Raw genomic sequence first — 71,478 nt, 5'->3', positions numbered from 1 at the left:
AAATTCCTTATATAGGGAGCAATCATTCAAATGACTATAGATTTCTCATGGAGGCCAGAGAGAAGTGGAACAGTATTTTTTAAATGCAGCCCCAACTGTCAACCCAGAATTCTATATCCAACAACAACAACAAAATGCTTTAGGGAAGTTGAAATAAATACATTCTTACATGAAGAAAGCAAAGAAAATTCATAGCTAGCAAACCTGCTCTAAATACACTTTGAGGGGGGGATCCCTGGGTGCCTTGGCGGTTTGGTTCCTGCCTTTGGCCCAGGGTGTGATCCCGGAGTCCCGGGATGGAGTCCCACATCAGGCTCCCTGCATAGAGCCTGCTTCTCTCTCTGCCTGTGTCTCTGCCTCTCTCTTTCTCTCTCTGTGTCTCTCATGAATAAATTCATCTTTAAAAGAAAAAAATAAATACACTTTGAGGAATATGTTCATATAAAGAAAAATGGTATTAGAGGGATGCTTCAAAATTCAGGAACTGAAGGAAGAGCAATAGAAATCGTAAATATATAGGTAAGTGTAACAGGCTATTTTTCTCCTCTAAGTTCTTTAAACTATGTTTGATAGTTAAAAGCAAAAATTACATTGTCTGATGAGGTTTTCAATGTACACAGATGACACATGACAACTACAGTGTTAAGGAGAGATTAAAGAGATTTATATGGTGGGAGGTTTCATATGTTCTACTTCAAGTAATAAAATAACCAATTGTAAAAAGTGGACTGTGATTAGTTAAAAGATGTATTTTAACCCCCACAATGACAATTAAGAAAAAAACCCACATAAAAATAGTGTAAAAAACTCAATAGGTAAGTTAAAATGAAAACTAAAAATTATCCAAATAATCCAAAAGACAGTAAAAGGAAACAGAGCAGTGAATCAGAGGAGCAAGCAGAGAACATGGTAGATCTAAATCCAAACACATCAGTAATTACATTAAATTGAAATACTAAGAACACATAATTAAACAGATTTTCAAAATGGATTAAAGAAAAAAAACCCTCACAATATGCTATCATAAGAAATCCACTTTCAAAATAATGATGAGGGTGAAAAGTAAAAGGTAAAAAGTAAAAGGTTGGAAAACATATGCCACACAAACACTGATCAAAAGAAAACTTGAAAGGTTGCACTAATATCAGACACAACAGACTTCAGAGTAAAGAAAATGACCAGGGATACAGGAGGACTTTACAAACATAACAAGAGGGTAGATTCATCAAGAAGACAGGACACCATCTAACCACTGACCTTCAAAATATATGAAGCAAAACCTGATACAATGTATACTTGATCTTAGCCAAAAGGCTGAGAAGCGCTAAAACCTGATACAATTTAAAGGAGAAATAGAAATGCCACAATTATGGTTGGATACTTTAACACTTCTACCACACTAATCAATAGAAAAAAGAAACATAGATAGCAAGGGGACAGGTGAAGGAACAGCATCATCCACCAAATGGAACTGACAATTACAGAATAGTCCACCCAACAATCACAAAATATGCACATGGAATATGCATATTACCTGAGAGACTATATCCTTGATAAGCATGATAATAGTAACAGTAACAACAACAATTTAAGTTTAAAAGGACTAAAATCATACAGAATATGCTTCTTTAACCATAATGGAATTACTCTAGAAATCAGTGATAGAAAGGTAACTGGAGAGTCTTCACCTACTTAGAAATTAAGCAACACATTTCAAAATAATCCACGGTAGTAAAGTGACTACACTTTGAGAACTGTGATCCAGCATTCCAATTTCTTCAATATAGTTTCTCTCTTTTTTTTTTAATTCCCAGTGTTCTGATTTTTTTTAAGTACACTGTATTATTCTTCATCATACTCTTTTGATAATCATACCTATAATGTATCTTTTTGTGTTTACTTGTAGAAACTATCAGAGCATTATATGACTCAACTAGTATATAATTCCCACTTCCTACTAAATTCTCAGAATTCTTTTTTAGGCCCCCAAACCTGTTAAAATCATAGAATCTCAGACTTAGAGTTCTCTAGAAATCTACTTTAATCCTGGTTGAGGGGAAATGGACCCTGTAAATGTTTTCATGGAGGCCAGATTATGTCTGATTTTTAAAAACAGTCATGTCAGTTGGTGACTATATCATTTTCATAAAACTTTTTATCAAGCCATCTTTCACATGGATTACTAAAACATCCTCCTAAATCCTCTCTCCTTGCTCCACACCAGATTCATCATGCCACTCCGCTACTAAAGCCCTAAAAGACTGCCATTTCTTATAGGATCAAGTCAAGATTGACTGACATGGGGCCAAGTTTTTCACATTCTGTCTTCTAGCCATTACAACAACCCCTGTTTCCTGCCTCTGTAAGGCACCAAGGACCTACCACGTACTATCCCCGATACTCCATGAATTCCATACTAGCACACCCTTAAAAAATTATAGAGGTATTATTGGCATATGACATAATCTTAATGATTGAGGTATAAAATAATATTTGATATCTATATACATTACAAAGTGATTACCACAGAAGTTTAGTTACCATCAGTCCTCATACAAAGATAATTTTAGGATTTACTCTTTTGGCAAACTTCAAGTATTTTCTATAACATTATTGGCTGTAGTCACCATGCTATATATTAGATTCCTATGACTTATTTATTTTATAACTGGAAGTTTGTACCTGTTGGCTGCCTTCACCTATTTTACCCACTTTCCACTCCTTCCCCTCTGCATCCACCAATTCTGTTCTCTGTATCTATGAGTTTTGTTTTCTAGATTCCACATATAAGTGAAATCATACAGTATTTATCTTTCTCTGTCTGACTTATTTCAATTAGCATAATCCCCTTAAGTTCTATCCATGTTGTCACAAATGGCAAGATGTCACTTTCTTTTATGGCTGAGTAATATTCTACTGTGTATTGATATCTAGTTTTGTTCTTTCTCAGGATAGGTTTGGCTATTCTTTTGTAGTTCCATACAGATTATTTATTTATTTATTTATTTATTTATTTATTTATTTAAAGATTTTAATTATTTATTCATGAGAGACACAGAAGGAGAGAGAAAGGCAGAGACACAGGCAGAGGGAGAAGCAGGCTCCATGCAGGGAGCCCGACATGAGACCATCCTGGGACTCCAGGATTGTGCCCTGGGCCGAAGGCAGCTGCCAAACCACTGAGCCACCCAGGCTGCCCCCATATAGATTTTAGGAATTTTTGGTCCTAGTTTTGTGAAGAATACCCTATGTTTATTGCAGTGTTACTTATAATAGCCAAGAAATGGAAAAACCCACGTGTCCATTGATAGATAAATGGATAAAGAAGAAATTGTATACAATGGAATTGAATACAATGGAATATTATTCAGCCACAAAAAGAATGAAATCCTGCCATTCATGACAATATGGATGAATTATGGTATCATGTTATGTGAAATAAATCAAACAGAGAAAAACAGATATATGATTTCACTTACATATGGAACCTAAAAAATAAAACAAAAAAGAGAAACAGACTCATAGGAAAAAAACTATTGGTTGCCAGAGGGGAAGAGGGTGGGGAAATAGATGAAATAAAAGAAGGGGATTAAGAGGCATGGCTTCTAGTTATAAAATAAATAAGTCACAGGGATGAAAAGTACAACAAAGGGAATACAGTCAATAAAACTGTAATAACCTTATGTGGTGCCAGATGGTAAATAACTTATTGTGGTATGCATTTTATAATATATCTAATTGTCAAATCATTCTGTTGTCCACCTGAAATGAATATTATATTTTATGTCAACTGTACCTCAGTTAAAAAAAAAAAACAGTATAGCACTGGCATAAAAACAGACACATATCAATGGAATAGAATAGAGAGCCCAGAAATAATCCCATGCATATACAGTCAATTTATGACACAGCAAGCAAGAATATACAATAGGAAAAGGAAAAGGATGGTTTCTTCACTAAATGGTGCTGGGAAAACAGCCATGGACCGCCACATGGAAAAAGAAACTATGCTACTATCTTATACCATACCCCAAAATTAACTAAAAAAGGATTAAAGACCTATATGTAAGACATGAAACCAAATAAACTGCTAAAAGAAAACACGGGCAGTAATCTCTTGGATGTCAACCTTAGCAATATTTTTCTGATATGTCTCCCAGGCAAGAGAAACAAAAGCAAAAATAAACAATTGGGACTACATCAAACTATCAACCTTTTGCACAGTGAAGGAAACCATTAATAAAATGAAAAGGCAACCAAAGGAAGAAAATATTTGCAAACAGTATATCCAATCAGAAGTTAATATACAAAATATAAAGAACTCATACAACTCAACACCAAATAAATAATTAATCTAATTAAAAACGGGCAGAGGAATGGATATTTTTCTAGAGTACGAACAGACAACAGACACATGAAAAGATGTTCAACATCACTGATCATCAGAGAAATGCAAATCAAAACCACAATGAGATATTACCTCACACCAGTCAGAATGGTTGGTATCAAAAGACAAAAAATAAAAGGTTTTGGCAAGTTTGTGGAGAAAAGGGAAGCCTGGTAGGTGGTTGATGGGAATTTAAATTGTTGCAGCCACTATGGAAAGGATTATGGAGGTTCCTCAAAAAACTAAACATACCATACTAGTTTGATTACTATAGCTTTGTAATATAGTTTGAAATCAGGGAGCATGATACCTCCAGCTTTGTTCTTCCTTCTCAAGATTGCTTTTGCTATTTGGGATATTTTGTGGTTCCATACAAATTTCAGGATTGTTTGTTCTGTTTTTGTGAAAAAATGCCATTGGAATTTTGAGAGTACCTGCATTGAACGTGTAGATTGCCTTTGATAATATGGACATTTTAACAATATTAATTCTTCCAATCCATGAGCATAGTATAACTTTCCATTTATTTGTGTCTTTTCAATTTCCTTCATTGATGTTGTATAATTTAGTGTACAGGTCTTTCTCTTTGACTAAATTATTCCCTGGGATTTTGTTATTTTTGATGCAATTGTAAATGGGATTGTTTTCTTAATTTCTCTTTCTGATAGTTTGTTTTAAGTATATAGAATGCAACCATTTTTTTTGTATATTGATTTTGTGCTCTGCAACTTTAGTGAATTTGTTTATTCTAACAGTTTTTTGGTTGAGTCTTTAGGGCTTTCTATATATGTAATATCATGTTGCCTGCAAATAGTGACAGTTTTATTTTTTCCTTTCTGATTTATATATATTCTATTTCTTTCTCTTGCCTAATTCTTCTGGCTAGGACTTCCAGTACTATGGTGAAGAAAAGTAGTGACAGTGGGTATACTAGTCTTGTTGCTGATCTTGGAAGGAAAGCTTTCAGCCTTTCACCATTGAGTATGTTAGGACATTCAAACAAACAAACAACCCAATCCACTCTCCCCTGCTCCATGACATCAGGTGTAGCATGTGACTCCTTCAATTTTTACTAAAATCTACTGTAGGATTCACTGGCCAAGTACCTTATGATTGTGAACCTTAAAGATAAAGCTGCCCATAGATAAATATCACATGGTTTTACTCATACATAGAACATAAGAAACAGTGCAGAGGCTCATAGAGGAAGAGAGGAAAAACTGAAAGGGAGAAATCAGAGAGGGGACAAACCATGAGAGACACTTAACTACAGGAAACAAACAGGGGTGTTGGAGAAGAGGTGGGTGGGGGGCTCGGGTAACTGCATGATGGGCATTAAAAAGGGCACCTGATGTGATGAGCACTGGGTGTTATATGCAAGTGAGGAATCACTGACCTCTACATCTGAAACTAATGGTGTAATATATGTTGGCTAATTGAATTTAAATAAAAAATAATAAAACTAAACTAAAATAAAATAAAAATTAAAAAATTAAAAAATAAATTAAAAAAAGAGTATGATGTTAGCACTGAGCTTGTCCTATATGGCCTCTATTATAGTTATGGCGAGGCAAGTTCCTTCTATGCCCACTTTGTTGAGAGTTCTATCATGAATGGATATTGAATTCTGTCAAATTATTTTTCTACATTTATTAGGATGATCATATGATTTTATCCATTTTGTTGACATGGTGTACTGCAATGGTGCAGCTTTTGAACCATCCTCACAGTGTTGGAATAAATCTCACTTGATCATAGTGTATGATCCTTATAATGTATTGTGATATTTGGATTGCTTCAGTACTTTATTGAAAAAAATTTACATTTTTGTTCATTAGGGATATTGTAATGTAATTTTTTGTGGTGTTTTTCGTTTTGGGATCAAGGTAATGTTGGCTTTGTAAAGTGAGTTCAGAAATGTTCCTTTCTCTTTAATTTTTTGGAAGATTTTGAGAAGGATAAATATTAAATCTTTGAATGTTTGATATATAGCTCCAGTGAAGCTGTCTGGTCTTGAATTCTTGTTTGTTGGAAGGGTTTTGGTTACTGTTCAATTTCCTTAATAATAATCAGTCTATTCAAATTTTATATTTCTTCATTATTTAGTCTTGGAGTACTGCATGTTTCCAGGAATTTATCCATCTTTCCTAGGTTGTCCTATTTGTTGGTGGATAAAAGTTCATAGTAGTCTCCTATGAGCATTTGTATTTCTGTGGTATCAGTTGCAATGTCATTTATTACATGTATTTGTTTGAGCCCTCTTTTTTTCCTTGGTGTCTGGCTAAAGGTTTGTCAGTTTTGTTTATTTAGAGAATCAACCCTTAGTTTCATTGATCTTTTGTACTGTCTTTTAGTCCCTATTTTTGCTCTGATCTTTATTATTTCTTCTCTCCTAATAATTTTGTACTTCATTTGTTCTTTTCCTAATTCCTTCAGGTATATGTTTTGATTATTCACTTGAGACTATTCTTGGTTTTTGAAGTAGACCTGTATTGCTATGAAGTTCCATCTTAGAACTACTTTTCCTGTATCTCATAGATTTTTGGAATGTTGTGTTTCCATTTTTATTTGTCTTGAATTTCCCTTTTGATTTCTTTATAGTCTCATTGGTTTTCCAGTAGTGTTTTGTTTAGTCACTGATTATTTGTAATTTTTCCAGTTTCTTCTATGAATTGATCTCTAGTTTCCTACTATTGTGGTTAGAAAAGAAGCTTGAAATTATTTCATTCTTCTTAAACTTATTGATACTTGTTTTGTGGCATAACCTATGGCCTCCTGAATGGTCTATGTACACTGTAGCCTAACCTATGGCCTAACCTGTGATGTCTCCTGGAGGATGTTCTATGTACACTTGTGAAAAATGTGTATTCTGCTGCTTTTGGATGGAATGTTCTGTATATATTGTTAAGTCCATCATGTCCAATCTGCTGTTAGAGACCAATGGTTCCAACAGTGTAAGAGAGTTCCCTTTTCTCCACATTCTCTCCAACATTTGTAGTTTCCTGCCTTGTTAATTTTCCCCATTCTCACTGGTGTGAGGTGGTATCTCATTGCGGTTTTGATTTGTATTTCCCTCACATCTTCTTTATCCATTCATCTTTCGATGGACACCGAGGCTCCTTCTACAGTTTGGCTATTGTGGACATTGCTGCTAGAAACATCAGGGTACAGGTGTCCCGGCGTTTCACTGCATCTGTATCTTTGGGGTAAATCCCCAGCAGTGCAATTGCTGGGTCCTATGGCAGATATATTTTTAACTCTTTGAGCAACCTCCACACAGTTTTCCAGAGTGGCTGCACCAGTTCCCATTCCCACCAACAGTGCAAGAGGGTTCCCTTTCTTCCACATCCTTCCAACATTTGTGGTTTCCTGCCTGTTAATTTTCCCCATTCTCACTGGTGAGGTGGGATCTCATTGTGGTTTTGATTTGTATTTCCCTGATGGCAAGTGATGCAGAGCATTTTCTCATGTGCGTGTTGGCCATGTCTATGTCTTCCTCTGTGAGATTTCTCTTCATGTCTTTTGCCCATTTCATAATTGGATTGTTTGTTTCCTTGGTGTTGAGTTTAAGAAGTTCTTTATAGATCTCGGAAACTAGCCCTTTATCTGATACGTCATTTGCAAATATCTTCTCCCATTCTGTAGGTTGTCTTTTAGTTTTGTTGACTGTATCCTTTGCTGTGCAAAAGCTTCTTATCTTGATGAAGTCCCAATAGTTCATTTTTCCTTTTGTTTCTTTTGGCTTCTCGGACGTATCTTGCAAGAAGTTACTGTGGCCAAGTTCAAAAAGGGTGTTGCCTGTATTCTCCTCTAGGGTTTTGATGGAATCTTGTCTCACATTTAAATCTTTCATCCATTTTGAGTTTATCTTTGTGTATGGTGAAAGAGAGTGGTCTGGCTTCATTATTCTGCATGTGGATGTCCAATTTTCCCAGCACCATTTATTGAAGAGACTCTCTTTCTTCCAATGGATAGTCTTTCCTCCTTTATTGAATATTAGTTGACCATAAAGTTGAGGGTCCACTTCTGGGTTCTCTATTCTGTTCCATTGATCTATGTGTCTGTTTTTGTGCCAGTACCACACTGTCTTGATGACCACAGCTTTGTAGTACAACCTGAAATCTGGCATTGTAATGCCCCCAGCTATGGTTTTCTTTTTTCTTTTTTCTTTCTATTTTATTTTTTTGTCTTTAAAATATTTTATTTCTCAGTCTTCACTGGAATTGCTTACAATGAGAAGGTCTTATTAAAGTTTTTTAATCTGCATAAGACACTTTTTTTGACTTATACAAATTAAAAAATCACAACTTAAAATGTAAAAGACATTAAATCAATATGACACCTTTAAGGACCCAGTATGTCTAACTTCCTGGGTTAATGTCACATTTGAAAATGTTACTTCCTCAATTTTTCTGTGTGAATGACTTTTCCTTCAGAACCAAAGAAATCAATTCTCCCTAGAGAACATTTGCAAATTTTTTCATAATGAAAAAAAAATCAACTTCAAATTCTTGATTTGCAAACGAATTATCCATCATGAAGTAAGGAAGAAATAGTCTTAAAAAATCAAGTTCTAAAATGGACCCACTGTAGTGAACAGTCAGAGCTAAGGGCTACTCTTATGTTTACCAAAGAAACAAACAATCCAATCATGAAATGGGCAAAAGACATGAAGAGAAATCTCACAGAGGAAGACATAGACATGGCCAACACGCACATGAGAAAATGCTCTGCATCACTTGCCATCAGGGAAATACAAATCAAAACCACAATGAGGTACCACCTCACACCAGTGAGAATGGGGAAAATTAACAAGGCAGGAAACCACAAATGTTGGAAGGATGTGGAAGAAAGGGAACCCTCTTGCACTGTTGGTGGGAATGGGAACTGGTGCAGCCACTCTGGAAAACTGTGTGGAGGTTCCTCAAAGAGTTAAAAATATATCTGCCGTAGGACCCAGCAATTGCACTGCTGGGGATTTACCCCAAAGATTCAGATGCAATGAAACGCCGGGACACCTGCACCCCGATGTTTCTAGCAGCAATGTCCACAATAGCCAAACTGTGGAAGGAGCCTCGGTGTCTATCGAAAGATGAATGGATAAAGAAGATGTGGTTTATGTATACAATGGAATATTACTCAGCCATTGGAAACGACAAATACCCACCATTTGCTTCAAAGTGGATGGAACCGGAGGGTATTATGCTGAGTGAAGTAAGTCAATCGGAGAAGGACAAACAGTGTATGTTCTCATTCATTTGGGAAATATAAATAATAGTGAAAGGGAATATAAGGGAAGGGAGAAGAAATGTGTGGGAAATATCAGAAAGGGAGACAGAACATAGAGACTCCTAACTCTGGGAAATGAACTAGGGGTGGTGGAAGGGGAGGAGGGCAGGGGGTGGGGGTGAGTGGGTGACGGGCGCTGAGGGGGACACTTGACGGGATGAGCAGTGGGTGTTATTCTGTATGTTGGTAAACTGAACACCAATAAAAATTATTTTATTACAAAAAAACAAAACAAAAAAACCCAAAATACCAAAAGTGGCTGTCTTAGGGTATTAGAATAAAAGAACCCTTGCTCCTTAAATGAGCTGTGGAAGGAAGAAATGGGAATGCCCACTGAATTCCTTGCTAATTACTCTTACATCACTGCCTGCTTTCCCACCAACAGCCACAGGAGGGAGCCTTCATATCTCCAGGTTGAGTTTCATGTTCTGTGATTGCTCTGGGCTTCCGCTAGAGAGCAAATTTCCAAGTTTTTCTCCCATTCCCAATCCTGTGTTCACTTATCTACTTATGCTACTTTCTTGTCTTCCTACATGTTCTGATGTGCAAGCACACTAGGTCTTCCCCCTCCTCCAGGTGTAGTATAAGGAAGGAGCAGCTGTGGTAGGCCTCAGGCAAACATCTGGAAGGTGCCTAAGAAAGGGCCAGGCATGAAGTAGGTGACCACTGTTAGCAGGAAAACAAAAGAGCAGCAGATACATGAACGCAAGGGAAGTGCGTGAGAGACCCACAGGAGTACCTGGATGGCTGACATGCAGAGGAGGGAGAGCACAGACCCAGAGCAGCACGACTGGCCTCTGGAAGATGGCTCCCTCAGGGAAGGGGCTCAGCAGGAACCAGGGGCAGTCAGGCCAGCACTGACTGGCTCTGCCTGGAGACTAACACTGAACTTGAGGTCCTTGCACATCAACACAGTGCTCAACACAGGTGAGACACCATACCATTTATCTAAAGAAGCGAAGGGGTAAAGGGTACACAGATGCAGAGTTGGGCAGGACATAGAGAGGTTTTCTTTCACAGTCCCAAGGGTATTCTTTCTGGAATTTCAAGAAAGCTACCTCCTTCTCAGGGCAGTGACTCATGAGAAAACTCAAGCTTGTATACCCTTTCCTGTTCCTGACCCAGCACCACAGTTACCCTGTTCTGGGTAGATGCCGTTGCTTTGGGAGAGAGACCATTTTATTTACTAATTCAGAAGCACCAACAACTATCTCTTTACTGAAATAAGTTCAACTGTATCAGAACTAAATTTAAAAAATAAACAGATTAAAAAGAGTAGAAGACAAAATAGGGAGATTTCTTTTTTAAAAGTTTCACAGTGGGGAAGGGCGCAGGTGACACGAAAAAGCCTGCATCAACCACCTGATAGAAGATGGGCAAAGACTATGAATAGGCAGTTGACAGAAAAGGGGATTCAAATAGCAAGGAAAAAAAAAAAAGTCAAAAAATTATAGTGAAAGGCCGATTCCTACTTGTTTAGCAAATTCCCAGAAGTTGGTCATACATTGTATCGATCAGAGTTGGGACACTCTAGGAGTGTTAGATGGTACAGTCTCTCTCCACGGAAGGCAAATTGGCCTTCCTGCTTCACCTCTCCCCTCACTTAGGAAAATTTCCCATATGGTTCCCTCCTCTTGTATTTAGAAGTAAATAAACAGGTTGGTGTGAGCCACAGGTAACTCACCTCACTCCCAGGAAGGTCCCTGAGTGAGGGTGCGATGCTCAGGCCATGGTGATTCCAGCATCTCTTCCTGCTCTCCTCTTTCTGGTCATCCTGGTCTAGTGTCTGCAGAGAAAGTAGGAGGCTTGCTCGGGTCTTGAGGGTCTTGGGCCTTTTAGAAGCCTCTGAGTTGTTAACCACATCAATGTAGCTTCCAAGAGAAACCATGGAGACAGCACTGCTCCTGCCTGAGTACTGGAGATCAGCCCGATGAACACCAGGTCTGGGGCTCCGGGGCTTGGGACTCATGGGTTTGCAGGGCATGCCTTGGCTTCCATATGCCAAGCAACAGGCAGACCTAGAGGGAAGGGTGCAGCTGATCCCAGCCTGCTGGGTATGAGGGCTGGTGGGTGACATCAGCCAGGACTTTTCAGGAAAGATACCTAAAGTTAGGTACCTACCACTTTCCTGGGGGCTTGTGCATTTGATGTTTGGCTCACTTTTTCTCCTGTTATGTGGAGAGACCAAATTGCTGGATGTCAAAGGTGTGGGGAGATGTGGAAGTGACCAGTGATCTTCAAAAACACAGCCTTCCTGGTCTTGTACCTGTTCCTCACAGTGACTGTTGGGCCCTGGTGGAGAAGGTCTGAATGGATTCAAGATTTCCTGTCCTGGAACCAGACTAACTAAGGGCCTTTTTGTGCCTTCTGCATCTTTGCTTTTCAGAAATGCACACCAGGAACTCTGCCATGGCCTACTCTTCTCCTTCCGGCCCTTGAGTAAACCTAGAGAACATTCATCAGTATTCTCTTTTTCTAAAACCTTTGACTCAAAAAAATTTGCAAAGGTCTTATGAGCTAAGGCCAACTGTGCTCTGAACCTTTTCTCTGGAGTTTTGAGTCTCTTGGCATCACAGCTTTCTGAGGACAGTGTTCTGCAACCAAGGTCCCCTGGTGTCTCCACATTGTCCCCTTCTCTCAACCCTGCTCCCTGGCGGATGACCTTCTGAGAGGCGCTTGTACCCACTTGGTGTGTAGGAGGTATGTCCCAGCCAGCTGCATTCTGCCAGCAGGCCATAGGGTCATGACTGTCCACAGCCAGCTCCTGGAGGCCCGAAGAACCTATGGTTGGGGCAGGGGTGCTGGGTCCCTGTGCACCGGCGTCCCTTCCTGGGCTCTTGGTAACCATAGGCTTGCTTTTTCTGAGGGAAGTCACCTTAGGAAATGTCAGGCACTTCCCAGGCTCCTGCGAAGTCTTGCAGGGGCAGAAGGATGGGCCTGGTGGTGGGAGAGCTTGGGCGGGGGCAGAGGCCGGGGTGCCAGATTCCTTCTCTGTGTCCTCTGCTCCCCCAACCCCTCTCCCGGCCTTGGGGCTCTGTGCTCTTTGGCTCCCAGTGTGATGAAGGCCCTGGTCTCTGTGTGTATCTTCAGGATAGGGGCCAGGCACACTAGCAGCTTGTTCCCTGTCTGCCTTAGTGCCAGGAGTCTGGCTTGCCCCAGGCAGTTTCTCTTCTGCAGTATCCCCTGTGCTCAGACTGCCCTGGGTCAGTTCCTGGGGAAAAGTCTCTTTGCCCAAGGGCCTCTCCTGGGGGGCAGCCGAGGGCAGCAGAACTGGCGTAAGTTCTGTGGCCTGGGCCCTCTGCCAAAGACTCCCATCGTCACCTCCTAGGCCGCTGCACGCAGACAGCTTGCACTCATTGCCACAGGTTTGTGGTTTCCCAGCCCTGGAAGATTCAGAGGGTGTCACTTCAGCACTACAAGGAGATTGTGGTCTTTTCTCCAGAAACTCAGACTGTGTTTCTGAAAGAGGACCCGCTCTCGTCCTGGTGGCCTGCAGACCTTTCTGCTCAACAGTTATAATGAAGAGTGTACACCTGCCCCTAGGTGTGTCTGCTGTGGGCTCTAGCTTCAGGCCCTCAGAAGAGGGCTGCACACCAGCCTCCAGCCCCTGCTCACACTCATCCCCACCGCTGCAATGAAGCACAGTGGCTGCTGTCATTTCTGAAAACTCTGGTAAGGCACTTTTGGTGCAGTTGGAGTCTAGTACCATCACGTCTTCCACTTCCTGCGAAGTGTCTATGGCACTTGATATCAGGGTGGTCTCTGGAGCAACTGAACAATTACCCACTTTACAGCAACCCATCCAGTCTCTGTTCCACACCTGCAACCTGCTATTGCTAGAATGAAGTGGGAACTTGGCCCTGACAGGTGGCTTTCTTTTCTCACTGAGAATGGACTTTGATCTGTAATTACTGGTTTGGTTTCCTGCCTCAACAGAAATGTCCTGAAGATGTTTTTGTCTGTCACTCACATCAGCAATGTTTGGTGCAGGGCCAGTGCCTCGGGGCTCCTCTTGCAGGCTTTCTGGTCTGTGTTCCGACTTGCACTCTGTGGGCGCTGGTGCTTCCTCTGTGTTAAGGCTCACAGACTTTGCAGTAAGGCATGAAGAGACTGGGCAGGATCTAAAATCCTGTCCCAACTGGTTTTCCAAGCAGAGATATTCACAAGGTGTGTCCTGAAAGGCCTTCTTCCAGCTAAGAGCCCTGAGTTTATACTGATCCTGTAAGAAAGGGGCCTTCCTTTGGGAAGCAGAAGGCAAAGGAGACAGTTGGGTGGGAACAGGGTGAAGAGGGTTTTGTGCTCTTGGATCTTGTTCTGATTTGGTTCCTTCCTTCAAATGAGTCCCAAATTTCACAAAGTTCTGCTTAGGAGGATTCTCAGGGTAACCTATAGGAAACACTGCTAGGGAATGGGCCCTGGTCAGTGTCCCCATGTGCTGACAGCAGTACTCTGGGGATGTCCTGTCCTTGTCATTAATATTTTCTGGGGCACTATGGTGAAGCTTGGCATGTGGAAGGCAAGATGTCCCTAAAGGAAGCTGGCAAGGGGCGTCGGAGTAGGGCTGGGGGCAGAGCAAGTCTGTGTTCTCAGGACCTAGAGTACTTCCCTTCTTTGTCCTGGCTCCCAGAGGGGCTGTGCTATGTAGTGGACCTCTGTAAGGCAGCCCTGGTCCCCTGGCCCAGGTGTGGATATATGGCCAGCTCTGGCCCAGTTCACAACACCAGTGAAGGAAGGGCCAGGCCACTGGGATGCCCAGACAACTTTCAGACCTGGATTTCTGAAGAGAAAAAATAGAGAATCCCCTAAGGTCTTGTGCAGTCACCACCTTTGCTGGCTGGAGACTGTAGCTGCCTGTGGTACCCTGTGAGCAGTTCGCTGTGTGGTGAGGAGACCCTGCCAGCCAAGACTCTTGCTCTAGGCTGGGAACACCATTGTCCTGGAGGTGTTCTGTCTTCTCTTCTCCAGGTTCTACAGCAAAGTCTTGGAACCCACTTTTGTAGGACTCTTCCTTGAAGTCAAGGGACAAGTCTAGTTTCTCCTTTGGGTCAAGCCCAGGGACACCAGTTGAATGCTGCTCCTGAGGAGGTCTGGGTGCTGGGATGTCAGGGCATCGCCAGTGTCCTTCTCTGTCCACAGAGGTACCACTTAGAGGAAGGCAGATTCCCCCAGCGAGGTCACCAGGCAGGGACTCTGTGTCGGAAGCACTTTCAAAGGGGTCAGTTTTTGTGTCTGAATGACTTTCACTCTGGTGGGACAGTGTCTCAAAGTCATTGTGGTCTGTTTCCTGGTTCCATGCCTGTTTCTCTGGTTCTGCAGGAGAAGTGGGGAGCTGCTTATCTTCAATTTTGTCTTCACCTGGCAGGTGTATACCTGGCTCTGGAGTCTGCAAGGGCAAGAAGAAAGGAGTCAGACAAGGCCTCAGGACATTTGCACTCATGTTACATTGCACCAGCCTTTGTCAGAAGGAGGAAGGCTCAGAAACATCTTATTAGTTCCCCATGTGTGCCTAGGAAAAGAGAGGTAAATATGAAGAGCTACCTTTTATTAACACAGAAAACAAGCGATGAAGCCAAACCCAAACAGTACGGAGAAAATGTAGCACATAGTTAAAGCAATTCTATTAAAAAATCAGAATAGGAAAAATGAGCATGTGCAGTTTAAGTAAGTATAAATATGTTGTGTGAGTCATGGTGAAAAGCATATCTCTGCCTAATGTTTGCAGCAGTAAATATCAAATTAATATATGTTTGTTTTGTGTTGTTTATTCTTACATAACCAACTGGATTAAAGTCAAGACTCTTACACTTAGAAATGTTTTCTGAGTTAGGTTTGCTGGAGTAATTAAAAAAAAGAATTATTGAATTTTAAACACATTTCATGATATTATAAGTGCCTAAGACAGCTTTGAGAATAGGAAGAAAAAATGGAGAATTGTTCAAGTATTTGCAAATTTTCCTTTTGACATTACACATTTCTTTTTTTTTTTAAAAAATTATTTATTTGAGAGAGAGAGAGAGTGAACAGAGGGAGGGGCAGAAGGAGAGGGAGAGAATCCCAAGCAGACTGCCTGCTAAGCACAGACCTGACCCGGGGCTCAATACCACAACCCTGAGATCATGACCTGAGCTGAAATCAAGAGTCAGATGCCAAACCAACTGAGCCACTCAGGTACCCCTGTCTTACACATCTCTTAATCAACTTGTTGAGATATAAATTTATATGCATCTGTTTAAAATAGATGGACCTATGTATTTTGACAAATGTGGACACCCATGTAACTACTATCAATAAAAACCTAGAGTATTTCTATTTCTCAAAGAAAAGCCCCTGCCTCTTCCTAGTCATTCTCTACCTCTGTCCTTCTTACTTCGCAATGACGTGTTTTCTACCATACAGTCTAGATCTCTGTTTTCTGGAGTTTCAAATGATCAGAATATGCAGTTTGTATTCTTCAGGGTCTGGCTTCTTGCTTTCAGCATAGTATTTGAGTTTCATTCACGTATCATGGTTGTAGCATGTGTTGGACAGACAATGCCTTGAATGAGGTGATAATGCTACACCCTTCTTTCAATCACCAAACTCCCCAAAGACTCCTTAGACCAGAGTGGAACAAGCAATTGGCTCCATTTTTAGCTAAGGCTCCTCCACATTAAGTTTTGTACAAAAGCCGTTCATTCAGCCAGCCATTCCTAAGCACGTTTCTTAGGACTTGTCATAAGAGATTTCATTACTCCTTAACTGAGAGGAGAAAAATGGACAAACACCAAAGCATGCAATATGAAGCTTTTTAAGACACAAGATAGATTCAGAACATCAGGAATAATATGATAGTATAGTTTCAAATTTGTTGCAAGGCAGGTAGGAGTCAGTCCGGAATATGAAAGGAAACATTAAAAATCAAAACATTTGGAAAGGAGTGCTGTGTGCTTGCTGTGTGGTATTTGGGGGAGATATCCAGCTAGGAAGCCAGGGTTTCCCAAGTTCTCCAGCAGGAACACAGGGGCAAACTCTGGTCACTCCCAGGTCACCCACAGCCCTGTGAGGATGAGCAAGATGTGGATGTGAACATGCCTTGGCAAGCACAGAGGCCTGTTGCCGGGAAGGAGAGAAAATGAAGGCCACCTACAGCTATTGTTCAGTGAGTGCTGCTTTTGGAGCATGTCCACTCCCTCATCTTGCCAACTGAGTTATGAAATCAGGAACTGACACCCCAATGATAGAACATGTGAGCAGTCCTTTTAGCCAGACATAGCTCGACATAAACTTATAGACCCATAGTGGCATCAATACTCACATGCTTCAAGCCCAGAGAGTTCCAAAACCCAAGTTCCAAAAGGCCAATGCTCTGGACAATGATTATCCCAAAATTCCTGTGCTTACCTCTGTTCAGTATCACCTCCCAGAACACTGCCCATAAGGGGATGGACTAACGCCAAGGTACTGGACTCCCTGGCTGGGTCTTCTTAATGATCAAGCCTTTCTTTAAATTCCAGGTTATTCGGGCAAGAGGTCTCACTCTGTTTCAATGAAAATAAAAGAAAATTGCAGAAAAATACAAAAAATAATTTTTCCAGATTGCAAAATTGGTGTTGTCTCTGCAAGTGCACTGGTATAGCAGGTTTAAAATTCCTTAAAAGTGTACAAATGCTGAAATATGAAGAGCACATATCTTTTTAAAAAAGCATTTGATTTGGTTGAATATTAGGTTCTAAATCTTCTAAAGAAAGAATCTTTTCCTCCTGACTTGGCATAGGAGTAATCCTCAAGTAATTTCTCAGCATGAATCCATGTAATTCCATGGTTACCCTGGAGGGATGGCCTAGGGATTAAATCTAGAAGCAAAAGTATTCTTTTTGTTTAAATTTTTAAAAATATTTTATTTATTTACTCATGAGAGCCAGAGAGAGAGAGAGAGAAAGGCAGAGACACAGGCAGAGGGAGAAGCAGGCTCCATGCCGAGAGCCCGATGTGGAACTTGATCCGGGGACTCCAGGATCACACCATAGGCCAAAGGCACACGCCAAACCTCTGAGCCACCCAGGGATCCCTGTTTAAATTTTTTGTGAGAGTGAGCGGTGGGTCAAATTTGAATGTTCTTAAGCAGAGAAACTATTTTTGTCACAGTCCTGGCACTTCCTAATTGTCATGTTTTTGTAACTATATGAAGCTTCAAACGCTAGGGCAAGGTGTTTGGACTTTCTCCTGTATTTTTTTTTTTTTTTCTAAAAGCCATTATGATTTGCTCTTTGACCCATGATTGACTGATTGATTGATTAAGATTCTATTTATTTATTCATGAGAGACACAGAGAGAGAGAGAGAGAGAGAGAGAGAGAGGCAGAGACACAGGCAGAGGGAGAAGCAGGCTCCATGCAGGGAGCCCGATGTGGGACTCGATCCCTGGTCTCTAGGATCATGCCCTGGGCTGAAGGCGGCGCTAAACTGCTGAGTCACCTGGGCTGCCCCCATGATTTGTGTGTTTGAAAAGAATATGTATTCTCTAATAAGATCATGCAGGGTTTGATAAGTGTTCATTAGCTCAAGCTTGTTAACTGCTAAATCCTAATTAATACTGTTAATCCTCAGTAATTTGACCAGTTTTTCATCTGCTATTAAGAGAAGGGTGATTTTAACATTTAATGTAACCACAAAGGTGGTGCACTTGTCAATTTATTCTTAACTCTGTCACCTTTTGATTGACATATCTCAGCATTATGTTAGTAGGTGCATAAACAAGTTTATGATGGTATACCTTCCTGGTGAGTGGCTCTCTTGCTACATAGTAACCTTTTTTATCCCTAATAAAGGTCTTTGCTTTCAAAGCCATCTTCTCTAATATTAATAGACCTATACCAGAATTCTTTGGGTTATTATTTTCCTAGTTTTTCCATTCCTTTATTTTCAATCTATGCTCCTTAAGTATATTGTTCATAAACCACATGTAGCTGGGCTTTCAAAATCCCATCTATTTCAGTCACTTTTATTTAGTTTTTAAAAAGATTTTATTTATTTATGAGAGAGAGAGAGAAAGAGTGGGAGCATGAGTGGGGGAGGGGCAGAAGGAGAAGCAGACTCCTCCACTGAGCAGGGAGCTCAATGGTATGCAGGGCTCGATTCCAGGACCCTGGGATCATGACCTGAGCAGAAGGCAGATGCTTAACTGACTGAGCCACCCAGATGCCCCTTTCATTAACTTTTAACTACAAAGTTTAATCAGTGAGCATTTATTGTGATCACTGGTATATTATGGTTTCAGTCTACCACCATATTTCATTCTTTTGGGGTTTCTCCTTTTTTTCCTGGGAATTTCTCTTTTTTGTGTGTAGATTCAGCAATGGTTTGCTTAAGAGCATAAATATACGCATCATTTCTGTGTATTTTTGTTGCAGTGAGCATTTTGGGCAATACACAATCTGCAAAAATTCTAGAAACAGAAATTCACTCTGCTCACTGTAGTCTGACTGGCTATCTGTTCATTCACCCAAATCACTCTGGCAGAAGCCCCTAGTGACCTCTGCACTACCAAACCCAGGACTCTGGTTTTCTGTCTTGATTGCTCCTTGTTGTTGTTGTTGACTATTTAATTTTTTACAACTTTGTTGAGGTATAATTGACATAAAATAAAATGTACATATTGCAAGTGTACAATTAAAGTTTTTACATACATCTGGGAAGCCATGACCACAGTCAAGATAATGAACACTTCTCTTGCTTCCAAAAGTTACCTTATGCTTTTTTGCTTCCTCTCATCTCCTTCTCACCTCTCCCTGGCCACCCTCCTCCATACCCAGGCGATCTTTACTTGCTTTCTGGTTCTACAGATTAATTTGCATTTTCTAGAATTCCATAAAATGGAATCATACTGTATATATTTTTGGTTTGGCTTTTTTTTTTCACTCAGAACAATTATTCTGAGAGTCATCCATGTCTCATGTGTCAATAATTTGTTTTATTGCTGAGTAACATTCCCTTGTATAGAGATTGCACAGTTTATTTATCCATTCACCTACTGATGGACATTTGAGTTGCCCCCAGTTTTTGGCTTTTCAAATAAAGCTGCAATGAACATTCGTGTACAAGTCTTTGTATAGATGTGTGCTTTCATTTATCTTGAGTAAATATTTAGAAATGGAATGACTAGATCATATGGAAGGGCTATATGTTTAATTTCTTAGGGAATGGCAAATGGCTTTCCTTTCCATTCCATTCCATTCCATTCCATTCTATTCTATTTTATTTCATTTTATTATTTTATTTATTTTATTTTATTTTATTTTATTTTATTTTATTTTATTTTATTTTATTTTATTTTATTTTAATTTTATTTTTTTCTTTAAAACAAGCTCTGACCAGTTTTATTAAAGAAAAATTTTGTGTGATTTACTTTTCACCAGTCTGTTCTGGCAGGCTTCTAATGATATCAGAATCACCTGGATCAATGATAGCCAGTGTGCATACTCTGTAGTATTTCCCACATGCTGTGCCCAATTCAATATTATTGCCACTGTAGTGATGGACACCAGTTTTGGCCAACATGGCCTAGTATTCTATTTCAGATTTCCTCAAAGCCGGGCAATTGTTGGCCAGGATGACCAGTTTCGCTTTGCCGTGTCTGATCATTTTCAGGGTCTGCTTGTACCCCAGCACATACTTTCCACTTTTCATAACCGGTTGGAGCCTAGAGTCGATCGACTCCAGCGACTTTTTCGTCTTCTTTGCGGCCACCATCTTCCTGCCTTAGACGCGGGACGGCCCCAACCAACAGCAACCGCCAAAAAATCCCCATTCCCTTTTATACTGCTCCAGCAATATATGACAGTGAGCTGCTCCATATCCCCCCCCACCCCTACCCTCCCCGCCCTGCCCAATCTGGTATGGTATCCTTTGTTCATTACAGCCATCCCAGTAGGTGTGAAGTGGTCTTAATTTGCATTTTCCTAATGACATATGATGTAAATATCTTTTCATATGCTTTTTCAATCTGTACATCTTTGTGAAATAGCATTTCAATTTTCAGTTTTTTGCCTATTAAAAAAATTTGTTGTATTATTATTATTGAGTTGTAAGACTACTTTACAGATCCTAGATATAAGTCTTTTGTTTGATATATCTTTTGCAACATTTCTTCCAGTCTATGACTTGCCTTTTCATTTTATTGATAATTATTTTTAATTTGCAGAGTGAAAAGTTTTTATTTTGATGAAGCCTAATTTATTCGTTTTTGTAGGTCATGTAGGTCATGTGTTGAATTTTAAAGACTCATTCCAACTTAAGATCACAAAGATTTTTCCTATCATTTCTTCTAGAGTATGGTGGACAGGATAATGTCCATCTCTCCCAAAAGATATCCATATCTTAATCCCTGAAAGCTGTCAAAGTTACCTTTTATGGCAAAGGGGATTTTACAGATGTGGTTATGTTAAATATCTTGAGAAGATTATGCTGAATTATTGGGGTGGGCCTGATGTAATCATGAGGATCCTTTTAGGGGAAAAATAAGAGGCAGGAGAGTCAGAGAAGGAGGTGTGATAATGGCAGCAGAAACAGAGTGATTCAGGGAGGGCCATAAGCCAAGGAATGTGGGCAGCCTTCAGAAGCTGGAGAAAGCAAGTAAATGATTCTTCCTAGAGCCTCTGGAAGGGAACACAGTCCTGCTGACCCCTTGGTTTTAGCCCACATGAGAGTTTTCCGTGTTGTCTACCAGTAGGCATGTGTAGCACAACACTGGCAAGGAACACAAGCACTGTGTCACATATAACGATGTTGCTTTCCAGAGAAAGCTCATGGTCTTTTTAGTGTAGTAGAGTCTGGGTTATAGGCCTATTTTTCTCAGTTGTCTGAGTTCACCTTTCTGTCAGTGGCTGCCATAAAGCTGAGTGCACTTATCTTACTGGATTTGAAGAAAGACGAAGGAAGGAAATTAGAGCCCTCCAAAAATTCTAAATATTCTTCTGCCACTCTAAGTTATATTGATTTCTCTATGATACATGTGGAATATAAATTCTATCAGTTCTTTTCACAACTAACTGGTCACAAAAACTTTGGGGACATAAATTGTGTCATACACACATCATCTCCTGCTGCATCTGTTCCGGGGGTACAGAGTAAACACAAAGTAAGTATTTGAGAGATACAGAATCACACAGGATCACCATGCAATGGATGGCTGTTTCAATTCTGTGGCTAAAGATCTGAAAATCTTATGATTTTATTTTCACAGATCATTTCCCCCAAGCATAATATTCAAAGGTACATCCAGATTTACACACACATTTCCTGCTTATTGTATATATTAGACTTGTGCCAGCAGAGGCAGAGCATCTTATTTTTTCAGTTTTCCAATTTGGAATGTATTTTACTATAGAAATGAAATATTTTACTACTCTACTTGAGTAAAGAAACATTGTGTGTGTGTGTGTGTTTTAACAAAAGGAAACTCTTATTCAAATAATTGGAGTTAGACTGCAGTTCACAGAGGCCTCAGACAAGAGGGAGGGTGAGTCCCACTGCAGTCTATCCTCTGGTTGCTCAAGGAGCACCTGATGACTCCTCAGTCACAGCTCAGGGTGTGGCACACAGTTGGGCAGGGTTTTCCAGTAAATGTTTGTCAGGTGAATTAATGAACAGAATGCAGTGACAGTTATTTAGTGGGGGTGTAGAGAGACAGACAGAAAAAGAAGAAAGTTGGGGAGGTCTGAGGAGCCCTAGAAGCTCCCTCAGTTTTAAAGCAAGTTGCCCTATTACCTATGGACAGAGCCGCTCACTTACTCAACCTCATTCCCTACCCCTCCGTGATGTTTGGACCTGATCTGATCATATTTACCTTTTTTACTCTCTAAAAGCATGGGATTTTAGGTCAGTTGTTCCCACTGATGAAGTTATAAGGCAAATGTATTCTCTATACTGCCCAAGGATTCAAGCAATTTCTACCTCACTGTACCTACATGCACTACATGCACTTAGTTTTTACTCATTTGTTAGGTGACAAGATTTCTTCTATCTGGAAAGTCCTTTTAGGCAATCAATGGGAGTTAAATATGATCTTGGAAGTATTACTATTATGTTTACTTAAAAATATTCTAGAATCTTGGGGTGCGTGGCTCAGTCAGGTGGAGTGTGTGACTTTTGATCTCAGGGTTATGGGTTGAAGCCCCGTTGTTGGGTGTAGAGATTACTTAAAAATGAGATCTTTTAAAAAAAAGAATATTCTAGAATCCTAAATGGCCTTTTCCTTTAATTAGCCCTCATTCTATATGCTCAGCCTGAATTTCCACATAAATCAGACACTTTTTATTTTCAAAGGCCCTATAGCAATCTACTGCTTTGTCTGATTTTTCTGGGAAAGTACAGATGCATTTGCCAAAATTCTGGATTCAGAGCCACTTAAGAAGTTGCCATTTAATAAAAAAGATGTGATTATATATATATATATATATATATATATATATATATATATATATATATATGTAGCTGTGACTGTGATACACACACACACACACATATACCTAGAGTGGAATATTACTCAGCCATCAAAAATGAAATCTTGCCTTTTACGGTCACGTGGTTGGAGGTAGAGTGTATTATGCTAAGTGAAATAAGTCAGACAGAGAAAGACAAATACCATATGATTTCACTCATACATGGAATTTAAGAAAGAAAATAGATGAACACATGGGAAGGGGGAAAAGAGCAAAAGGAGAGAGGGAAACAAACCATAAGACACTCTAGAAGAAGTTGCCATTTACTAGAACTGTTATGTACCAGAGATGGTTTGAAATAAAAGACACACAAAACAAAGCCCCTTCTACCAGAGGAGTTCTTTTTTTTAAAAAAATATTTTATTTATTCAAGAGAGAGAGGCAAGCCAGCTCCATGCAGGGAGCCCGATGTGGGACTTGATCCCGGGACTCCAGGATCACACCCCAAGTTGAAGGCAGGTGCTAAACTGCTGAGCCACTCAGGGATCCTCTATCAGAGGAGTTCTAAACTAACAAAGGAACAAGCAGCTAGGCAACTAGCAAGTGTGAAATGTGCTGCATGCTCTACCAACAGTATAAACAAAAACTATACACACACATGAAAATGAATGATTTTAGAGGGAAGAAGTTCTCACGGGGGCTTCCCTTTGAACTGTGTTATGAGAGATGAAGTTTCATAAGTGCCAGGGGGAGAAGTGTAAAAGTAGGCCATTACTGATGGCAAGTAAGGTCCCTGAGGGGCTTGGTAGCAAGATGGGTCCTTAGCACTCTTCATTTCTTCTTCTATGTCAGATGAGGGCATATTTACCTACTCTGTACCCACCAGAAGGTGTACATCTCCACCTTCTCACATAACACATAATGCTGCAATCATCAGTATTATTCAACAATACCAAAATCTGGAGGTATACAGGTGAATCAAGTAGACCTTGCCATTGCCCCCAAAGACACACAAACAGCAAACAAGGACATGTGTGTGCATAATTAAAAATTCAGATGAAGGTTGTAAAGGGATAAAAGCCAAGGGGCAATGAATGATTAGGGAAAGTGTTTACTCTGAGACCTGAAAGCTGAACAGGAACCATCTGTGGAAAGGGTTAGGGAGGAGAGCATTCTAGGTCAAGGAAAAAGCATAACTCACAGGTCTAGACACCTTGGCTCAAGTGATCCAATAGGACAGGCCACTGTGACCTCATGGCGGAAGGCAAAAGGAGGTAAAGGCCAGATACTGTGGGGACTTGTAGGTGTGTTGGAGATTTGGATCTCATTCTTAGTTGAGAGGAAGCCAATAAAGAGTTTAAGACGTGATGTGGTTTATCTTTAGAGTCACTTGGGCCAGTCAGAAAACTACTGTAGTTTTTTACTTGTCTTCTCTATTAGACTCTAATGTCTCACTGCTGGGCACCTACTAAAGGCACCCTATTATCTGGCTGCATGCCCTCACATTGGCCTCTGAAACCTTTTCTCCTTCCCCATGGACTACTCTAAATGGTGAACTGAATCACCTGAGAAACTAGTCTAGAATCCCTTTCCAATGGGAAATAGGCATTTAACCACAGCTTAGAGAGGTAAAAAGTAAGTGACTCTCATTGTGATGAGAATTTGACTTATGCAACTCACTTCCCTTTTCTGTACCTCAGCATCCTCATTTGTAAATGAAGGCATATGACTGGATTAGCATATTCCAAGACAGCATTCTAACTGCAGCTTCTGCCTTGTGATACAAATGAGCTCAAAGGAGCATCACTCTTACTCTTAAAATGAAAAAGCAATAGTTTCAAATTCACAACTTTTTTTGGAGCCATCTGAGAGCTGAGGTTGCAGAGCAAAGTACTGGCCCAAAATATGAGAGACGGGCATCTGCAGGGATATAGGAAACTCAAACTTCCAAGACTAATACCAAATGATCTAACACATGTCATGATTAGAATCCTAGAAGGAGAGGAGAGAGAGAACAAGGCAGAAAAAAATATTTGAAACAAGAAGTCCAAGAATTTCCTCAAATAAGTGACCATATTAAGCTACAAATTCATAAAGTTCAAGTAAGATAAATATAAAAGAAAAAAGTTCATATGTATGAATATCATACTTAATCTGCAGAAAACCAAAGACAGAGAAAATCTTCAAAGCAGATAAAGAGACACAATAATAGAGACAAACGAGGATAAGAATTAGAGCAAAAATCTTATCAGAAATCATGGAAACTAGTATGCAGTGGAGTGACCTCTTTAAAGAGCTGAAAGAAAAAAAATATCCAGCAAAAGAATCTTTCAAACATGAAGGAAAAACAAAGATTTTCCTAGCAAAAATTGAAGAATTAATTTCCAGCAGGCCTACTGTATAAGAAATGTTAAAACTTCTTCAGGCAGAAGGAACATGATAGCAGGCTGAATCTTGGGTCTACACACAGAAATGAAGAGTGCAAACAGCAGAAGAAATGTTCTGGACCTGATAAATGTAATCTATAAAAAATCCTAAGGCTAAATCCATACTTAATAGGAAAAATTGAATGCTTTCTCCCTAAGTCTTTAACAAGGCCAGGGTGTTTTCTCTTATCACTCTTACTCAATACTGAACTCTGTAGTCCTAGCCAGTGTAATAAGACAATAGAAAGAAATAAAAGGAATACAGATTAAAATGGAAGAAATGGAAGAAACTAAATAGTCTATGTGCGATTTTCTACATAGAAAATTCCAAAGGGGGGAATCCCTGGGTGGCTCAGCAGTTTAAGCGCCTGCCTTCGGCCCAGGGCATGATCCCGGAGTCCCAGGATCGAGTCCCGCATCCGGCTCCCTGCATGGAGTCTCCCTGTGTCTCTGCCCCTCTCTCTCTCTCTCTGTCTCTCTTTCTGTGTGTGTGTATGTGTGTGTCTCATGAATAAGTAAAATCTTAAAAAAAAAAAGAACATACCAAAGGAAATTAAAAAAAAAAACCCTCCTAGAATTAACAGGAGGTTTTAATAGGTTTCAAGACGATAAGGTCAAGAAACAAAATAAGTTGTATTTCTATATACTAGGGATGAACAATTAGAATTTGAAATAAAAAATAGCATTTTTTGAATTATAAAAATCGTAGCCAAAAATTATATCCCTACGTATAAATCTAAGGAAAAAATTTAGGACCTATATGCTATATTTCATCAGCATGGCTTTTTAATCAGTACTAATCAAAGAAATCAAAGTAGACATAAATATATAAAGCAAGTGTGCTTTTCATGTATTTAAGGACTTAATACTGCTTTATACTACTATTACTTAATATTACTAAGCCAATTCTCCCCATTTTGGAATCATTTAAGTAACAAGATAACCATATTATTGAATTATAACCCAAAGAGAGAATAATTATCCATAAGCCTATACTGATAGGAATAAATGACTGAATAAATATTAAAAAGGGGATAAATAAGGGCACATGGGTGGCTTAGTGGCTGAGTGTCTGCCTTCAGCTCAGGACATGATCCCAGGGTCCTGCAGGGACCTGCTTCTCTCTCTGCCTATGTCTCTGCCTCTCTGTGTCTCACATGAATAAGGGGGAAATATAATTAATAAATAAGAGAAATAGTTGCCATTGTCATAGTAAGAGTTCTCTAGCTGAGTAAATATATAAAAATTTATATGTATATATATATGTAAATATATATATAAAATGTCATCCATTTTCATTTGTTTCCATTTACTTTATTATTTCTTCTTTGATATTCTGGTTGACCCTTTCATTATTTAGTAGCATGTTATATAGCCTCCATGTATTTGTGGTCTTCCCAGATTTTTTCTTATGGTTGACTTCTAGTTTCATACCATGTAGTTGAAATAGATGCATGGTATGACTTTGATATTTTTAATTTGTTGAGACTTGTTTTGTGGCCTAACGTGATCTATTCTGGAGAATATTCCATGTACACTTGAAATGAATGTGTATTTTGCTGTTTTAGGGTAGAATGTTCTGAATATATCTGTTAAATCCATTTGTATAAGTGTATCACTCAAAGTCACTGTCTCCTTACTAATTTTCTGTTCAGAAGATCTGCCCATTAATGTAAGTGGGATGTTAAAGTCCCCTACTATTATTGTATTATTATCAATTGGTTCCTTTATGTTTGCTATTAAGTGTTTGTGCATTTGGGTGCTTATATCTTGGGTGCATAAATAATTACAATTGTTATATCTTCTTGTTGGATTGTTTCCTTTATTATGATATAATGTCCTTTGTCTCTTGTTACAGTGTTTGTTCTAAAGTCTATTTTATCTGACATAAGTATTGCTACTCCAGCTTTCTTTTGACATCCATTTGCATGATAGGTTTTTTTTTTTTATCTCCTCACTTTCAATCTGCAGGTGTCTTTAGGTCTAAAATGAGTCTCTTGTAGGCAGCATATAGATAGGACTTATTTTTTTTTAATCCATTCTGTCACCCTATGTCTTTTGTTTGGAACATTTAGTCTATTTACATCCAAAGTAATTATTGATAGATATGTATGTATTGCCACTTTATTACTTATTTTGTGGCTTTCTGAAGATTTTCTCTGATCCTTTCTTGTAAAAAAGACATATTTTTATAAACACAACATCAAATACCTTAGTACATAAGAATATATATAAATATATGTCCATAATCTTCATGGAAAAAAATTTTTACTTTAAATGCAAAATTTCAGTTTCAATTTAAAAGTTTCTTGGAAGACATTAAAGGACTTCTGGTTCTGCCAAAGATGGAGCAGCCTCATTGCTCCCACATCCTCCCCCTTACAACTAAATAACTGTAGGCACAAGACAACAAGACAGTAAGTCTCTGAAGAGTGGGAAGAAGAAGGTGGCTGTTTAGGACCTTCTAGACTTAAGGAATGACATGAGTCCACTGGCTTTCTTATTGCTTACATGTATATTGAAGAACCTGTAAACCTAAGCTCACAATAGGCTCAAACAAAAACTGCCCTAATGAAAGGTCCGGGACAAGGGTAGCCTCACAAAAGAATACCTTTTTGGCAACACCTTCCCTGTTCCAGCCAAACACCAGTGAAAACCACATTGTCTCATCTCACTCTGGTTTCAGCAGGGTGAGTGCTCAGAGATACTCCACCTGTTCCCAGGAAGGAGGTGATGCTCCAGTTTTCTCATCTGTGGGTATTGCCCCTAGTGGGCAATGTCAGTGACCCCAGCAGAAGGCAGATATCCTGTTCAGTGGAAGCAGGTGGTATTCTGACTCCTTTGCCATCAGAGTGCCAGCAGGGTGCTGAACCTCAATCCCAAACCAATAACAATCAGACTTAACAAGGCAGAATGAGAAGGAGGTAATTACCACCATGTTTCACTACTACCTCCTATCCCCCAGCGAAGACTCTACCCCAACCCAGCATCACATAGGTGGAAAGGCTGGTGAAAGGCTGGCTTGCTTATCCCTCCTCATGCCTCCCTTCCCATTTCTTCTCTGGTGCCATCACCCCTAAGCTTCCACCCCTCCCTGAAGCAACAGTGTGGTATGAGTCAGCCCTCTGCTTCCCCTTCCTGTACAGAAAGAGGCAATGTCAGTCAGTGCTCCATTTTTTATTGGGCTGTTATTGTCAAGGCCCAGTATGAAGTTTAACATTACACATCCACCATGCCCTAGCAGTACATCTCAACTGGGTATTGCCTACTACTAAAGGAAGATTAAATAGGATCCAGAGTGTTATAATATCCAAATGTCTTAGATACAACTGAAAATCACTGGTCTTACCAAGAACCAGGAAAATCCCTACATGAATGAGAAAAGACAATCTACAGATACCAACACCAAAATGAATCAAATGTCAGTCATTTTTTTTAATATATTTTTTTAAGATTTTATTTTTTTAAAATTTTTTTAAAAATTTATTTATGATAGTCACAGAGAGAGAGAGAGAGAGAGAGAGAGAGGCAGAGACACAGGCAGAGGGAGAAGCAGGCTCCATGCACCGGGAGCCCGACGTGGGATTCGATCCCGGGTCTCCAGGATCGCACCCTGGGCCAAAGGCAGGCGCCAAACCGCTGCGCCACCCAGGGATCCCAAATGTCAGTTATTTGACAAAATTTTAAAGCAGCCATCATAAAAATGCTTCAATAAGCAATTATGAATTTTCTGGAAACTAATAAAAACAAGAAAACAGGAAAAAAAATAGGGAATAGTTTTCTTTTTAATGAAAAAGAATCAAATGGAAATTATAGAACTGAAGAATATAATAAGAGAAAGAAAAATCTGGGTTGTCTGAGTGGCTCAGTCGGTTGGGTGTCTCTCTTTGGCTCAGGTCATGATCCCAGGGTCCTGGAATTAAGCCCCAAGTTAGGTTCCTTGCTCAGCAGGGAGCCTACTTCTCCCTCCCCTCTGTCTCTGTCTCTCTGTCTCTCTGTCTCTGTCTCTTTCTCTGTCAAATAAATAAAGTCTTAAAAAAAGAAAAAAATATGCTGGCTAGGCACAGAAGCAGAGGGGAGATGATACAGGATAGAATCAATAAACTTGAAGAAAGATCAATAGAACTTTCCCAATCTGAACAACAGAGAGAAAAGAGACTGTAGCAATATTAATAGTCTCAGGGATATGTGACATCATAATAAATAAGCTCATATTTGTATCATCAGAGTGTCATAAGGAGAGGAGAGAGAGTATAGCACTGCAAAACTATTTGAAGAAATGATGGCTAAAAATTTCTCAGATATGGCAAAAGATACAAATTTACAAAGACTCAGAAAGCTGAGCAAACTCCAAGTAGAATAAATAGAAAGAATTCCATGCCAAGAACAGCATAATTGAACTTATGAAGACTAAAGACAAAGAAAAAATCCTGAAAGCAGCCAGAGAGAAATGACATACTCTTGTAGCAAACACATTTTGAATGACAGTTGATTTTGCATCTAAAACTATGGCAGTGGAAGAAAGTGGGTATTTTTTAAGAGCTTACAGGAAATAACTTGCCAACTAAAAATTCTGTAGACAGGGAAAATATCTTTCAATAATGAAGAAAAAATAAGGACACTAGAGAAGACACGTAAGTGGAGAGATATGCTATACTTCCGAATCTTAACAATTGGCCATGCCTGGAGAGCCTTGCTTCATGATCTTCAATGTGATAAATTAGTAATGCTGTGAGCCATCTACCCAACCCTGTGAATTACAGGATTCCAGATGATCACTAAAGATAAGGAATAAATAATGTGTCTTGCATTTATACTTTAAAATTTCTTAAAAATCTGTTTTTATCGCCCTAACGAAAATCTTTTCATTTGCCCCAGGCCAAGGCCCACCTTGTTAAGTGTGCACTCAGGAAGATGTAGTGGGAACAACAAGCCCCTTGTGGCTCCTCAGACATGGGTGCTTACTGTTGCTCTGCAATTCTTCCAGTAATTACTCTCTCATTCTCCACAAGGCTACTTCAGACCTTCCTGCCACCCAATTCTCCTGCTCCACATCTTTTACTTGTCTCTTCCAGGTGATCTGATCACCTCCTTAATGGAGACAACATTGTCACTCAAGAGTACCCTCAAATTTTGTCTCCTCCTTTACATTCCCTTAAGTGTCATTCATCTCTTCCTCCTTTCAAGTACACTTTCAGTCCCATTCCCTTTCTCCTGTATGTGTTCCCAGTCACACCTTCTCCTGCTGATGTGAGCCCTCCAAACTCCAATGACAATCTTGTCTTTTCTGTAAGTTCAACTTTCCACTGGCTTTCTCCCAATAGCACTTAAGCATAATTTTCATTCTCTCATTTAAAGTAAAGTCCTCCTCCCAACTTTTTTTATTATATATATTATATATATATATTATAATTATATATATTATATTTATATTATGATTATATATATATGAAATTAAAGTTCAATTTGCCAACATATAGCATAACACCCAGTGCTTATCCCATCAAGTGCCCTGCCCAGTGCCTGTCACTCAGTCACCCCATCCCCCCACCCACCTCCCCTTCCACTACCCCATGTTCATTTCCCAGAGTTAGGAGTCTCTCATGTTTTGTCACCCTCTCTAATTTTTCCCACTCATTTTCTCTCCTTTCTCCTATAATCCCTTTCACTATTTTTTATATTCCCCGTATGAGTGAAACCATATAATGATTTTTCTTCTCTGATTGACTTACTTCACTCAGCATAATACCCTCCAGTTCCATCCACATCGAAACAAATGGTGGGTATTTGTTGTTTCTAATGGCTGAGTAATATTCCATTATGTATATATATATATATATATATATATATATATATATATATATATATCACATCTTGGGCAGCCTGAGTGGCTCAGCGGTTTAGCACTGCCTTCAGCCCAGGGCATGATCCTGGAGACCCGGGATGGAATCCCATTTTGGGCTCCCTGCATGAAGCCTGCTTCTCCCTCTGCCTGTGTCTCTGCCTCTCTCTCTGGGTCTCTCATGAATAAATAAATCTAAAAAAAAAACAAAGAAAAATTATATACCACATCTTCTTTATTCATCTTTCAATGGACACTGAGGCTCCTTCTACAGTTTGGCTATTGTGGACATTGCTGCTATAAACATTAGGGTGCAGGCATCCTGGCTTTTCACTGCATCTGTATCTTTGGGGTAAATCCCCAGTAGTGCAATTGCTGAGTCGTAGGGTAGCTCTATTTTTAACTCTTTGAGGAACTTCCACACAGTTTTCCAGAGTGGCTGCACCAGTTCACATTCCCACCAACAGTGCAAGAGGGTTCCCCTTTCTCCACATCCTCTCCAACATTTGTTGTTTCCTGTCTTGTTAATTTTTGCCGTTCTCACTGGTGTGAGGTGGTATCTCATTGTGGTTTTGCGGACCATTTTCTCCTGTGCTTATTGGCCGTGTCTACGTCTTCTTTGGTGAAATTTCTGTTCCTGTCTTTTATCCATTTCATGATTAGATTGTTTGTTTCTTTGGTGTTGAGTTTAATAAGTTCTTTATAGATCTTGGAAACTAGCCCTTTATCTGATACGTCATTTGCAAATATCTTCTCCCATTCTATAGGTTGTCTTTCAGTTTTGTTGACTGTTTGTTTTGCTGTGCAGAGGCTTTTTATCTTGATTAAGTCTCTTTCTTTCTTTTTTTTTTTTAGTATTTTTTTTTAATTTTTTTTATTTATTTATGATAGTCACAGAGAGAGAGAGAGAGAGAGAGAGGGGCAGAGACACAGGCAGAGGGAGAAGCAGGCTCCATGCACCGGGAGCCCGACGTGGGATTCGATCCCGGGTCTCCAGGATCGCGCCCTGGGCCAAAGACAGGCACTAAACCGCTGTGCCACCCAGGGATCCCTTGATTAAGTCTCAATAGTTCATTTTTGCTTATGTTTCCCTTGCCTTCATACATGTATCTTGCAAGAAGTTGCTGTGGCCAAGTTTAAAAAAGATGTTGCCTAGGTCCTCTAGGAATTTGATGGATTCTTGTCTCACATTTAGACCTTTCATCCATTTTGAGTTTATCTTTGTCTGTGGTGAAAGAGAGTGGTCTAGTTTCATTCTTCTGCATGTGGCTGTCCAATTTTCATAGAATCGTTTATTGAAGAGACTGCCTTTTTTCCAGTGGATATTCTTTCTTCCTTTGCTGAATATTAGTTGACCATAGAGTTAAGGACCCATTTCTGGGTTCTCTGTTCTGTTCCATTGATCTATGTGTCTGTTTTTGTGCCAGAACCACACTATCTTGATGACCACAGCTTTGTAGTACAACCTGAAATCTGGCTTTGTGATGCCCCTGGCTCTGGTTTTCTTTTTCAATATTCCTCTGTCCTCCCAACTTTCTTGACATTAGTTCCCTCCAGCTACTCGCTACTCTCCTTATCTTACCTTCTATGTCACTTTTTAAAAAAGATTTTATTTATTTATGAGAGAGAGAGAGAGAGCCCAACAAGGGGAGCAAGAGAGGGAGAGGGAGAAGCAGACTCTCCTCTGAGCAGGACCCTGGAATCATAACCTGATCTGAAGACAGCCACTTAACTGACTGAGTCATCCCTTATGTGTCGCTCTTTAATGCAATACCACCTGATCCTGCCCACCATCTATGGGAATTACTCTAATAGATCACCAGTGTGACCTTGCTGGTGCTAAATCCAGTGCACATTTTGGTCTTCATTTAACCTGACCTCTCAAGAGCACCTGACCTCAACTTCTTTCTTGAAACTCTATTCTTTGGCTTTGAGCCACCATACCCACCTGGGTTTCCTTCTTCTATACCTGCTGCTTCTTCCTCCTTCTCTGGCTCCTCTTCCTCCCTTCCACATCAAGAAACATCAAGAATGTTTCCAGTCATTCACTGATGACCTCCAAACCTTATCACTATCTTAGAGCTATCCATGGAACATCACCTCTCATTGTCATAGCCACTTCAAATGATTAAATATCTCTAAAACTGAACTCATGCTTTCCACTGTTCTGTCTCTCTTCTAGTCTCTGTGAAATGGTGCCATTTTGCATCTAGTCAGCCAAGCTAGGAACTCAGGGATCACTCATAACTTGGTACTTTCTCATGCTCAATCCCACATTGTATCACATTCACCTCTCTCCCTCACACTGGTATTTCTACTTTTCAAGCCATCATCATCTTGCTTGGATTACCGCAACAGTCTCATTAGTTTGCCAGCCTCCTCTTTAAATACAGTTCTGTCCATTCCCATAGTACTATCAGACAACCTTTCTAAAATGAAAATCTGATCATCTCAGCTCCTTGCTTAGAGCCTTTGGCAGCTCTCTTACCTGTCCTTTCACTGCCCTGTATCTCAGGCTCCCTGAAGTGAATTCCATAGGCCAACAACAATGAGCCACTGTGCAGCAGAATAGCATTATTCTTTCTGCTTGGGACTTTCCCACCCTTGCTAAATTCTATCCATCACATCAGATATTCTTCCTCCAGGAAGCTGCCCCTGCTTCAAATAGACTTCCTAAGTACACCACAGCACTGTGTTTATTCTTCTTGTAGCAATAATTAGACTGTATCTTAACTCCCTGTTATCAATTCTGATCCCCCCTTTTGAGTTGGAGGCAAGAGCGTGCAGAAGGCAAAATTTTTGCCCCCAGTATCACGTTCATACATAAATTACATGACACAAATGATTTTGCAGATATTGAGATTAATAATCAGTTAAAATTAAGATAAAGAGATTACCCTGGATTACTTTGGCAAGCCCAAAGTAGTCATATGCTTCAAAGCAGAAGAGGAAGGCAGTGAGCTGGGGCAGAAGTCAGAAAGATTCCAAATGTGGCAAAGCTCGGACACTCCTTCACTGGCTCTGAGCTATAGGGGGTTATGTGCAAGATGTAGCTATGGTAAAGAATTCTATGAATCGGGGAAAAATTGTGAATATGAGATATATGTATATTTTTGAGATTGAGAGGAAATTTTCTGGCACACCCTCACATCAAACTGAACCCATGCTCTGTTGTAGCCTGGCAGTCCAATATAGTGCTCTTAGTAGCTAACATCTGTCCTATCACTTAAACCTGGCTCCACCAGGAGTGTGTTTGTGTGAGCTGCAGAACCCTTCTGCCTTAGTACATAAAAAGGAGCAGCTTCAGTCTGCAGCTTTTTATTGCCTATCATTTCCCTGTTTTTCACACACTCCTTCTTGTCACGGGTGTGTTCTGGCTCCCTATGAGGCCTTGAAGCATCTGCCCAATCAGAGTCCTATCATTTCCACCTGAGAATCCAGGTCTCTCTCTTCTCTCTGACCAACTCATCAATCTACTCAGTGCTGCCATCTCATGAACTCTCCCAGACCCAAATCCACAATCTTGTATTCCTTCCTTCATTTTTAATTCTTTCATTGGCCATCTTGTGTTAAGTCTCTGTTCCATGCCAGGCTCTGGGCTTGGCACAAGGGACATACAGACAAATATAGGGTTGACTCACTCCTCCACTATTAGTTTCCTGATCTGGGAAAGTGATAATTTTCTTTCATCCTGGGCTGATACCCGTGGAAGGCCTCCTTCCCAGGCCTGCAGAAGGACTTGAAAAAGTGCATGTTTACTTGCAGCACACTGCCCTGTGCTCGAATGGGCTTTAGCTCCAGTGGCCCTGCTGCACAGGACTTGGCTACATGTATGTCTTATATTCATATCCAGGACTGTATTCAAAAGATCTGTCCATGCTCCTGGCCCACCCAGGGCTCTTATCTGGAGGCATAATAGCATTTTTATGTCCATGGTACAGGAGAAAAATGTGGATAATATGAAACAACCATACTACAAACAAAATGCAGTTTTTCCTACTTACATATTTAAATATTAATCTTAGCATGCACATGTATAGCCCTCTATTCTGCCTGGACTTCTATATTTCTTCTGGCATGTTTACTGTACAGTTAATATAAAGGTTCATTTAGTTACTTAAACATAAAAAAATACAGCTAAAATAGGTCCATTGTACTTGACAGCATGCAAACTTTGCATTCATTAACTCATTTGTTCTTCACAATTTGTGTACTATTATGACAATTTTGAATTAGTAGCAGCATGGTGTCTCAGAAAAATTAAAAGATCCTGTTGTTAGAAAGAACTACCACTTAGCCTTATGTCTGTGGGTAAAGGTATCAGACTTGCCTGAACTTCAGTTTCCTTATCGGTAAGATTTAAGGAAAAAATGCTATATCATGTATGTATGTTTGTGCTCAAATGAAAAAAATAGGTGTAAAATGCCCAGCAAATAGTAGATATTCAACAAATACTGGGTCTTTTCCTCTTTAATTTTAAAATTAACACAACTGAAGCTAGGGAAAAATTAAACAATGTGGCAATGTTTATGCCTCCTGCTTCTGGGTGGAGTGACCTTCACACCTGCTCACCCTGACCTGCGGCCTTTCAGGTCCCATACATCCATAATGGAAAGCAAGATCTTCTGTGGCAGGAGGCTAACATTCCTAGACTCACAGTTAGCAGCTTCAGCTCACTTAGTAACCAGCTATCACTTATGCAAACACTGCATGTCTTTTGTTTCATAGAAGCAAATGGTATATACATTTTCCTGCGTGTGCTGTGGTTTAAAAAACAGAGCCATGTTCAATGATGGGCTGGAAGTGCACTGTCACAGAAATATTTTCATCCGGTAGCATTAGAGGATGGGAGCTAGCATTTCTAGAGCTCACTGTGTCTTATATTCTTCCTTTCATTGAAATTCTATAGGAACTACATTCCTCTGTCCTCCCCTAGCCTGGTGATCAGGGCCAACAGGCTAATGCTAATTCATTCCTACCAAATGATAGAAATTTTACCTGTGCTATCTTATTCAATTTTCATCACCCTAGAGGATGATTGCCACTATTTCCATGCAGACTTAAATTCCACTGAACCAGTGGCCAGTCCCTGGCATGAGTGGCCGGCCACCAGTATGGATCCATATGGAGCTGGGGACCATTCATTCTGGCTGCTGTTGATGCAGACATCTACCTCATTGTCTCTGGTCTGTAACTTGGACTTCAGAGGCTCCTACCCTTTTACCCTGAGGCCTGAGTTCTCTTTGTTTGCCAAATATACCTTCATTTGGTAAGTGATAGTTCGTTCTAAAATATCATAAATGTGGGGACTCCTGGGTGGCTCAGTTGGCTAAGTGCCTGCTTTTGGCTCAGGTCATGATTCCAGGGTTGTGGGATTGAGCCTGATGTCAGGTTCCCTGCTCCCTCAAGGAGCCTGCTTTTCTCTCTCCCTCTGCTGGTCCCCCTGCTTGTGCTCTCTCTCTCTCTCTCTCTCTCTCTCAAATAAATGGATAAATGAATAAATAAGTATTTTTAAAATATCATTAATATGGTGGTTAATTTTATGTGTCAACTTGACTGGGCTAAGGAATTCCCAGATAACTAGTGAAACATTATTTATAGACGTATCTATGAAGGTGTCTCTGGAAGAGATTATTAGCATTTAAATGGGAAGACTAAGGAAAGAAGACTGGCCTCACCAATGCAAGTGGGTATCATTCAATCTATTGGGGACCCAAATAGAACAAAAAAGTGGAGGAAGGGAGGATTCACTCTCTTTGGTAGAGCTGAGACATCCACCTTCTCCTGCCCTTGGGGATCAGTGCTCCCTGCTCTCAGTTATTTGGAACCAGGCCAAGACTTACACCATCAGCCCTCTAATTCTTTGAACTTTAGACTCAAACTGAATTATACTACTGGCTCCCTCGGTTCTCCATCTTGCAGATGGCAGATCATGGGACTTCTCAGCCTTCATAACCACAGAAGCCAATTCCTATAATAAATCTCCTCTTATATACATCTCTATATACTCTATTGATTCTCCTTCTATGGAGAACACACACACAGTTAATATAGTAAAATATGAAAATTGCCAGTACTGGTGAAGGCAGTATAACAGAAAGAAAAAAAAGTTCCAAGCTCTGAAATGTTTACTGTGGGTCAGTTAACCATCCTTTCTGAGCCTCATATTTACCATCTGCAAAATGAGATAGCTATTCTCACCTCATACTGTTGTAAGGGTTAAATTAGGTACCTGAAATATAGTATGTGCTCAATGAACATCAGTTGCCTTCCCATATACACACGCCATCCCTGCATAATTAAGTATTGTAATGTTCCTGAGTCACTGCTGCTAGAATAATGGTTTCTGCTTGGACTACAACAAATAAGAAGCTCTCCCTGTCTACTTTACATAAAATCTCTCCTATTTGCCAGCACAAATGGCTCTGTACACACAAGGGATTATAAGACTGCTATTTCAAGTATTCCAGAAAAAGAGAAAGAACAAAAGGTCATTTGTTAACATATATATGAGGTACTATATTTTTATAATGTTTTAGATTAATAACAAATCAAAAAAGACTATATAAAAACCAAACCCTAGGGGCACCTGGGTGGCTCAATTGGCTAAGCAACTGCCTTTGGCTCAAGTCATGGTCACAGGGTCCTGGGATGGAGCCGACATCGGGCTCCCTGCTCATCGAGGAGTCTGGCTCTCCCTGTGCCCCTCCCCATTGCCTGTACTCTCTCTCTCTCTCTCTCTCTCTCTCTCAAATAGATAAATAAAATCTTTAAAAAAAAACAAACCCTAGAATACTAGTCTTTTTAACAAATGGTACTAGAACTATAATCATATGCAAAAATGCAAAATAAAAAAACCCTCTACCTTATACCATACATACAATTAATTCAATATAGATCATATACCTAAGTGTTAGAACTAACCCATAACACTCTTGAAAATCTTTATGATCTTGGATTAAAAAGCTTGTACAACATGCAAAAGAAGTGAAAATCAAACTTTGCTCAAATTTAAAAATTTTACTGCTTAAAAGTCACTGTTAAAAAAATGGAAAGGTAAGCCACAGACTGGAAGGAAATATTTGAAAAATATACATCTGATCAGCACTATATCCAGACTATATAAAGCACCCTTATAGCTCAGTAGTAAGACAAACAACCCAATAAAAAAAAATGGGCAAAAAATATGAACATACACTTCACCAAGAAGATTAGGCAGATGGCAAATGAACTCATGAAACAGTGCCCAACATTCTTAGTCCTTAAGGAAATGTAAATTAAAACCACAGCTCTCACATACTGCTGATGGGAGTATAAAACAGTATAGCCACTGGGAAAGAGCTTGGTAGTGTCTTATAAAGTTACACACTTGCCATGAGATTGGTGGTTCTACTCTTATATTTTATTTTTTAAGATTTTATTTATTTACGAGAGAGAGAGAGAGAGAGAGAAAGAGAGAGAGAGAAGGGGTATAAGCATGCAGAGGGCAAGAGATAAGCAGGTTCCTCACTGAGCAGGGAGCAGGACCACAGGGCTCAATCCCAGGACCCTGAGATTGTGACCTGAGCTGAAGGCAGACACTTAACAAAGTGAACCACCCAGGCACTCCTCTACTCTTATGTTTTTACTGAAAAAAAGTGAAGCACATGTTCACACAAAGATTTTTAAGCAAATGCTCCAATAGATGTATTCATAATTCATAATATTCAAGCTGTCAACCATCCAAATGTCCACTAACTGGTGCATAATCACACAGTGACATCATGGAACACTACATAGCCACAATAAGGGAATGGACTTCTCACACTCAGAACAACATGGTTGAATCTCAAAAGCATTCTACTAAGTGAAAGAAGCCCAACACCAAAGGCCACCTAAGCTGCCATTTCATTTATGTGAGACTCTAGAAGAAAAGGACACCTGAAGTAGCAGAAAACACACCCATGTTTACTGGGGTCACGGGAAGGGGATTTACTAGGTAGGGGCAGAGGGGAACATTTTCAGGGAATAGAAATGTTCTATATGATGATTGCATAATGATTGTAGGGATAATTATGCAATTGAACACATTTGTCAAAACTCATCAAATTACACTTAAAAGTGGTGAATTCTATTATATACAAATTATACCTCAATAAAGCTAGTTTTAGAAATCCATATTGTAATCTCTAGGTTGGCCAGAAAAAGAATCACAAAGGGAGCTAATGGAAGATACCTTAAACAACCGCATACACAGAGATTGAGGTTAATCTGCCCAAAAGGCTGTGAATTGGCTAACCTGACACCATGCAACAGGGGGGCCATGCAGGGAACCACAGAATAGGACCTTTGAAGAAGCAAAACCTGGACTGGATGAAATTGTTAAGGATTCTCACCAGTTTTTCCTCTCCAGAAGAGAGTGTTTTTTTTCCTAAAAATTAGAAAAGCAATAGATGGTTCATTGTGCAAACAAAGCAATGAACCAGAAGGATATGAATGACTCCCAGCCCTGGCCTCAGAAGTGCCCTCTGGGTGCAGGACCACGCCCCTCATATTGTCCTCCTGTTCCCCCTACAGGTAGTTCCTCAGTGGTTCTTTAATGAAAAAGGACTGAAAGCCACACTTAGATTTAGTTTGCAATTTAGGGGTTCAGATTTCATTAAACAGATTTCCTCATAAAATCTCAAATCTCACTTCTGCAGGGATCATATCTGGAGTGCATAAGCCCTGCCTGATCACTATACATGTAGAAATCAAGCAACTGTTCTGGGTGGGCAGTGGGTAAAATAAAGAGCAGGAATAAGCATGTAGATAACACCATTACAGTAATTTCTGTGTAACTAAGTTAAAGTTAAGTTTAGTTTAATAAATAGCTTTTACAGAAAACAATCACATCCATAGCAAATTGACATGTATACCCAGTTTGTAACACACAGTTTAAAATTCTGAAAATATATCCAATGATCAAGTATACTTACACAGGATCTGTTTGCGCCCTGCCATGACCTCAATGGGTTGTGGGTTGGCACATCCTTCATATCCAGGCACAGCAGGGCATGGCAGGGCAGGCTGAACAGTAACAGGACCATCTAAACTCTGAATTTACTCTCCCATCCAAATCTCATCAAAAAGTCTCTTCCTAGACACAAGAGTAGTCTCCCTTCTTAGAAGCACATGTGGCCTTTCTTACCTCTTAGGTCCAGCTGTCCTGGAACACAAGTAAACCAAGGTGTGGCCTTCTCCAACAGAGTGCCTTCTGCAGAGAACTGGGGAACATGCCTGGACTGGGCAGGGAGGGAGGCTTTGTGAAGTTTGGAGAGTGCCTCTGGGTATTTGCAACACCAACACGTGCTTTACTAAGCCCATTCTGGTTGGGCTGATTCACCAGGTGGGGCCACAACACCTGACAGATGAAAAAATGGAAGCACCGGCTTTCCTTCCTGAACTCCACCCTCTGGCTCCACAGGACTGAGTCCTGGAGGAAAAGCAGGGAGGAGATTATGTCTCCCCACCCTGCTGAGGCTACACTGACTGGCATGGAAGACAGTACAGCTCAGCCCAATTCAGCACTTTAGCTCCTGAGGCCATGCTCTGTTTCTAGCACTGTGCCAGACTGGAAGACCAGCCCCCACAGAACAGAAGAGAGACAAAGGTAGTACAAGATGAATTAAAAAAACAGTGCAGGACAGTTTGTAACCAGATAGAATATATCCATTCTCCATAATTCAAAAATTTATTCAAACATTTATTTGTTGGATCTTTATGCCAGATTCTATGCTAGGTAATAAATAAAAGACTCTGTGCTGACCCTTCGGGAGGTCAGACAGAAGTTGAAGCAAATAAGAAGGCAGAAAATTATAAGGCCAAGTGATGAGTACTAGATTACTGAATGTGAAAGTTTGGTGGGACCTCCCAGGTAAATATGCCAAGGCAGACAGGAGAAACTTTCTAGAGAAAGAATGCATGAGCTAAGCTGGAAACAGGAGTAGAAGTTCAGCATGTAGAAAGAGGGGATGAAACTGAGTCACTTAGCACAGTTGGAACACTTACTGGAATGGCTAGAAAGAGTGATAAGGTTCAACTTTATTAGGCAGGAGCCAGGGTGCAAAGGGTTATATACACTATGCTCAGGGCTCTGGCCTTAATCTACAAGACACAGCCTTTAAATAAGAAAGTAAATCAACATATTTCTGGGTGAAAAACATCCACTTTGGGAGCCATGTAGAACATAGACATTAAGACACTGAGAATGAAGGCAAGGGGTATAGCACTGAGAATGAAGGCAAGGGGTATAGCACCTATGTATAGATGGGTCTCAGAGGCAGACCTGGCAGCTGCAGAACACCTCCTGAGGAGATGGGTCCTGGGTGGGCTGTGAATGCAGGCAATCTGCACAGGCTGCACAAGGAGAGTAGAAGTCTAGGGGAGGAATCTGTGGAGAGATGTGCATTGCAGGGTAGGGGTGACCTGACTGCTGGAATGGGATTTGTCCTGGCTCTAGTCCTCAATCTGCCACCAAGAGCTGTTGCTACTGGGCAAAGTTTAGAGGTACTTAGCTTCAGTTTTCTTCTGAGATGAATGGTATAGAAGAGGCCATAGTTAATAGCCTGGAGCACAGGATTGGTAAAGCCTAAAAGAGTGATTTGCTTAATAACATGCAGCTAATAGTGCAAAAGTTGTACGTAAACACAACTGTTCATTGACCCACTATATCCCATTGACTTTATTCCTGTGTCCCATCCACTCACTCCTCCCACACCCATATAGGGGTCAGATGCCAAGGCAGTGCCCAGTGAATGCCTGCTGGGTGACAGCCTCCTGTCATAGTGTACTGGAGTCGCCTATAGGGAGCCACTCACCAGATCATTCATACCACCATCCTCTCAGAAATGCTTTCCCAGTAACAGGGTTGGCCAGGCCTCCTGTGTAAGAATCGTCATCGCATCCTAGTGAGGCAGTTCTTAGGCTCCCCCATCCACTAGCATGGGCCCAGGTTGTCACTCAAACCAGCATTAGTTTCATGTGTCTTGTAGATTAAGGCCAGCATTAGCATTAGCAAGAAACCCACCAGAATGCCAAAATCAAGAAAGGAAGACCTAACTCTCAGAGTGAGAAGTCCTGAGGCCGATCTTGCTACTTCTCCTTCTTTGTCCATCCAAAAAGCTTTTCACCCCAAAGACTCATTTCTCCTTATAAATCCCAAGTCCTCCTAGGTCTTACTGACTTGTTAGATTTAGCAGGTCCACACCTATTGCATAGAACAGAGAAACAACCAAGAAAGATCCATTCACTCATGTGAGATGCCTGATTATTGGCAGCTCCCAAAGAGCAATTTTGAATAGAAATGAGTAAAAGAGTCTTGTGAAAGAGGCACTGCCAAGGATTTAGGGGCTTTCTTCAATGATGCTATAATTTTAGCCTGAGTCATATCTTAGCATGCATCAGGAAGGGTCGGGGTTTTCTCTGTCTTAATCACATCTGTATCTCTAGCACATAGAACTCTGTCTTACACACAGAAGATGTTAAAAATACATATTTGAATGAATGAATGCATGAATAGAATGATTCAGGCTGTTTCACTTTCATACATCACACCAACTGCAATTTAAACTCAAGTTTTATATCTTATTCTATAAAAAATTAAAGATAGGGCAATGAAATAAAACTCATTCAGGACCTATTTACTATCTTTCATCACTTAGGTGCTTCTGATAAATTAGGCTCCTCTCAAGGGAAAGCTAAGGTCAGGATACCTATTTGGTCAGTGGGGCAAAGCATCTGACCCTGGCTTTGCCCCAGATGCTATACTTTTCCTGCTGAGGCTCAAGAGCCACTAGAGCCAAGAATGAGCACCCTAAAGAAATATGATTTCAAATAAGTTTTGTCACATTTACAGGTAATCATCTTTATATATCTAGAAAAGGAATTGGCAAACTGCAGTCCATAAGTCAAATCAGTTTGCTACTTGTTTCTGTAAATAAGGTTTTAATTAGGGACACCTGGGTGGCTAACTTGGTTAAGCATCCAACTCTCAGTTTTGACTCAGGTCACAATCTCACGAACCTGAGATTGAGCCCTGTGTTTTGGCTCTGTGCTCTGCATGGAGTTTGCCTGAGATTCTCTCCCTCTCCCTCCGCCCTCCCCCACTCTCTTTCCCTCTAAAATAAATAAATAAGGTCTTTAAAAATAAGATTTTATTAGAACACAGCCTTACCCATTTATGTGTTGCTTAGGGCAGCTTTAGGCTCTGTTATGAACAATATTGTGTCCTCCTACCAAATTCATATGTTGAAGCCCTCAAACCCCCAAAGTATTATGAGGTAGAACCTTTAAGGAGTTAGTTAAGGTTAAAGAAGGTCATAAGGTGGCCTCTGTCTGATAGCACTGATGTCCTTATAAGAAGAAATCTCTCTCTCCCTCTCTGCACACATATGAGGACCACATGAGGACACAGCAAGTAGGTAGCCATTTGAAAGCTAGGAAGAGTTCTCATCAGAAACCAACCCTGATGGCATGCTGATCTTGGACTTCTAGGTTCCAAAATTGTGTGAAAATATTGGAACCTAGAAGTGTCTCTCAGGCATTTTCTTGTTTTTGACAGCCCTATCAGACTACTACAGGCTATAGAGACTAATACAGGCTACAATGCTAGAGCTGAGTAGATGTGAAATAGACCATACAGTCAACAAAGTCTAAGATGCTTATTATTTTCCTCTTTATAGAAAAAGTTTGCCAAGCTCCAATCTAGATGCTCATAACCAGTTATTAATAAATGTTTAAGAAATAGTTCTCAAGTTAGTTTGTTTTAATTGTATTATTTTAGTTATTAATTAATTCACTTCTATAGTTGTATTTGCTTCCCGGCTATGTGCCCAGAACACTGAATAATGCAATCACAAAATATTTACTAAGTCTTGTCCTAAGAACTATAGTCATAGGGATGCATCAAACACAGTCCCTGCCCTCAGGGAGCTCACAGTGAATCACGGAAATATAAGTCTTAGCTCCATAAAACGTATTCCATGCTCAATGACATCATCTCTATTGTATAATTTTGGGGGAGGCTCCAGTGGGCAGACACTCCTCTCTGTCTTGGAGCAATTTCTCAGAGTTTCAACTTCTAGCTAAAGGTAGATGATAGAAAAGGAATTAATGGACCTTGAGACAAGTGTCTTGGTGCTTTTTTCTCTATGATAGGCATAATGATTCTTCACAGCTGGGTCCTGAGGACCAAAGGAGACAACAAATGCAAAGTGCCTGAAGCTAAAACAAGTATGTTTCCTATGTTCAAAGAAACAGAGACAAGTACACACAGGAAACAGGAAACTAGATATTAACTTATAGAAATCAAAACCTTTTAAAACTAAACTAAAATAAAAGGATTAAAAACTTAACAGCTTTAACAGCGAATTAGATACAGCTAAAAAGAGAATTAGTGAATCACAGGATGGGACAAAAGAAATTTATAAAATGGCACAGAGGACAGAAAGGATGAAAATTATGGAAGAGAGGTTTAGGAGACATGAGGAATAAAGTGTGGAAATGTACCAAGTTTAAAATGGAGTTCCAAAGAGAGGGGGAAAGAAGATGGCAAAGATGCAATATTTGAAGAATTAATGGCTGAGCATATTGTAGAACTGATAAGATACCTATCCATGCATTTAGGAACTCTGACAAATCTCAAGTTCAATAAATAAAAAGAGAAATCTACTCATAGACAAATTAAAGTAAAACTGAAAACTCCGTTTAGGAAAGGAACATCTTAAAAGTAGCAAGAGGGGGAAGGAGGGACAAGATGGCGGAAGAGTAGGGTCCCCAAGTCACCTGTCCCCACCAAAATACCTAGATAACCTTTAAATCATCCTGAAAATCTACGAATTCGGCCTGAGATTTAAAGAGAGAACAGCTGTAATGCTACAGTGAGAAGAGTTCACGCCTCTATCAAGGTAGGAAGACGGGGAAAAAGAAATAAAGAAGCAAAAGGCCTCCAAGGGGGAGGGGCCCCGCGAGGAGCTGGGCTGAGGCCGGGGCGAGTGTCCCCAGGACAGGAGAGCCCCGTCCCGGAGAAGCAGGAGCTGCACCAACCTTCCCGGGGGAAAGGGGCTCGCAGGGAGTTGGAGCAGGACCCCAGGAGGGCGGGGATGCCCTCGGGCTCCCGGGGACACTAATAGACACCTGCGCCCCGGGAGAGTGCGCCGAGCTCCCTAAGGGCTGCAGCGCGCCGGGGGGACCCGGAGCAGCTCGGGGGGGCTCGGGGGCGGCTCCGCGGAGGGGGCTGCGGGGCGGGAGCAGCTCGGGGGGCTCGGGGGCGACTCCGCGGAGGGGGCTGCGGGGCGGGAGCAGCTCGGGGGGGCTCGGGGCGGCTCCGCAGAGGGGGCTGCGGGGCGGGAGCAGCTCGGGGGGCTCGGGGGCGACTCCGCGGAGGGGGCTGCGGGGCGGGAGCAGCTCGGGGGGCTCGGGGGCGACTCCGCGGAGGGGGCTGCGGGGCGGGAGCAGCTCGGGGGGGCTCGGGGCGGCTCCGCAGAGGGGGCTGCGGGGCGGGAGCAGCTCGGGGGGCTCGGGGGCGACTCCGCGGAGGGGGCTGCGGGGCGGGAGCAGCTCGGGGGGCTCGGGGGCGACTCCGCGGAGGGGGCTGCGGGGCGGGAGCAGCTCGGGGGGGCTCGGGGCGGCTCCGCAGAGGGGGTTGCGGGGCAGGAGGGCGAATCCAACAGCGCAGGCCCCGGAGCACTGGGCGCCGGGACACAGCCCAGGATCCGGCCTCCCCCCGGGGCAGGCAGAGGATGGGAGGGCCCAGGACTGCAAGGACACTCCTGCCCAGAGCTGAGCAGATCAGCGGCCCCGCCCCGGAGCCTCCAGGCCCTGCAGACCGAGAGCTCTGGAGCTACTGCAGGAGCTGACTCCAGGACTCCAGAGCTGGCCGCCGCCACTGTGCTTGTTCCTCCTGGGCCTCACGGGGTAAACAATCCCCACTGAGCCCTGCACCAGGCAGGGGGCAAAGCAGCTCCCCCAAGTGCTAACACCTGAAAATAAGCACAACAGTCCCCTCCCCCAGAAGACCACCTGGACGGACAAGTTCCAGGGGAAGTCAAGGGACTTAAAGTATAAAGAATCAAAAGATACTCCCCCTTGTTTTTTTTTTTCCTTTTTTATTTCTGTTTGCTTCCCCCACCTTTTTTACCTTGCTTTCTTTTTCTTCTCTTTTTTCTTTTTTTCTTCCTTTTTTCTTTTTCTCTCTTCTTTCCTTCTTTCTCTCCTCTCTTTATCTCCTTTTCCCAATACAACTTGTTTTTGGCCACTCTGCACTGAGCAAAGTGACTAGAATGAAAACCTCACCTCAGAAGAAAGAGTCAGAAACAGTCCTCTCTCCCACAGAGATACAAAATCTGGATTACAATTCAATATCAGAAAGCCAATTCAGAAGCACTATTATAAAGCTACTGGTGGCTCTAGAGAAAAGCATAAAGGACTCAAGAGACTTCTTGACTGCAGAACTTAGATCCAATCAGGCAGAAATTAAAAATCAATTGAATGAGATGCAATCCAAACTAGAAGTCCTAATGATGAGGGTTAATGAGGTGGAAGAACGAGTGAGTGACATAGAAGACAAGTTGATGGCAAAGAGGGAAACTGAGGAAAAAAGAGACAAACAATTAAAAGACCATGAGGATAGATTAAGGGAAATAAACGACAGCCTGAGGAAGAAAAACCTACATTTAATTGGGGTTCCCGAGGGCGCCTAAAGGGCCAGAGGGCCAGATATGTGTTTGAACAAATCCTAGCTGAAAACTTTCCTAATCTGGGAGGGGAAACAGGCATTCAGATCCAGGAAATAGAGAGATCCCCCCCTAAAATCAATAAAAACCATTCAACACCTCGACATCTAATAGTTAAGCTTGCAAATTCCAAAGATAAAGAGAAGATCCTAAAAGCAGCAAGAGACAATAAATCCCTGACCTTTATAGGGAGGAGTATGAGGGTAACAGCAGACCTCTCCACAGAGACCTGGCAGGCCAGAAAGGGCTGGCAAGATATATTCAGGGTCCTAAATAAGAAGAACATGCAACCAAGAATACTTTATCCAGCAAGGCTTCCAAGAAAGGCAGGAACTTAAAGAATATGTGACCTCCAAACCAGCTCTGCAAGAAATTTTAAGGGGGACTCTTAAAATTCCCCTTTAAGAAGAAGTCCAGTGGAACAATCCACAAAAACAAAGACTGAATAGATATCATGATGACACTAAACTCATATCTTTCAATAGTAACTCTGAACGTGAACGGGCTTAATGACCCCATCAAAAGGCGCAGAGTTTCAGACTGGATAAAAAAGCAGGACCCATCTATTTGCTGTCTACAAGAGACTCATTTTAGACAGAAAGACACAAACAGCCTGAAAATAAAAGGTTGGAGAACATTTTACCATCAAATGGTCCTCAAAGAAAGCAGGGGTAGCCATCCTTATATCAGATAAACTAAAATTTACCCCGAAGACTGTAGTGAGAGATGAAGAGGGACACTATATCATACTTAAAGGATCTATCCAACAAGAGGACTTAACAATCCTCAATATATATGCTCCGAATGTGGGAGCTCCCAAATATATCAATTAATAACCAAAGTTAAGATATACTTAGATAATAATACACTTATACTTCGTGACTTCAATCTAGTGCTTTCTACACTCGATAGGTCTTCTAAACACAACATCTCCAAAGAAACGAGAGCTTTAAACTATACACTGGACCAGATGGATTTCACAGATATCTACAGAACTTTACATCCAAACTCAACTGGATACACATTCTTCTCAAGTGCACATGGAACTTTCTCTAGAATAGACCACATACTGGGTCACAAATTGGGTCTGAACCGATACCAAAAGATTGGGATCATCCCCTGCATATTCTCAGACCATAATGCCTTGAAAGTAGAACTAAATCACAACAAGAAGTTTGGAAGGACCTCAAACACGTGGAGGTGAAGGACCATCCTGCTAAAAGATGAAAGGGTCAACCAGGAAATGAAGGAAGAATTAAAAAGATTCATGGAAACTAATGAGAATGACGATACAACCGTTCAAAATCTTTGGGGTGCAGCAAAGGCAGTCCTGAGGGGGAAATCCATCGCAATACAAGCATCCATTCAAAAACTGGAAAGAACTCAAATACAAAAGCTAACCTTACACCTAAAGGAGCTAGAGAAAAAGCAGCAAATAGATCCTACACCCAGCAGAAGAAGAGAGTTAATAAAGATTCAAGCAGAACTCAACGAAATTGAGACCAGAAGAACTGTGGAACAAATCAACAAAACCAAGAGTTGGTTCTCTGAAATTAATAAGATAGATAAACCATTAGCCAGCCTTATTAAAAAGAAGAGAGAGAAGACTCAAAATAGTAAAATCATGAATGAGAAATGAGAGATCACTACCAACACCAAGGAAATACAAACGATTTTAAAAACATATTATGAACAGCTATACTCCAATAAATTAGGCAATCTAGAAGAAATGGACGCATTCCTGGAAAGCCACAAACTACCAAAACTGGAACAGGAAAAAATAGAAAACCTGAACAGGCCAATAAACAGGGAGGAAATTGAAGCAGTCATCAAAAACCTCCCAAGACACAAAAGTCCAGGGCCAGATGGCTTCCCAGGGGAATTCTATCAAACGTTTAAAGAAGAAACCATACCTATTCTACGAAAGCTGTTTGGAAAGATAGAAAGAAATGGAGTACTTCCAAATTCATTCTATGAGGCCAGCATCACCTTAATTCCAAAACCAAAGACCCCAGCAAAAAGGAGAATTATAGACCAATATCCCTGATGAACATGGATGCAAAAATTCTCAACAAGATACTAGCCAATAGGATCCAACAGTACATTAAGAAAATTATTCACCATGACCAAGTAGGATTTATTCCCGGGACACAAGGCTGGTTCAACACCCGTAAAAGAATCAGTGTGATTCATCATATCAGCAAGAGAAAAACCAAGAACCATATGATCCTCTCATTAGATGCAGAGAAAGCATTTGACAAAATACAGCATCCATTTCTGATCAAAGCTCTTCAGAGTGTAGGGATAGAGGGAACATTCCTCAACATCTTAAAAGCCATCTATGGAAAGCCCACAGCAAATATCATTCTCAATGGGGAAGCACTGGGAGCCTTTTCCCTAAGATCAGGAACAAGACAGGGATGTCACTCTCACCACTGCTATTCAACATAGTATTGGAAGTCCTAGCCTCAGCAATCAGACAACAAAAAGACATTAAAGGCATTCAAATTGGCAAAGAAGAAGTCAAACTCTCCCTCTTCGCCAATGACATGATACTCTACATAGAAAACCCAAAAGCCTCCACCCCAAGATTGCTAGAACTCATACAGCAATTTGACAGCATGGCAGGATACAGAATCAATGTCCAGAAGTCAGTGGCATTTCTATACACTAACAATGAGACTGAAGAAAGAGAAACTAAGGAGTCAATCCCATTTACAATTGCACCCAAAAGCATAAGATACCTAGGAATATACCTCACCAAAGAGGTAAAGGATCTATGCCCTAAAAACTATAGAACACTTCTGAAAGAAATTGAGGAAGACACAAAGAGATGGAAAAATATTCCATGCTCATGGATTGGCAGAATTAATATTGTGAAAATATCAATGTTACCCAGGGCACTTTACATGTTTAATACAGTCCCTATCAAAATACCATGGACTTTCTTCAGAGAGTTAGAACAAATTATTTTAAGATTTGTGTGGAATCAGAAAGACCCCAAATAGCCAGGGGAATTTTATTTTATTTATTTATTTTTTCAGGGGAATTTTAAGAAAGAAAACCATATCTGGGGGCATCACAATGCCAGATTTCAGGTTGTACTACAAAGCTGTGGTCATCAAGACAGTGTGGTACTGGCACAAAAACAGTCACATAGTTCAATGGAACAGAATAGAGAACTCCGAAGTGGACCCTCAACTTTATGGTCAACTAATATTCGATAAAGGAGGAAAGACTATCCACTCGAAGAAAGACAGTCTCTTCAATAAATGGTGCTGGGAAAATTGGACATCCACATGCAGAAGAATGAAACTAGACCACTCTCTTTCACCATACACAAAGATAAACTCAAAATGGATGGAAGATCTAAATATGAGACAGAATCCATCAAAATCCCAGAGGAGAACACAGGCAACCCCCTTTTTGAACTTGGCCACAGCAACTTCTTGCAAGATACATCTATGAAGGCAAAAGAAACAAAAGCAAAAATGAACTATTGGGACTTCATCAAGATAAGAAGCTTTTGCACAGCAAAGGATACAGTCAACAAAACTAAAGACAACCTACAGAATGGGAGAAGATATTTGCAAATGACATATCAGAGAAAGGGCTAGTTTCCAAGATCTATAAAGAACTTCTTAAACTCAACACCAAAGAAACAAACAATCCAATCATGAAATAGGCAAAAGACATGAAGAGAAATCTCACAGAGGAAGGCATAGACATGGCCAACATGCACATGAGAAAATGCTCTGCATCCCTTGCCATCAGGGAAATACAAATCAAGTCCACAATGAGATCCCACCTCACATCAGTGAGAATGGGGAAAATTAACAAGGCAGGAAACCACACATGTTTGAGAGGATGCGGAGAAAAGGGAACCCTCCTACACTGTTGGTGGGAATGTGAACTGGTGCAGCCACTCTGGAAGACTGTGTAGAGGTTCCTCAAAGAGTTAAAACTAGACCTGCCCTACGACCCAGCAATTGCACTGCTGGGGATTTACCCCAAAGATACAAATGCATTGAACCCCCGGGACACCTGCTCCCCGTTTTTTCTAGCAACAATGTCTACAATAGCCAAACTGTGGAAGGAGCCTCGGTGGCCATCGAAAGATCAATGGATAAAGAAGATGTGGTTTATGTATACAATGGAATATTACTCAGCCATTAGAAACGACAAATACCCACCATTTGCTTCAACGTGGATGGAACTAGAGGGTATTATGCTGAGTGAAAGGAGTCAATCAGAGAAGGACAAACATTATATGTTCTCATTCATTTGGGGAATATAAATAATAGTGAAAGGGAATAGAATGGAAGGGAGAAAAAATGTGTGGGAAATATCAGAAATAGAGACAGAACATAAAGATTCCTAACTCTGGGTAACGAACTAGGGATGGTGGAAGGGGAGGAGGGCGGGGCGTGGAGGTGACTGGGTGACGGGCACTGAGGGGGTCACTTGATGGGATGAGCAGTGGGTGTTATTCTGTATGTTGGCAATATGAACACCAATAAAATTTAAATTTATTATTAAAAATAGTAGCAAGAGGGGGAAAATTCTAATTGTACAATATTAGACTTATAAGAGCAAAAACAGAAGTCAGAATAGAATGGAAGATCTTCAATATGCTGAAAGAAAATAGCTGCCCAACTAGAATGATATGTTTCCAGTGAAAACACATTTTAAAAATAAGTCCAATATAAGCAAACAAAAGGCTGAGAAAAATTCACTCCTAGTAGACTCTCATTAAGGAACATCTAAATGATGAGTATCTGACAGAAGGAGAGTAATTCCAGATAGACAAAAAAAAAAAAAAATGAAGGTACAGAAGTAGTACATAAGTAGGCAAATAAAAATGCACATGGACTATATAAAATAATAATATCTTAAAGTTAGAAAACAGACATAAATTACAGAACAATATTAAAGAAATTATTAAAATTATAAGGTTAAGGTGTTTTGAGATCATTATATTATCCATGAGGAAGATAAAGGAATTGATTCACTATAATTTGGTTAAGTTAAAAATACATATTATAAGTTCTGGGCAAATATTAAGAGAAATGCAAACAGAATGTGCAACTTCTAAAAAAAGTAGAGAAAAATAACACAATTCAAAAGACTGAAATAATTCTGTGGATTTCAAGTAGAAATCAGCAAAGGCACATCTCCATATATTTAGAAATTAAGTAACAATATACAATACCCATGCATTGGAGATGAAATATGGTTGGAAATCAGAGGTATTTTGAACTGGATGATTTTTAAAATACCCTCAATGAAACTTGTGGGATACTGCTAAAGCATTACTTAGGGGAACAATTTATAGTCCTAAATTCTGGAAAGAAAACCAAACACTAGAAAAGAAAGCCCTGTCATTAATAAATTAAGCATTTCATTTAAGAAGTTAGAAAGTGAACAGAAAAATAAAGCCAAATTAAGTATAAGGAAGAATATAAAAGGCGAAGAGCAACAATTAAGAAAATACAGTGAAGCAATTAATAAAATAACAGAGAAAACCAGTAAAGGAAGAGTTTTTTTTTTTTTTTAAGTTTAAGACTAATAAAAATCTTTATAGATTATACGGGATAGCTATAGAAACCTATTCTTCTTTCTGGGCACACCCCTCCATAACATTTCCCAATGCCTCTAAATGGTTGTGGCCGTGTAACAGTTCTAGTTGTGGAACATGAGCAACAGTGACACACACCATTCTCACCCTGCCTGTTGAGCCCTCCAACATGTGGCCTTCCATACACTTTCCTAGCATGGTATAGGCAAGCAAGTCAGCCTTGGAAACCTCATTGTGAAGATGACAGAGCCAAAGATAGAAAAGGTCTAGCATCCTTGAGTCATCACTTAGAGGACAGCCACTGCTGACTAAGAGCACCTATTTGGAGAAATAAACTTCTGAAATATCACATTGTTGGTTGTTGTTATAGAAACCAGGAATACCTTAATGCAGCCACAAACTTTTGAAAAGACTGGTTAAGGGAGAAGTGGAGACGCACATAATAAATATGAGGAATGAAAAAGATGGTACCATTATATATGTTGCAGGCCTTTAAAAACATTACTAAGAAGGTTGATGGAGAAAAAGCCAATTACTTTGAACAGTTAAATGAAACTGCACATTCTCAGAAAATATAATTTAACAAAACTGGACTCAACATTGTTAAGGTGTCAATTTTTCCTAAATTGTTCTGTATGGTAAATGTAGTTCCAATCAGGATTCTAGCAGGCTTTTTGTAGAAACTATAATGTGATTCTGAAATTTACACAGAAATGCAATTTTCTGGAATAGCTAAAACAATCTTGAAAACAGGAAACAAAACTAGGGTACTATACAGGCTGATTTCCAGACTTTCAAGACTAAAGCTACAGTAAGCAAGACAATCAGTGTAAGAATGCTAGATTGATGAGACCAAATAGAGACAAGGAATTAAACAATATGTACCCACAAAGAGATCATTTTGTTGGTGCCTTTTCATTGGGAAAAGGATAGTCTTTTCAACAAAGAATGTTGGGCACATTATAGATCCACATAGAAAAAAATAACAGCAAAAAATAACTTAGCAAAAAAAAGTAGAAATTGTGAATAGCTCAATAACCATTAAAGGAATTGAATCAGTGCTAAAATATTTTTTCTAAAAAGGAAGCTTCCTAGCAATTTTTACCAAATATTCAAGAAATGAGTAATAAAAATTTTATACAATCTTTTTCAGAATTAAAAAAAAAATGTATCACCTGTCAGTTCATTTTATAGGGTTAATACATCTTTGATATCAAAACCTAAAACACTAATGAGCTTGAAAAATTACCTACCAGTCTCATATATGAATAAAAATGCAAAAATCTAAAACAAACTATCATTATACCAAATCCAGCAATATAGGAAGAAACAAAACCATAATTACCAGGTTTGGTCAATACAAAGTTTGTACTTTCAGAAATATAGTACCTCATTTTATTTTCCTCTCTAGTGCTGTAAGATGATGGATTTTGTCCTCATATTACTGATAAAACTGAAGAGGGCCTAGAAAGGCCAAGGATTTTCCCGGTCAGGTCAGATCCTGGGGACAGTCCTCAGTCTGCAATCAAATGCTGCTCTATAGGAGGCAGCAGGGCTTGGTTTTGAGAACCCCTAGCCACTTCCAGTTGGTCCTGGAAAAACAGGTATACACATCCTAGTTCATCAAGAATATTTCTTGAATCTCTCTACCACCATGGGCATTTTGAGACATTGCCTGGTATTACGGTTACCTGTTCTCTCTAGCTAAATGGTTTGTATCTTCCAACAATGGACAGCTCAGAAAAGATAAGCAATCTGCCTTTTACTCCTTGAAGTAACAAAATTCATGCCAAATACCGCATATTAGGTGCATTGTTAATAATGTCAGCTAATACTTTTGACTGCTTTTATGTGCTTTTGATCATAATCACCTTTCAGGTAGGTATTATAAACATCCCCATTTTACAAAGAAATCCACTGAGGCACAGAGAATTTGAGTAATTTACATGATGTTATGTAGCTAGTAAATGGCAAAACCAGTAATCTAACAATTGTAGTCAGGTTCCAGAGTGTGCTCTTTAACCATTAACTAAATTAAACTGAGTTTCTCTGAATGCTCTTCTGTCTATTCATTTGCCACTACTTACATTTCTCCACGCTCAGCTCATTTCCTGTCTCCTTCAAAAAGCCTTTCTAAACTATTTAGTGAAAACATTTCCAAAACATTTTCAAAATTCTTACACCACTTTTTGCCTTCACAATATAAAATAACATTGTAATATGTCAGTATAAGGGGACATAATGATGACAATGATGATGATGATGGTGATAATGAACCTTAGTATTTGTTGAACACTTATTTATGTGCTACCCACTATTCTATGGATTTTACATGAATTAACTCATTTAATTCTCATGAATATCCTGGAAACATACACTATTATTCCATATTTTGTGGAATATGGATATATATAATATGAGGGGTCTGAGACTCAGAAGGTTAAACAATTACCCAAAGCCACATGGTTAGCGGCAGAACCATTGCTAGCCCACACCCTCTGCCTGCAGAGAACTAGGATGTTGAGGCCTTTCAGAAAACCAAACTGCCCACTCTTTCAGACACCTCAGAGAAGAAGCCCCAGATACACAGTCATTTCACAGCATGCTGCCTCTGCCTGGCTCATCCCTGTCTCCCGTAGTTACACATGAGTGCTACCATCAGCTCTGTGACTGGGTTAGAGCCAGGAGAGTAACACTTGCCTCTGGTTTCCCCAGGTCTGAACAACTGAGATAACTCAATAACCATTAAAGGAACTGAATCAGTGGAATTGAATCAACCCACGCAGAAAATTTAGAAAAGTTAACAATATAGTATTTTCGATGAGAGAGAAGAAGAAAAGAGGCATTTGAAAAATCCATGATATCTTGGAGTTGGACATTTTTTTTCCCATAAGAAAAAAGATTTGTTTAATTTTAAGTGACTGCCTACCATTCTGCTCCAGCATTCCAAAGAATAGAAGAGGAAGTTCTGGCATCCCTAAAGACTTCAGGGCACTTTCATAATTCAGGGAGTGCCTACTCACCTGAATGTGTTTTGAATCAACAGGAAAACAGAGAAAACACAGGGAGCCCCCAGCCCCAAGTCCCATAAGCCTCCTTCTTAAGCCCCGTATCTACCTCATTTCAGTGCAACAAATATTAGCTGTCTAGGCATTGGCAACACAAAAATGAATGAGATTTCTGAAATCTCAAATCAGTTCAATCCTGAAATCTCACTCAAATCTTATAGGGAAGACAGACATGCACCAGACAATTCTGAGGCATGAACACAGGCAGCCATCAGGGAAAGCATAAAGGTTCTAGCATCTTGCTCTTGAAAAATCTTAATTTCTCAATAGTATCCTGGAAAAATGACTCTTAGAGTTGGAGGTAGAGAAGGAATAAAAGAAGTGTTTACCACCTTGTGGGGTGAGAGGCAGTTAGGTAATGAAACCTTGGGCTAAAGAGGGAAGTCAAGTCTTTTAAAGCAAGCCCAAAATAAATTAAAATAAAACATAAATTAAAATATAGAAAAACAAAAGTCCCAGGTAGAATGTCTAGCCCTATTTAAGACCTCCCCCAACCCCACCGTGGGGACCGTGGCAAATAATGTGGGTGGAGGAGGAGCTTCTCCATGCAGTGCAACCTGAGAAATCAGGACAATTGCTCCCTATGCTCCTAAGGAACATGGCCCTCTTGGTTGCGCCAGCAGAAATTTAATTTTCTATCCGATTTCTTTTAAAATGTGAACACCTGTGGGAGAGCATGCATGTGAGATATCATTCCCTTGTTCTGTATTAGTGGCATTTTGTCTTGGAATTGGAAGCCTCCGGAGCAGGCTGCAGATCTAAGGACAAGAAGCAATAAGAGGACTGAGGATGAGGGGACAACCTTCTCTTCCTAAGGCCTGGCCTGACCACTTACTACCTCTGCCCATTCTGTCATGAATTATCTCCTCTTTCGGCTGGGCAGTGAGCTTTCCTTCTCACTGGCCATTCTCTATATTCAACTCATAATGCTATCTTTGACCCCTCCACCCTAGTCACTCCTGACTCCCATGGATCCTACCTGTGTACCAGCTACCTGGACAAACCAGAGAAGAGGGTGTTTCTTTTGCCGGCTAGCTTAGCCTTGGCCTCAAACCAACCCCTTTTGGCCCAGGAAGCTCTCTTACAGCACACCTGCTCCAAGCAAACTCTCCCCATGCAGACTCTCACTGCTTGTACTCCGCATCACTTTTTCCTCCTTATCTCCAACCCACCTCCACTCAAGGGCCACCCTCCAAGTGTAGAGACTCTGACCCATAATTACCTCTTCCTCTTCAGAATCTCTGTAGCATTCACTATGGCAAAAGCCTTGGAAAAGAGGATACCTTCCAAAGACAACTCATGCACAACTGTAGTCTCTGTTTGATGAATTCCAAACCAGTAAAGCAAAAGCCCAATCTCTTAAGTCACTTAACCTTGAATATCATATATCTGGACTGTGCTGCCCACAACTACTTTTACTGAAGCAATATACGTCTATTTTACATGCCCTTATTCCTTCAAGATTTTGGTTCCTAACTTACCACTAACTCTCCCCAATGCCAATCGTGTCCTAATTCTTGGCAATTTCAATATACTTCTAGAAAATTCTTTGTGTCAAGCCCTGTGTTTAGTGTTTTACAAATACTATGTTATTTTATCTTCACAACTCATTTATCAAAGGAGGAAAATGAGAATTGGAGCAAGTAAGCAATCTGCCTAATTCCCCACAACTATTTAGTGAAGGTGAGCAGCTCATATCATAAAGCCTATGGTCTTGACTGTTATGCTGTGTTGCCTTCCACTGGTAGAACATGTACCTTTTCTTGGAAGGAGTTGAGAATAGGTAACTCAAATAGAAGAGGGAGTTTGGGGTTTTCTTTTACTTCTATCACTGTTCCTGGTCTGCTTTCATATCTCCAATGCAAGCTATTGCCTTCTATTGTTAGTTAATTCCTGGATGCTTGTATTGCAATGTATTTCCCCCTTAGGACTGCTTTTGCTGCATCCCAAAGATTTTGGATGGTTGTATCTTCATTCTCATTAGTTTCCATGAATCTTTTTAATTCTTCCTTCATTTCCTGGTTGACCCTTTCATCTTTTAGCAGGATGGTCCTTAACCTCCACGTGTTTGAGGTCCTTCCAAACTTCTTCTTGTGATTTAGTTCTAATTTCAAGGCATCATGGTCTGAGAATATGCAGGGGATGATCCCAGTCTTTTGGTATCAGTTCAGACCCGATTTGTGACCCAATATGTGGTCTATTCTGGAGAAAGTTCCATGTGCACTTGAGAAGAATGTGTATTCAGTTGAGTTTGGATGTAAAGTTCTGTAGATATCTGTGAAATCCATCTGGTCCAGTGTATCATTTAAAGCTCTCGTTTCTTTGGAGATGTTGTGCTTAGAAGACCTATCGAGTATAGAAAGCGCTAGATTGAAGTCACCAAGTATAAGTGTATTATTATCTAAGTATTTCTTCACTTCGGTTAATAATTGATTTATATATTTGGCAGCTCCCACATTCGGAGCATATATATTGAGGATTGTTAAGTCCTCTTGTTGAATAGATCCTTTAAGTATGGTATAGTGTCCCTCTTCATCTCTCACTACAGTCTTTGGGGTAAATTTTAGTTTATCTGATATAAGGATGGCTACCCCTGCTTTCTTTTGAGGACCATTCGAATGGTAAATGGTTCTCCAACCTTTTATTTTCAGGCTGTAGGTGTCCTTCTGTCTAAAATGAGTCTCTTGTAGACAGCAAATAGATGGGTCCTGCTTTTTTATCCAGTCTGAAACCCTGCACCTTTTGATGGGGTCATTAAGCCCGTTCACATTCAGAGTTACTATTGAGAGATATGAGTTTAGTGTCATCATGATATCTATTCAGTCCTTGTTTTTGTGGACTGTTCCACTGAACTTCTTCTTAAAGGGGAATTTTAAGAGTCCCCCTTAAAATTTCTTGCAGAGCTGGTTTGGAGGTCACATATTCTTTTAGTTGCTGCCTGTCTTGGAAGCTCTTTATCTCTCCTTCCATTTTGAATGAGAGCCTTCCTGGATAAAGTATTCTTGGTTGCATGTTCTTCTTATTTAGGACCCTGAATATATCCTGCCAGCCCTTTCTGGCCTGCCAGGTCTCTGTGGAGAGGTCTGCTGTTACCCTAATACTCCTCCCCATAAAAGTCAGGGATTTCTTGTCTCTTGTTGCTTTAAGGATCTTCTCTTTATCTTTGGAATTTGCAAGCTTCACTATTAAATGTTGAGGTGTTGAACGGTTTTTATTGATTTTAGGGGGGGATCTCTCTATTTCCTGGATCTGAATGCCTGTTTCCCTTCCCAGATTAGGAAAGTTTTCAGCTAGAATTTGTTCAAATACATATTCTGGCCCTCTGTCACTTTCGGCGCCCTCGGGAACACCAATTAAACGTAAGTTTTTCTTCCTCAGGCTGTCGTTTATTTCCCTTAATCTATCTTCATGGTCCTTTAATTGTTTGTCTCTTTTTTCCTCAGTTTCCCTCTTTGCCATCAACTTGTCTTCTAGGTCACTCACTCGTTCTTCCACCTCGTTAACCCTCGTCGTTAGGACTTCTAGTTTGGGTTGCATCTCATTCAATTGATTTTTAATTTCTGCCTGGTTAGCTCTAAATTCTGCAGTCATGAAGTCTCTTGAGTCCTTTATGCTTTTTTCTAGAGCCACCAGTAGCTGTATAATAATGCTTCTGAATTGGCTTTCTGACATTGAATTGTAATCCAGATTTTGTAACTCTGTGGGAGAGAGGACTGTTTCTGATTCTTTCTTTTGAGGTGAGGTTTTCCTTCTAGTCATTTTGCTCAGTGCAGAGTGGCCAAAAGCAAGTTGTATTGGGAAAAGGAGAAAAAGAGAGGAGAGAAAGAAGGAAAGAAAAGAGAAAGAGAAAAAAAAGGAAGAAATAAAACGAAAAAAAAGAAGAAAAAGAGAAAGAAAAAGAAAGAAAGGAGAAAAAATGGGGGGTGGGGCAAGGAAACAAATGAAAAAGCAAAACAAAACAAAACAAAACAACAACCAAAAAATACCCCACGGGGTAGTATCTTCTGATTCTTTATACTTTAAGTCCCTTGGCTTCCCCTGGAACTGGTCCGTCTAGATGGTCTTCTGGGGGAGGGGCCTGTTGTGCTGATTTTCAGGTGTTAGCAGTTGGGGGAGCTGCTGTGCCCCTTGCCTGGTGCAGGGCTCAGTGGGGGTTGTTTACCCCGTGAGGCCCGAGGAGCAACAGCCCTAGTGGCGGGGCCAGCTCTGCAGCCCTAGATTCAGCTCTGGCAGGAACTCCGGAGCTCTCTGTCTACAGGGCCTGGAGGCTCCGGGGCGGGGCCGCTGATCTGCTCAGCTCGGGCCAGGAGCGTCCTCGCTGTCCTGGGCCCTCCCGGCCTCTGCCTGTCCCGGGGGAGGCCGGATCCTGGGCTGTGTCCCGGCGCCCTGTGCTCCGGAACCTGCGCTGTTGGATTCGCGCTCCCTCTGAAGCCCCCTCCGCGGAGTCCCCCCACCCCGAGCCCCCTGAGCTGCTCCGGGTCCCGCCGTGCGCGCTGCAGCCCTTAGGGAGCTCGGCGCACTCTCCCGGGGCGCAGGTGCCTGTTAGTGTCCCTGGGAGCCCGAGGGCATCCCCGCCCTCCTGGGGTCCTGCTCTAACTCCCTGCGAGCCCTTTCCGCCCGGGAAGGTTGGTGCAGCTCCTGCGTCTCCGGGACGGGGCTCTCCTGTCCTGGGGACACTCGCCCCGGCCTCAGCCCGGCTCCTCGCGGGGCCCCTCCCCCTTGGAGGCCTTTTGTTTCTTTATTTCTTTTTTCCCCGTCTTCCTACCTTGATAGAAGCGCAAACTCTTCTCACTGGAGCATTCCAGGTGTTCTCTCTTTAATTCTCAGGCCGAATTCATAGATTTTCAGGATAATTTGAAGGTTTTCTAGGTAATTTGGTGGAGACAGGTGATTTGGAGACCCTACTCTTCTGCCATCTTGCCCCTCCTCCCTCTGAATCTATAAATCTTAAAAGCTCAGTAAACTCCAAGTAGTTTAAACATAAAGAGACCCACACTAAGACAAACTATAATCAAATTGTTGAAAGTCAAATATAAAGTATCTTGAAAGCAGCAAGGGAGAAGTGATTTATCATGTACCAAAGACTTCTAATAAGATTATCAGCCATTTACAGAGACTCTGGACCAGAGATAGTATATTTAAAGTGTTGAAAGAAAGACACTATAAATGAATAATTTTATATATGGCAAAGTTGAATTTCACAATTGAGGGAGAAATTAGGCATGCTTATATAAAAAAATTGATGGACTTCAATACTGCTAGACATATCTTACAGAAATAATTAACAGAGTGCTCAGGTTAAAATAAGAGGAAACTATGCATTAACCCAAAATCACATGAAGAGGGACACCTGGGTGGCTCAGCGGTTGAGCGTCTGCCTTTGGCTCAGGGCATGATCCTGGAGTCCTGGATCGAGTTCTGCATCGGGCTCCCTGCACGGAGCCTGCTTCTCCCTCTGCCTATGTCTCTGCCTCTCTCTCTATGTCTCTCATGAATAAATAAATGAAATCTTAAAAAAAAAACCACACACACAAGAAGATATAAAGATCTCCAATAAAGGTAAACATATGAGTGTAACAGTATTATTGTAATCCTAGTTTGTAATTTGTATTTTAATTTTCTACGAGTTTAAAAGACAAAAGCATAAAAATAGTTAAAATCAATATTACCAGACACACAATGTATAAATATGTAATTTGTGACACCAAAACATAAAGAGGGTAGAGAGAGCACTACTGGAATCAGTCCAAATTAGATAAATATAACTATAGGGTATTATAGGTAATCTCCATTTAGCCATACAGAAAATATCCATAGAGTAGCCACAAATGGAAATGAGAAGGGAATCAAAATGTGTCACTATAAAAAAAGCAATTAAACACAAAAAAAGTAATGAAGGAAATGAAAAACAAAAAGGTTACAAGACATACAGAAAATAAACATCAAAATGGCAAAAGTAAGACTCTCCTTGTCAGAAATTTAATGTAATGGCTTAGACTTTTCAATCAAGAGGCACTTGAATGGCAAAATTGGTTAAAAAACAACAATAACTCCATAATCCAACTGTATGATGTCTACAAGAGACTCACTTAAGACTGAAAGTCACAAATAGGGTGAGTGTGAAAGGATGGAAAAATGTTTTCCATGCAAATACTAACCAAAGGAGAGCTAACGTGACTACTAATTTAGATAAAATAGACTTTAAGTAAAGAACTGCTACAAAAACAAAAATATTAGAGATTGATAAAAGGATCAATCCACCAAGAAAATATAACAATTTTAACATATATGCATCAAGTATCAGGACCCTAAATCTATGAAGCAGACATTATAGATTTGAAGGGAGAAATGGGGACATTGAATAATGAAGACTTCAAAACATCATTTTTAATATGGTAGAACCAATGGGAGATCAATAAGGAAATAGAGGACTTGAACAAAACCATAGACTAATTAAACATAACAGAAATATACTGAACATCCAAGAACAGCAGAATACGTATTTTCTCAGTGCACATAGAAAATTCTCCAAGAGGGACCGTATGTTATATCACAAAATGAGTCAATACATTTTAAAAGTTTTCAATCATAAAAAATATTCATGTCTATCACAGTAGATAAAAATCAATAACAACAACTAGATTTACAAATATGGGGAAATTAAACAACACATTCTTTTTTCTTTTTAGATTTTATTTATTAATATTATTTATATTGTTTATTTATATTATTTATTTGAGAGAGATAGAGAGCATGAGCATAGTGATGGAGAAGCAGGGGCTTGATCCCAGGACCCCTAGATCATGACCTGAGCTAAAGACCAATGCTTAACTAACTGAGCCACCAGTTGCCCCTAAACAACACATTCTTTTTCTTTTTTTTTTTTTTTCAAAAACAACACATTCTTAACCAATGGGTCAAAGAAGAAATCAGAAGGGAAATTAGAGAACACAAGCAGTCTCCACTTATAATGGTTCAACTTACAATTTTTCAAGTGTATCATGATGCAAAAGTGATATGCAGTCAGTAGAAACCATACTTTGATGTTTGAATTTTGATCTTTTCTTGAGCTCATTATATATGATACTATTAATACTCTTGTGATGCTGGAGAGTGGCACCCAGTCACAGCTCCCAGTCAGCCCTGTGATCATGAGGGTAAACAACCAATATAATTACAAACATTCTGTACCCATACAACTATGGTTTTCATTTTCAGTTAAGTGATCAAGAAATTATATGAGATATTTGACACTTTGTTATAAAAGAGACTTTATGTTAGATGATTTTGCCTAAATGTACACTAATGTAAGTGTTCTAAGCATATTTAAGGTAGTCTAGGCTAAGCTACAATGCTCAGTAGGTTAGGTATATTAAATGTCTTTTTGAATTATGGTACTTCCTTTGTTTTTTAAAAGTTTTAATTTTAATTCCAGTTAGTTAACATATAGTATTTTATTACTTTCAGGTGTACAATTCAATACTTCCATACATCACCCTGTGTGCTCATCATGACAAGTGCACTCCTTAATCTTCATCACTTATTTAACCCATCCCCCTACATCTCCCCTCTGGTAACTATCAGCTTGTTCTCTATAATTAAAGGTCTGTTTCTTGATTTCTCTCTCTCTCTCTCTTAAATTTTCCTTCTCACTTTTTTTTCTCAAATTCCACATTTGAGTGAAATCTTATGGTATTTATCTTTCTTTGACTTATTTTGCTTAGCAGTATACTCTTTAACTTCATCCATGTTGTTGCAAATGGTAAGATTTCATTCGTTTTTATGGCTGAATAATTTTCCAGTGTGTATGTGTGCGTGTATATATGTGTGTGTGTATATATATGTATACATGTATATATCACAACATCTTTATCCATTCATCAATCAATGGGCACTTGGGCTGCTTCTATATCTTAGCTATTGTAAATAATGTTGGTATAAACATAGGGATGTATGTATCCTTTGAGTGTTCTTGTATTCTTTGGGTAAACACCCAGTAGTGTAATTTCTGGATCATAAGGTAGTTCTATTTTTAATGTTTGAGGAACCTCCATACTGTTTTCCACAGTGGGTGCACAAGTTTGTATTCCCACCAACAGGGCAAGAGCATTCTCCTTTCTCCTTGCCAATACCTGTTGTTTCTTGTGTTGTTAATTTTAAGCCATTCTGACAGATGTGAAGAGATATCTCATTGTAGTTCTGATTTGCATTTCCCTGATGATAAGTGATGTTGAGCATCTTCTCATGTATCTGTGATCATCTGTATGTCTTCTTTAGAAAAGTGTCTGTTCATGTCTTCTTCCCATTTTTCAATTGGATTATTTGGGTTTTGGGTGTTGAATTTTATAAGCTCTTCATGTATTTTGGATACTAACCCTTTGTTGAATATGTCATTCACAAAAATCTTCTTCCATTTAAATTATGATACTTTCAGCTTATGATGGGTTTATTGGGATATAACCCTATTTTAAGTTGAGAACGATCTGTGTACATTGAGACAAATGAAAGCAAAAACACAAAATACCAAAATCTATGAGATATAGAGAAAGCAATGATACGAAGGGAATTTATAGCTATAAATGTACACATGAAAAGAAGTATTAAGTCAATAACCTAATTTCATGTCTTAAGAAAAAGAAAAGCAAATTAAACCCAAAACTGGCAGAGGGATTAAGATTCATATTACTAAAATCAGAAATAAAAACAAAACACTACTACTGAGGTTACAGAAATAAAAAGAATGTGATTTTTTATATTAACATATTAAACTAAATGAAGCAAATTCCTAAAAACACACAATGCACCAAAACTGAATCAAGAAAAGTAAAACATCTGAGTAGACTTATAACTAGTAAAGAGATTAAATCAATAGACACAACCTTCTAACAACAACAAAAAGCTAAAACAAAATGGCTTTACTAGTGAAGAGTACCAAACATTTCAAGAAGAATAAACACAAATCCTTTTCAAACTTTTCAAAATACTGAAGAGGAGGAAACACATCCTAACTCATTCTATGAAGCCAGGAGTACCTTGACACTCAAACCAGACAGACAATACAAGAGAACTACAGACCAATATTCCTTATAAATGTTGTAAAAACCTTCAATAAAATACTAGCCAAGTGAATTCAGCAGCATATTAAAAAGACTGTGTATCGTGACCAAATGAAATTTATCCCCAGAATATAATAATGATTCAAGTGAAAACTGATTCAGTAAAATCAATTATTAAAATGAAGGGGAAAGAACATATGATCATCTCAACCAATGCAGAAAGAGTATTTGACAAAATTCAATATCCCTTCTTCACAAAAAAATAAAACAAACTCAATAAACCAGGAATATAAGGAAACTTCCTAAAGATGATGTGAAAAACCCAGATGTAACATCATACTCAGTGGTCAAAGATTAAAATTATTTCCCCCAAGATAGAAACAAAATAGAGATTCCCATTTTCTACATCTTCTATTCAACATAGTCCTGGAAATCCCTGCAAGAGCAAATTGGCAAGAAGAAAAAATAAAAGGGATTAATATTGAAAAGGGAGAAATAAAATTATCTTTGTTTACACATAATACGACTTTATATATTCCAAATACACATGCACACACACACAACCATTAACATTAATAAACAAATTAGCAATTAAACAAAAAATAAACCAATATTGTGGGATACAAAATTAACACAAAAAACTCAATTGCATTTCTATGCACTAATAACGAAAGATCCAAAACAAAACTAAGGAAACAATTCTATTTAAAATATCAAGAAAAAGATTAAAATACTTAGGAATAAGCTTGACCAATGGAATGAAAGGTTAATACAGTGAAAACTATATAACACTGCTGAAAGAAATTAAAGAAGGTGCCAATAAATGACATCTTATGTTCATAGACTAGAAGACTGAATATTCTTAAGATGACAAAACTACCTAAAATGATCTCCAGATACATTTAAAACCCAATCCTATCCTGATTGGGTTTTCCTATCAAAACCCAATGACTTCTTTTTGAAGAAATAGAAAAAACTATTCTAAAATTTTTATGAATTATCAAGGGACTCCAAATAGCCAAACAATCTTGAAAAAAAAAAAAAAGAACAAAGTTGGAGGTTTAATCAGGCTGAAATGTTATTACTGAGATGCAAAAAAAATGGAGGCTCTAACAAGGATAAACAAGGCAGAAAAGTGAGCGATACATAGAAAACAAAATGATGGAGAATAAAGAAGATGAGAAAAAGAAAATCAACTACTTGATCATGAAAGGAGACTTCAAGAAAATGATATCATAAAGTGAGATAATATTCAAATAGGTGTCCCAGAAGATGAAGAGAGGGAAAGACAGGGGCAGAGGTTTATTTGAACATATTATAGCAGAGAACTTCCCTACCCTGGGGAAGGAAACAGGCATTCAAATCTAGGAGGCACAGAGAACAAAATCAATAAAAATAGGCCAACACCACAAAATGTAATAGTGAAACTGCCACATTTCAAAGATAAAGAGAAAATCCTGAAAGCAGCTGGGGACAAGGGGTCCTTAACCTACATGGGTAGACACCTAAGGCTAGTAGCACACCTGTCTACAGAGACTTGGTAGGACAGAAAGGACTGGCATGATATATTCAATGTATCAAATGGGAAAATATGCAGCCAAGAATACTTTATCCAGCAAGGCTGTCATTCAGAATATAGAAGGAGAGATGAAGAGTCTCCAAGATAAGCAAAAACAAAAGGAATTTGTGAATGGTAAACCAGCCCCTGCAAGAAATATTAAAGAGGATCTTTTGAGTGAAGAGAGAGCCCAAAAGTAACAAAGACCAGAAAAGAACAGAGATAATCTATAGAAATAGTAAATTTACAGGTAATACAATGGCACTAAATTCATATCTTTCAGTAGTTACTCTGAATGGAAATGGACTAAATACACCAAATAAAAGACACAGGGTATCAGATTGGATTTAAAAATGAGATCTATCAATATGCTGTCTAAAAGAGACTGATTTTAGATCCAAAGACACCTTCAGCCTGAAAGTGAGGGTGTGGAGAACTATGTATCATGCTAATGGACATCAAAAGAAAGCTGGAGTAGCCATCCTTATATCAGACAAACTAGATTTTAAACCAAAGACTGTAATAAGGGGTGAAGGATACTATATCATAAGAGGGTATATCCAAGAAGAAAATCTAACAATTGGGGTACCTGGGTGACTCAGTGGTTGAGTGTCGGTCTTTGGCTCAGGTCATGTGATTCTGGGGATCTTGGAATTAAGTCCTGCATCAGGCTCCCTGCTGGGAACCTGCTCGTCCCTCTGCCTGTGTCTCTGCCTCTCTGTGTGTCTCTCATCAATAAATAAATAAAATCTTTAAAAAAAGAAAATCTAACAAATGTAACTATTTATGCCCCCAACTTGAGACAGCCAAATATATAAGCCAATTAATAACAACAGTAAAGAAACTTATTGATAACAATACAATAACAGTAGGGGACTTAAACACCCCATTCCCAGCAATGCACAGATCATGTAAGCAAAAGATTAACAAGGAAACAAGGGTTTTGAAAGACACACTGAACCAAATGGACTTCATAGATATATTCAGAATATTTCATCCTAAAGTAACAGAATACACATTCTTCTCAAGTGCACATGGAACATTGTCCAGAACAGATCCCATACTGGATCACAAATCAGGTCAGAACCAAAAAAGACAGAGATCATACCATGTATATTTTCAGACCACAATGCTTTAAAACTTGAAATTAACCAGAAGAAAATGTTGGAAGGACCAGAAATACATGGAGGTAAAAGAGCATCCTACCAAAGAATGAATGGGTCAGTCAGGAAATTAAAGAAGAATTAAAAAATAAATGGAAGAAAAAAATACACGGAAGCAAATGAAAATGAAAACACGAAAGTTCAAAACCTTTGGAATGCAGCAAAGGTAGTCTTAAAAGGGAAGTATATAGCAATACAGGCCTTTATCATGAAACAAGAAAGGTTTCAACCACACAACGTCATCTTACACCTAAAGGAGATGGAAAAAGAACAGCAAAGAAGCCTAAATCCAGCAGGAGAAAAGAAATAATAAAGATTAGAACAGAAATCAGTGACATAGAAGTAAAAAAGACCCAGAAGAACAGATCAATGCAACTAGGAGCTGGTTCTTCGAAAGAATTAATAAGGTCAATAAACCCCTAGCCAGACTTATCAACAAGATAAGATGAAGGACCCAAATAAATAAAATCATGAATGAAAGAAGAGAGATCACAACCAACACTGAAGAAACACAAACAATTATAAGAAAATACTATGAGCAATTATATGCCAACAATTTGGCAATCTGGAAGAAACAGATGCATGTAAACGTGTAAAGTACCAAATGGAAACAGGAAGGAATAGAACACCTGAAAAGACTCATAACCAGCAATCAAATTGAAGCAGTAATCAAAAATCTCCCAACAAACAAGACTCCAGGGCTGGATGGCTTCCCAAGGGTATTCAACTAAACATTTATTTTTTTAAAGATTTTTATTTATTTATTCACAAGAGATACAGAGAGAGAGAGAGAGAGCGCGCAAGAGAGAGAGCAGAGACACAGGCAGAGGGAGAAGTAGGGTCCATGCAGGGAGCCTGATGTGGGACTCGATCTCGGGACTCCAGGATCACCTCTGGGCCGAAGGCAGGCTTTAAACCATTGAGCCACCCAGGGATCCCTCAACCAAACATTTAAAGAAGAATTAATATCTATTCTTCTGAAAATGTTCCAAAAAAAAAAATAGAAATGGAAGAAAGACTCCCGAATTCATTCTATGAGGCCAACATTACCTTGATCCCAAAAACAGACAAAGACCCCACCAAAAGGGAGAATTACAGACCAATATCCCTGATGAACATGGATACAAAAGTTCTCACTAAGATACTAGCCAATAGGATACAACAGTACATTAAGGGGATTATTCAACATGACCAAGGAAGATTTATTCCTGGGCTTCAAGAGTTGTTTAATATCCATGTTTAATATCCATAAAACAATCAATGTGACACATCACATTAGTAAAAGAAAGGACAAGAACCATATGATCCTCTCAATAGATGCAGAAAAAAGCATTTGACAAAATACAGCATCCTTTCTTCATAAAAACTCTCTGCAGGGATCCCTGGGTGGTGCAGCGGTTTAGCACCTGCCTTTGGCCGAGGGCGCGATCCTGGAGACCTGGGATCGAATCCCACATCGGGCTCCCTGCATGGAGCCTGCTTCTCCCTCTGCCTGTGTCTCTGCCTCTCTCTCTCTCTCTCTCTCTCTGTGACTATCATAAATAAAAAATTTTAAAAAAACTCTCTGCAGTGTAGAGATAGAGGGAATTTACCTCAATATAATAAAAAACATATATGAAAAACTCACAGTGAATATTATCCTCAACAAGGAAATAAATAAGAGCTTTTCCCCTAAGATCAGGAACATGACAGGGATGCCCACTCTCACCACTGTTGTTCAGCATAGTACCAGAAGTCCTAGCCTCAGCAATCAGAGAACAAAAAGAAATAAAAGGCATTCACATTGGCAAAGAAGTCAAACTCTCCCTTTTCAAAGATGACATGATACTGTATATAGAAAACCCAAAAGACTCCACCCCAAGATTGCTAGAACTCATACAGCAATTCAGTAAAGTGGCAGTATACAAAAATCACTGCCCAGAAATCAGTTGCATTTCTATACACTGAGACTGAAGAAAGAGAAATTAAGGAATCAATCCCATTTACAGTTACACCAAAACCCATAAGATAGCTAGGAATAAACCTAACCAAAGTGGTAACAGATCTGTATTCTGAAAACTATAGAACACTCATAATAAACAATCCTAAAATTTGTATTGTACCTTTAAAGAACCCAAATAGCCAAAGTAATACTGATAAAGAAAACCAAAGCAGGAGGCATCACAATGCCAGACTTTATGCTATATTTCAAAGTTGTGATCATCAAGACAGTGTGGTACCGGCATTAAAACAGACACATAGATCAATGGAACAGAATAGAGAACCCAGAAATTGGCCCTCAATTCTTTGTTCATCTAATTTTTGACAAAGCAGGGAAGAATATCCACTGGAAAAAGACAGTCACTTCAACAATGGAATATTGCTCAGCCATCAAAAAAGAATGATATCTTGCCACTTGCAAGGATGTGGATAGAACTAGGGGGTATTGTGCCAAGCAAAATAAGTTAGAGAAAGACAAATATCTCATGGTTTCATTCATATGTGGAAGTTAAGGAACAAAACAGATGAACAGGAGAAAGCAAAGAAAAATAAAATAATATGAAAATAGAGGGGGAGGCAAATCATAAGAGATACTTAATTCTAGGAAACAAACTGAAAGTTACTGGAGGGGTGGTGGGTGGGGCAAGGAGGTAATTGAGTGATGGACATTAAGAAGGGCACTTGATGTACTGAGCACTGGGTGTTATGTGCAACTGCTGAATCATTAAATTCTACCCCTGAAACTAATAATACAGTATATATTAACTAAATTAAAGTTAAATAAACAATTTAAAAAATAATTTAAGAAAAAGAATAGGACAATCCAAACACTTGAAAAACAAAACAACACATGTCTAAATAATCCAAGGCCAAAGAGGAAGTTTCAAGGAAAAAGTAAAAAAAAAAATTTAACCAAATGAAGATGCAGCATATAATAGATTGTGGGACACAGCTAAAGTCATGCTGAGAGGGAAATTTATAGCACTAAATGAACATATTAGGAAAAAAGAAAGTCTCAATTTATTACCTACATTACATATCAAGAACTTAAAGAATAGCAAAATAAGTTTAAAGTAAGTAGGTAAATAAATAGTAATGAGCAGTAATCAATGAAGTAGAAAACAAAAACAAAGAAAATCAATGAAATAAAGAGCTGATCAAAAAGTCAATATAATTGACCAAGCTCTAACTGGACTGACAAAGAAAAATGAGGAAGATACAGATTATTGATATCAGGAATGAAACAGGGGATCCTGCAGGTATTAAAAAGATAAGAATACTACCAATAATTCTATACATATAAATTTGAGAACTTAGATGAAATGGATCCATTGATTAAAAGACACTACTATACAACCTAGCAATTGCACTTTTGGGCCTTTTTTCCTGAGAAATGAAAATTTACATTTACACAAAAACCTGTAAATTAATTCTCATAGCAACTTTATTCACAACAGTTCAAAATTAAAATAACTTAACATTCAGAGTAGATCAAAACTGGAAATGGCCTGGATTTCCTTGAACAAGTAAATAGTAAGACAAACCAGTACATCCATCCAATGAAATACCAGCCATTGCACACACAGCTTGGGTGCATTTGCAGAGAATTATGCTAAGTGAAAAAATCCAAACCTAAAGTATTACATACTGTATGAATCTACTTGTATAATATTCTTGGTTATTTTTTAAAGGTTTTTATCCAAGTTCCAATTAGTTAACATACAGTGTAATATTAGTTTCAGGAGTACAATATAGTGACTCGACACTTCCATACAACACCCAGTGCTCATCACAAGTGCTTCTTTAACTCCCATCACCTATTTCACCCATCCCTCCACCCAACTCCCCTCTGATAACCATCAGTGTGTTTTTTATAATTAAGAGTCTGTTTCTTGTTTTGCCTTTCTCTTTTTCCTTTTATTCATTTGGTTTCTTAAATTCCTCATATGAGTGAAATCATAT

General features: G+C 39.7%; 2 long non-coding RNA genes and 1 pseudogene across 3 annotated transcripts; 1 reads left to right on the top strand and 2 right to left on the bottom strand.

Annotated features, from left to right (window-relative positions):
- The first annotated feature begins 14,649 nt into the window (after nucleotides 1–14,649).
- Nucleotides 14,650–15,418, top strand: LOC144291604 (uncharacterized). 2 transcript variants are annotated; one of them, XR_013358946.1, is made up of 2 exons: nucleotides 14,650–14,891; nucleotides 15,039–15,418. It is a non-coding gene; the product is annotated as an uncharacterized LOC144291604 (long non-coding RNA). The 2 variants fall into 2 exon arrangements; XR_013358947.1 differs by having other exon boundaries at nucleotides 14,993–15,418.
- LOC144291605 (uncharacterized) lies at nucleotides 14,925–40,644 on the bottom strand. The gene is made up of 3 exons (XR_013358948.1): nucleotides 40,531–40,644; nucleotides 17,057–17,193; nucleotides 14,925–15,059 (listed from the first exon to the last, which is right to left on the bottom strand). It is a non-coding gene; the product is annotated as an uncharacterized LOC144291605 (long non-coding RNA).
- On the bottom strand, nucleotides 19,990–20,451 carry LOC144291928 (large ribosomal subunit protein eL30 pseudogene; annotated as a pseudogene).
- Nucleotides 40,645–71,478: the final 30,834 nt, after the last annotated feature.

This window comes from Canis aureus, chromosome 20, assembly GCF_053574225.1.
Source record: "Canis aureus isolate CA01 chromosome 20, VMU_Caureus_v.1.0, whole genome shotgun sequence".
NCBI lineage: Eukaryota > Metazoa > Chordata > Mammalia > Carnivora > Canidae > Canis > Canis aureus.
This window is presented reverse-complemented; position numbering and strand designations above follow the sequence as displayed.